At 48.4% G+C, this 70,496-nt stretch overlaps 7 protein-coding genes across 7 annotated transcripts; 4 read left to right on the forward strand and 3 right to left on the reverse strand.

Annotated features, from left to right (window-relative positions):
• Positions 1-14,741: 14,741 nt before the first annotated feature.
• Positions 14,742-15,505, forward strand: EI90DRAFT_2943146 (uncharacterized protein; the record flags this gene model as incomplete). The annotated part of the gene is made up of 3 exons (XM_039055290.1): positions 14,742-14,786; positions 14,845-14,971; positions 15,369-15,505. Coding segments are annotated over 3 exons (309 nt in total), but the record flags the coding sequence as incomplete, so codon positions are not given.
• A 13,212-nt stretch (positions 15,506-28,717) lies between these two features.
• EI90DRAFT_3085067 (uncharacterized protein) lies at positions 28,718-30,577 on the reverse strand. Its single transcript, XM_039062109.1, has 4 exons — positions 29,763-30,577; positions 29,489-29,714; positions 29,170-29,437; positions 28,718-29,122 (listed from the first exon to the last, which is right to left on the reverse strand). The coding sequence occupies exons 1-4, from the start codon at positions 30,391-30,393 to the stop codon at positions 28,787-28,789; spliced, it is 1,461 nt and encodes a 486-aa protein (XP_038909497.1). The 5' UTR covers positions 30,394-30,577; the 3' UTR covers positions 28,718-28,786.
• A 2,013-nt stretch (positions 30,578-32,590) lies between these two features.
• EI90DRAFT_145558 (uncharacterized protein) lies at positions 32,591-33,481 on the forward strand. Its single transcript, XM_039051803.1, has 3 exons — positions 32,591-32,890; positions 32,955-32,988; positions 33,038-33,481. Exons 1-3 carry the CDS (start codon positions 32,755-32,757, stop codon positions 33,336-33,338), a joined length of 471 nt encoding a protein of 156 aa, XP_038909498.1. The 5' UTR covers positions 32,591-32,754; the 3' UTR covers positions 33,339-33,481.
• Positions 32,990-33,897, forward strand: EI90DRAFT_3085074 (uncharacterized protein). Its single transcript, XM_039062110.1, has one exon. It carries the CDS (start codon positions 33,338-33,340, stop codon positions 33,671-33,673), a length of 336 nt encoding a protein of 111 aa, XP_038909499.1. The 5' UTR covers positions 32,990-33,337; the 3' UTR covers positions 33,674-33,897.
• EI90DRAFT_145601 (uncharacterized protein) lies at positions 33,318-34,380 on the forward strand. The gene has a single exon (XM_039051804.1). It carries the CDS (start codon positions 33,666-33,668, stop codon positions 34,308-34,310), a length of 645 nt encoding a protein of 214 aa, XP_038909500.1. The 5' UTR covers positions 33,318-33,665; the 3' UTR covers positions 34,311-34,380.
• Positions 34,381-35,448: 1,068 nt separating this feature from the next.
• On the reverse strand, positions 35,449-35,952 carry EI90DRAFT_3133806 (uncharacterized protein; the record flags this gene model as incomplete). The annotated part of the gene is made up of 1 exon (XM_039064598.1): positions 35,449-35,952. One exon carries the CDS (start codon positions 35,950-35,952, stop codon positions 35,449-35,451), a length of 504 nt encoding a protein of 167 aa, XP_038909501.1.
• Positions 35,953-37,752: 1,800 nt separating this feature from the next.
• On the reverse strand, positions 37,753-38,115 carry EI90DRAFT_3133807 (uncharacterized protein; the record flags this gene model as incomplete). Its single annotated transcript, XM_039064599.1, has 1 exon — positions 37,753-38,115. The coding sequence occupies one exon, from the start codon at positions 38,113-38,115 to the stop codon at positions 37,753-37,755; it is 363 nt and encodes a 120-aa protein (XP_038909502.1).
• Between the last annotated feature and the right edge of the window lie 32,381 nt (positions 38,116-70,496).

Below are 70,496 nucleotides of genomic sequence, written 5' to 3' on the forward strand. Positions count from 1 at the left end.
GATGAAGGATGTATCTACAAATGTGTCAGAAGATCCTGAGTCAATAAGAGCGGAAAAGTTTCCAGATGGAAGAGAAGAAGGAAAAGACATATTTTTACGGGGTTCAGACCCCCCGGAAGAAGGAAACAGAGCAGAGCTGGGAGCATTCTCCCTTGAAGCAGAGAACAGATCAGAGCCGGGAGCACACTCCCTTGAAGTTGGAAATCGACCATCATCAGAACAAGGAGAAAAAGAGATCGGAACAGAAAGAGAATGAAGAGCGGATAGTCCAGACGCGTTCAAGTGCAGGACTCTAGACGTACAAGGAGGGTCAGCGTGACCAACCGGTCGTACGGGGCCCGGAGGGTCACTATCTAGTTTTTTTCCTCGTCCGAATCCACCACAGAATCCGCAACATCTTCAGCCTGGGCTGCCCTAGCTTTGGCTGCACGGGAGGAGGATTTAGGACACTCTTTGGCCACATGCCCAGAGCGCCCACAGAAGAGGCAGAGGTTGTTCTTGAAGTGACGCTGGCGTTCTTCTTTGGTGAGCTTGCCACTCTTGTCAAGCTTCGAGGACAGATCAGAGTCGGGTTGCTTTCCCTTAGACTTTTTAGGGTCCTTGGTAGAGCGATCAGCAGAGGTGGAGGGGTCGGACGTGGAGTCAGGAGGGTTGGAGGACTTAGAGTACTTCGAGTTCTTGCCCGATTTCGCGTTCTGCTTGGAGGAGTCAGGTGAGGTGGCTTGATCTCTCGGATGGTGCAACAACTCGCCCTTGCGCTCCCAATATCGTCCATTGATATCTTGGGCAAGAGAGCGCATGTCATGCAGCGAGCATGGCTTACCATAACAAGTGATCTCATCCTTGATCCTATCCGGCAACCCATTGTAGAAATGGTGCCTCAAGGCAACCTCACCGTATGTTAGATACTGATCCGGGGTCGGGCACCGAAGGTCGCCGATGCGGACCGCTAAGGGCCGCGATGGCCGCGATGCCTCAGACAAGGCCCGAGGGTAGGGCATTTGGCCTCAGCAACTCTAAAGGGAGTGCTGTGCCCCCTAGTTGTCTCTTGGCCCTCATTTCAAACTTACTGGGGCTGCCTTGTTGGGGTCAGGGCTTGGGGTCGTGGTCAAGTCGATATTAGAGCTAAGGTACAATAAAGTATCATACAGGATATATATAGGAAGAAGAAATGAATGGAAGCGGACCCGGGCCGGAGGCCGAAGGGTCCGGAAGCAAACAAGAAGAAGGAGCGGGGTTGGCCGCATAGCGGCCGGCAATGACCGAGGGTCAAAACAAACAATAATAGATAAATAAAGGAAAGAGCGTAGGGCCGCGATAGCGGCGATGGTATCGTAGCGGCGCTGGACTCGGAGTTGGGCCGGAGTCGGGCGCGGGGATGATAGCGGCCCTGTAGGGGCCAAGTGGGCAGGGTAGGGGAGTCGCGCTGGGCACGGTGCCGGAGGCGGACTCAGGGTGGGGAGGTTGGTGCAGCAGCGGGGGAGTTGGCCAAGTGTAGGGGAGCCTAGGGGCAAGCGGGGAAGTGAGCAGGGAGTCCTCAGGGAGGATAGGGCTGAGGTTGGGGCTCGCACTCACGCTCGCATAGCGGGAACGGGCTCGGGTGGCATCGGGACGGGCGGCTAACGGGCCGGAATGCACGGCCGTGACACCGTATCCGGGTAACTGTGAAGCATTGCGATTAAACTCAACGATGTACTTGGCGATTCTGTGATTATCCGACATGGTCAGGGTACTTAGACGATGTTCAGCATCACCAAATGGGTCGTGCAGGCCGAAGTTCTCTTCGAGTTCTCGGACGAAGAGTTCATAGTCGTCCATCCAATGTGGACGGCGATGCAGGTTACCATGAAGTTCAGGCTCGAACCAACTCAGAGCAATCCCCTTGAGGAATGATGTGGTGTAGATGACTTTGGTACGCTTGTTGACAAACGCTTGGGGGCGGTTCAGGAAGTTGAGTTCGCACTGAACAAGGAAGGTACGGAGTTTCTGAGGGTCAGTACCATCAAATTGGTCAGGCTCACGAAGCTTCGTCCTACGGCTGGGGTCTGGGGGTTGACAAGCAGCAGTGGTTGAATGGGCCAGGGCAGCAATAGCGTCCATCAACTGGGCCAACACACAGCTACCCGGGTCATCTGGCAGCTGATCCTCAGGTGGATCATCACCACCGTCATCACCACCACCACCATCACCGTCACCACCACCGTTACCACGGTTGGGTGGGGCGTCTGGCAGGTCCAGAGGATTAGCAGGATCAGGACGTGGAGTAGGGTTACAAGAAGCTTTGGGGTCATAGTCATCAGCTTGGCTGTCTGGATCGACATCTCTCTCTCAACAGCAGCCGCCTCATCATGGTCTTGGAATATGGAACGACGGAATCGACGGGAGGGTGCTGGAGTGGAGGAGGAGGTAGGGTCGTCACAGTTGGCCATAAAGCTTTGGAATGGCAGATGTTCAGAAGGGTCTATATCGTGTCTGTGCAGAAGTTCTTCAAGTGTACCGAGACCTGGAAGCCTAGAAGAACCAGGTTCAGTGCACGTCTGCAAACAGGTCTGATAAGCTCTAGACATAGTTCAGTGAAACAATGATAGAGCAAGGAAAGAACGTAAGAGCGATTTGAGTTCGTATATACTGTCAGGAACGTGTTAGATGCGTATCCAGGTGACCTGTGGGGCGTGCGAAGTCGTCCGGGCTCGTAAGGTCAGGGGGGCGGGACTTTAGCTTCAGCGACTTGGGTGGAGCACTGTGCTTCGTTCTTACGTTGGTGTCCCAATTTCAGACAGAAGCCTTATGATGAGGAGAGGAGTCTAGAGGGGGAATCCAAGTCGATATACGAACTGAGGTACATCCGGTGTAACCTACATGCATTATAAACACAAGTAACTAAATAAGACCGGCCCGGAAGGAGTGGCGGATCAAGCACGATATTAATGAATGAAGAAAGAAACAAATAGTTAATATCGGCAAACTTGGTCAACAAAAGGCAAGCAAGGAACAAGAGGAGGAACAATAGTCCGCAAGCGGACAAAAGAGAAAAGGCCATCCAGCCATCTAGCAAGCCATCCAGCTGGCGGGCAGACAACAACGAAGTGGGCAACCTAGGTTGGAAGGTATGCGCGCGGGGGAGGAAGTGCGGATGAGGGTGATGGGTGGACGGATGGATGGACAGATGATGATGATAGCAGGCGGGATGGGCCAAGTGGCACTAGGATGCGTTGACGGAAGTGACAGATATGTCGGGTCGTGACAACACCACGACGAGCAGGCGACAGGGCACCCAGGGTGATGGAAAACCTTGGAGCTCGTCTCCTGCGACTACTGGTGGCCTTGGATGGCAGAGTATGTCGGACGATACATATGTTGTAACAGGGATTTGCCGGTGTACCATAAACGAGCCAAATCCCGTGATTCTACCATGCTCAACAAACTCCCCATGTCCTAGACACATAACACACACCCTCACCCACTTCTCATACACACACCTTATTTTTCTGATTCCATTTCCGGTGTCTAGAGCCCAATGTTTCTATTTCCTTATTGTCATGTGATGTTCTTTCCTTATTTGTTTATCGGACTCTTCCGTGACCCACTGTACAGTTTGGTAGAGAGTATCAGCACCACACTCTAGAAGACCAAATATACCCATTCAGACCTGACCCTCAGTGAGATTTCTATCCCCCCTCCTTCCTGTTGTGAGTCTAGTTGGATAGACCCGTTACAACATGGATGCGACACCTGTAACTGTTGAACAGTAACTTGCAAAAAGTGTAATGGTGGTTCATTAACTGTCATGGAAGTCATGACATTTCATGAATGGTCACCAAACTTCATGAAGTGTCATACACAGTCATGCTGGTTCATGACAAACCATCATGGAATTTCATGAGATGTCATGAACCTGCATGGGGGGTCATGATTGCTCATGACTTAAGTGGTTCCAGGCAGGTTTTGAGTGGTTACATGCCTGTCTATGAAGTGTCATGAAGTGTCATGAGCCTTCATACAGGATCATGGACCCTCATGGACCTTCATGAATCACTATGAGTCTTCCCAAGAATCATTGTGATTGATCATAAATTAGGATTGTTGGTACAAGAATGACAGTTGGGGGCATAATGGTTAATTACATGTTACCCTTAAGTTGAAAGTGATATGAAAGCATCACACAAGAGGGGGTTGCTCTAGTTGATTTCAGACTAAGGTCCCTGAAAGCATTTACAAGGTATAAATAAGGGAGAGAAATCATGGGAAGGGCCAGTTGGTCCAGTGCAGAAATGAGTGGGGATTATCAAAGACAAGAACCCAGGTGAAGAATGAATAAGTAAAATATTGACACTTGATCTGCTACTATATTGGCACCCAGGTTGTCAGTTGCCTCCCTACTTTGCCTCTTTGTTTAATTGTTCATTCCACTCTCATTCATTCTCTCACTTTCTGTCTCCCTGGTTCTTGTCCCTCATTTAGTTTGTCATGTTCACCACTCTGCCTCCCATTCAGGTGCCAGACTGACCAGCCCCTCTTCTGTTCTCCCTTTCGTATTTATGCATTGTAGATAGGATACTACTTATATACCCCAGTTTGAATGTCAACTAGAATACCCCCCAAGTCCTCTTGTCCATAGTTGTCAGGGACAGCTCTGAAAGTGGCAAAGTCCCAGCATGGGGGACTCAATGGGATGAGTAGCGGCTATGCATAGCAGTGGTCCTGTCATGGGGTGAGCATCCCTGACCACTTAGTCTGAAGTGGGAAAGTGAGAAGAAGGCTGCTTCTTCTGTTCCCACCCCAGGTGCTGTTATATACATGTGGCTGAGGTCACATGGAAGGAGCCATGTCATCTCTGCACACAGCCGCACCCCTCTGGGTGTCTCTGTGGGAGATCCTGGGGGTGGCCACTGTGTGGGTGGGAATGTGTGCAGTGGGTGCAGTGATAGGGGCAGTGGCATTAGGGTGTAGTGGTACAGGAGGGGTGTGCAGTGTTCCCAGGTATGTGGGTGCACTGGTGGTACACAGAGAAAGAGGAAACAGGAACGGTGAGGGGAAGGTGAGATAGGAGGAGCAAGAAGCGATGGCCGGGGAAGTGGAGTAGGGTGGCACGGTGCGGCATGGGGTCAGGCAGGGTACGCCCTGACAATAGTTCACCTCTGACTTCATCTTCACTTGAGCCTACATCGCCACCAGGTTCCCTCCACTACACCTGAATACAGGATAGCCTAGAGCATGTGGCACAATACTCCCACTGAGTTGTTGAAACCAACATCCCAACCCCCTGACACGTTGCAATGGAGTAACCTATCAGCTAAGTGATCACTCACACTGCCATACTCTGCTCCACTTCCCACAAATACCCTCAAGCACTGTTTCTGACACCAAGCAGCAAAGGTGGCTGGAGGAAAAGCAGAGTTCAGTGCAGTGCCAATACAAGTCCATGAGTTGGAGGTTGATCAGTCAGTGCTGTCACAAATAAGGTCTGTCACATGACAATTCATAAGTGCTTGTGACATCTCATGCATTGACTCATCATACATGTTCATGGAGCATTATGAATGTCCATGATGCATCATGGGACATTATAGCATTTTACATTATGGGGAAAGGTCAAAATAAACATATGACACTCCATGACACTCCATGAACCTTCATGACCTGTCATGAAAGATCATGAGGGTTCATGAACATCATGACCACTCATGAACCTCCATGAGGCATCATGTCATATTGTGTCACCAGCAGTCATGAACCTTGTCAGCACATGATGGTTCATGACGGTTCATGAAATTTGGTGACAGTTCATGACAATTTGTCATAAACTGTCATGAAATCCAAAATTTTCAATGTAAAAAATGTCTGATTCAATTCAATTGTCATGACATGTCATGAGGGGTCATGAAATTTCGTGACATGTCATGACTCCTCATGATTTCATGACACAGGATTACACTTTTGGAGAGTACCTCCCATTGAAGGAGTGGAGCTGGATCACCTTATGTAACCAGTTTCCTATGTCCAATAACAATATTAGAGTTTGTGCTGATTTGCATACTGACCGTGTTTTGGTTGCCAAATATATAATTGTTCACTGTCTAAACAACAATAAACACCCCCCAACAATCTCACCTGACGTATAGATCGTCTATGGATAAAATTCTATATTGACTTTACTATGATTTCTAGTCAATATTTGTCAGGGACAGCTCCGAAAGCAGCGAGGTCCCGGCGCAAGGGACCCGATGGGACAGACGTTGGCTATGCATAGCGGCGGTCCCATCGCGGGGTGAGCGTCCCCGACCACTTTAGTCTGAAGTGGGAAGTTGAGAAGAAGGCTGCTTCTTCTGTTCCCACCCCAGGCACTATTATATACATGCAGTTGGGGTCACGTGGGAGGAGCCACGTCATCTCCGCACACAGCCGCACTCCCCTGGGTATCTCTGCGGGAGATCCTGGAGGTGTGCCGCTCTGTGAGCAGGAATGTGCGCGGCAGGTGCGGCGATCGGGGAAGCAGGGTTAGTGTCAGGGACAGTGTTGTGGGGACAACTCCGTGTACCGCAAAAAGTCGGATTCTACAGAATTTGGTCACCAACACGCACTACATATCTGCTGACGCTCCCGATACTCATTCTATCACTATCCAACACTCCATACACTCACTCCATATTTTTCCATATTTTCCCCATCATTCCCGACAACCCCAAGCAAAATTCCCATGCCCAACCATGCTGCCAATTTCACCCCCTCTCTAGATCTCCATAACCACACATACAAACCAGCCGTTTTTCTACCCGATAGTGATGCTCTACCATCCTTCTTCACCCCCGGAGCATTTCCCAGAATGGCAATCCCATACCCACGGAGTATAGTCTCACGTGGTCTTGACAGCACCTGTCAATGGCCACATCTCAAGAAGTACTGCACCAATTGGGATGAATAAGGGCTCGTTGGAAAGCTGGAGACGAGGAGGTTGCTGACGGAAGGATAGGCGGGCGCTGCGGCGAAGTGTTGCGGAGTTAACCTTCACAATTCCCATTTCGGACCCGTTGTCACATTTTCCCCATTCATTCATATTTCTTTTATTGTTTCTTTGTTCCCAATTGGATATTCATCATTTACGGTTGCCTAACGGCCCGTTTACATTCCCCCAGTCCATTCATTCCATTTCCAACATATATAAACTAGATAACAGCTTGTACATAACATGTTAGAACGGGGCGGAAACAGACAACTCCGGAGTGGAATCGGAGACTTAGTGTGGAGGGACCTTGGCCTCAGCAACTCAAGCGGAGCACTGTGCCATTGCTGTTTGTCCATTTGGTCCTTAAGGTGAGCAGGAAGTCTCTAGGGGGCATTTCAGGTCGATTTCGGACTAAACCAAAACGAGTATGTACAAGTGCCGATATATATAATGGAAGGGGCAAAAGCACAAGGAAAACAAAGGGTAACCGAATCGGAACGAAGACGTCCGAACGGGAACAAAGGGTAGAAGGAGTGGAGTGGTACCGAAGGTCATAAGGCAGGACCTGTGATACGTCCGAAAGGAGGTAGGGAGGGCGAGGCCCAGAGGGGCAGGAGGATGAGGGGAAGTGGGGTTGATGACTAACTGGCTAGAATGGGAAGAAGCAGTAGTCCAAATAGGGATGAGGGGTAAATGTGAGAAATACATTACAAGCGGCGAGAGTGCCGAAGGCAATCCGCGAAGCTCGGGGGTTGCGGAGGTTACGGAGGTTACGGAGGTGGGGTTGAAAGTCCGAGGGATATTGGCAATGGTGTTTACGTAGTATGAGGTCACCAATGCAATGGACTAAGACCAAGGTGGAGTCAAAGTCCGAGGTAGGGACTATGATGGAGGCTCGGAGCGAAGGTACGAGCGGTGTCCGAGTGCAAAGTACGGGACAGCGGTGGAAGGTCGTAACTTGGCGGAAGGGTGGCGGAGGAGTACCAGAGGGAGGAGAGAGGGGGAAGGTAAGGAAGAGGGAGTGGCGGAAAGGAGAGTTGTCAGGTCCGAAGGTGAGTATCGGAGTGGACGGGGGAAGCGTAGGAGGATGACGGGAGGGTGGAGGTGTTGTGAAGGGGGAGCGGAGTAGGAGAAGGAGGAGTAGTAGGAGGGTGGCGAGAGGGGCGGTGTTCGGTCCGAGGTGAGTATCGGAGTGGACGGAGATAGGGTCGGAGAGGTAAGGAAGAGGTGTGTTGCCAGGACCGAAGGTGAGTATCGGAACGGCAGCGGTAGGTTATGACTCCGGAGGTGAAGAGGGTGGAGGTCCGGAAGTCGGGTCGGGGTCGGTATGCACGGATATGACATAACAAGTGAGTATTGAATAGACCCGTGAAGGGACAAGCAGAAGTTGCATCCAAGTGGCAAAGACGCCATCCACGACCCTAACGCCCCCTCTGAGCTAGTTGCTCACGTCTAAGACCCCTCACATCATAATACTCAGCCTTGACGTCCAAGAGAGACGTAGGTGAGTGTTTGTTTGAGGTTTTTGCAGACTCAGTAGCACCCACGGACCAAAACCCGGCCCAATGAACCACACCCGCGCACACTACCACCCTCCCCCTTCTCTCTGTCTCGAGTCTAGGCGATAGACCCGTTACATAGCAGCGTAGCGCTTGGCGCTAGTGGCCCAGACGGCAGTGGGGCGGTGAGACCGTATAGTGGGCAGCCCTCACTTGGGCTTACATCCCTGTGTGGCTTCTTAGGCTGAAGTGGGAAATGCATTGTTATTAGGGTGGGAAGCTAAACTAAACTAGGGTACTTCCCTGAAGCGGGAAATGAGAAGAAGGTTACTTCTTCGGTCCTGCTTCGGCTTAGTTTATATACATGTGTGAACGGGTCATGTGGAGGTGCCACGTCACCCTCGGACAAAGCCGGGTTACTGCAGGTGGGTCCACAGTTGATCCTGAGTGTTGGAGGGGAGATACAAGTGGGAGTGCGTGGCATGTCCGGCATTGCAGTGCCCCTACGGGGTGCTCAGCGTCAGATGTGTCCATGCTACAAGTGTAGGAAAGAAAGAGAGGTCGTCTGTATAAAGATAGAAAAAGAAAAAGAGAAGAAGGAAAGAAGAGAGAATGAGAGGATGAGGCAAAAGGAAAGGAGGTGGCGGCGGTGTAGGAGAAATAACAGCCACACTATGGAAACCCATTATGGAAATATGCCAGATAAATCACAAAACCTCATACGACAAGTAGATATGAGAACATAGAAGGACCTGAATTTTAACGAATTTTACGAATTTTTACGAATTATTATGACTATACACGATAAATCGAAAGAAAGGAAAATAGCAAAAATACTTCAAGCTTACCATCAACGAGATGGAATTCTCAGGGGAATTTATAGCAAATATTAAACCAAGAATTAGGACAATCGACCAAGATTTGACTATAAAAACAATCAGAGAACCTCCACGGAAACTACTTTCCCACATCCGCACACATAGCCAAGGATGGAAGTACCACGGAACAAGGATTCCTCAGGAACTAATGCGAAATTCAAAGTCGTGTTTATAATAGGAAATGTAGATGTCCCCCAAACGGACCCAATGAAAGTAATTACAGGGGAAACTACCCATAAACGACGGAGATATGACTAAAACTCCTGCAAAACAAGGACAACGTCTAAAAGGCAAGTGCGAAGATTAACCAGTAACGACCGAGACAAGCTTGATAGCCCATTAGAAAGGAAGGGATCTAATCTTAATCCTCCCAAATTTTCATAATAAAAGGATCATGCATTAATGAGATATCCAATAACGGGAATAGCGACATCAAAAGTCCGAGCTCAGGGAAAAGACGATGTTTGCGTAGGATCCATAATTAAAGCATACAACGAAATTTACACGGAAATTATGAAAAATGGGGAACTATAGTTGTGCAAATTTTCAGCCCAAACGGTCCAGCCGTTGTGAAGTTATACCCATGACGGGAATATAGAAATCCGCATCATGTGTAATGACACGTGAGGGTGGCGATGCGCAGGGAACTGGCCATCGGAACCGAGATCCGCACTTCGGCAGATTGCGAAGACCAATTTCCATCCAAATAAGGAAGAGCCCGGTCAAAACAAAGCACGGAAAGTGCAAAACAACCTTAGATCATGAGGGAAAAATCTGAAATAAATCACAGAAGCCCATATGAAAGATATAAACACCTGCGCATATCATAAATCCCAAACAATTAAATGGAAATGGCGCCCACATACGAACGACTATGGGAACGACACACATGATTACCAAATGTGCACGCGAACTTTGCTAACTCAACGAATACCAGGAAATAGGACACAACCTTAGTACCATTGGAAAGGTGGGAATAAATGAAAATTTATGATACCAAGAACGTGAGAAAACATCCAGAAATGAATGAGATACAAGGACATGAAGTTAGAAACCTGAAAATGCGTGGGAAGACAGCTTCAAGAGGTCCAGAGTCCTAAATAAAATACATAAAAATATGATATCTTCAAGGACGACCTACTATAACAACGAACAATACATATGGAGGATTAGGATGTGATAATACAAAGGGGAATCAGGGAATATGAACGAAATTCACAAAAACCACTAAACTACGATGGACCATGGCGGGAATTTTAGGGAACGATATTCTAATGAAGTGGAGAGCTATAACACATTCGTTTGAGTAATTCTTGACTACTAGCAACTTTTTCTTTCAGTTAATAATTCACTCATTTACCATTTCAGTCTCATTTTAACTAAATGTCACTAAATAAAAATGGAATAAATCAGCTGAAGGTCTCAGCACAGCTGTACGCATAGTAATGCGAAGTTTGAATTCAGAATCATCGAGTCATAGCAAATTTAATGGTATATATAGGGAATTTGAAATAGGTAACTGCGACAAATGCAGCACAGCCAAGTTCTAATTAACCATTAAAATAGCTTAGGCGAGGGAGGACAATAAGGATTCTAGGCGCAGTCTGACCACAGTAGAACCGCAGTTCAGCGCAGCAAAAGCGCAGTAGAACTATAGCGTGAAAATTTCATTTTTTATTCAGTTTGAGAAAAATACACTGTAAATAAATCCTGTAAATAGAAGGTAGAGCGTGAAAAAGGAAGGCGACCAAAGGAGTATAAAAGGGAGACCCTTTCTGCGACTTTTCGCCCCCCTTAGAGAAGTAAGAAAATAAAGTATTATTTTTCTCAAGCATTTCTGGTTGTCACTCCAGCGCGAAAAAGTGATATACAGTTAAGATTGCCACTGTAGTAAAAGGCAGCAATTAAGGAGAGAAATATTAAGTAAATATTTCAACAGGAGAGCTGGTTAACACTCCAGATTTCAAAGTGTAAACACAAAACAGTTATCTTGCTACTGTTAAAACAAGCAATAAAATAAGACAAAAATAAAACAAACCCAAGGGACACTCCAGACGCAATCCAAATCCATTAACTGAATAGAACCTTTGAAACTTCACCAAGTAGAAGATTAAATTCAAGTTAAATTCCAAATTAAACAACGCTACACAGAATTACACCTAGACAAATTAAGAAATTTCAATAAAGAAACAGCTCCACAGGGCTCGGTTTATCTGTAAGTCAATTCCCAGGAACTTTAAAACTAACCCATAAAAATAGAATTAGCCAAAACACTCGGATTGGTACTATATTTACAATAAATAATACTAGTACACTTCCCCATCCTAACTAAAGAACCAGGGAACAGCTTGGTGGTGGTCTCATTTGAACCTCCCAACTGACCTTCCTTCGTTCTCTCTTTCAACGTCCGAGGTAGAAGCCACTGACGCTTTCTCATCCAGGATGATGAAGATGCAGGAGGAGGCGAAGGCAGCTCTGGAGCATGCAGCAGATGAGATGGCCCACTACTATGACCGAGGCTGGGAGGCAGCCCCCAAGTACCAGGAAGGCGACCAAGTCTGGCTCAACGCCCAAAACTATACAACTGACCATCTGACCAAGAAGCTGGACCATAAGTGGCTAGGTCCCTTCAAGGTCGTCAAAGTCGTCTCCCTGGCTGCTGTCAAGCTCCAGCTCACTGCACGGCAGAAGGGAGTACACCCAGTTGTGTCCGTGACGAACATAAGACCCCACCGCCCAGACGAGATTGCAGAACGACCCCCTGACCCCCGCCCAGGCCCGGAACTTGTAGATGGAGAAGAGGAGTACGAAGTTGAGAAAGTATTGGACTCTAAATGGCTACACCGGAAACTCTGGTATCTGGTAAAGTTCACGGGCTGGCCAAGCTCAGAGAACCAATGGCTCCAGCAGGACCACTTGGCCCATGCCCCCAACCGGATTGAGGAGTTCCACAGGACGCACCCCCAGGCTCCAGGAAGAGAGAGGGAGAACCGCCTGGCTGCTTCGAGGCAAAGCGGCTTAAGGGGGGGGTGATGTCAGGGCACACCCACCAGACCCGGCCCCAGCTGACCCGGTCCCCTGTCACCCACCAGACCTGGCTCCCCGCTACCCACTCCTTCCCTACTTCCTCTTCCCTTTTCTCTTCCTCTCTTTCTCCCTCCTTTCTCTTTTCTTTCTTTCCTTACTTATTACATGGACGACTTCCCTCCTATCAGTGTACCATTGGCCCGGCTGCAGTACAACACGCCCGGACCCACCGGGTGGCCTCCCACACACCAGGTGCTCCTGGGATCTCTTGTGGAGATACCCGGACAGACGTTGCAAGCGGGGTAGTGGAGCACACAAGGGGGATCGGGGACCGGATAGGGAATGGATGCATGGCACAGCGGTGCACCAACCTACCACCATGATCACCACCACCTCAACTACTTCGCACCACACCTACTCCCACCCAGCAGGATGAGAAACAAAAAAGGGGGCCAGCAAGCAGCTTTCTTGGACAGAATCAAGACCGAACTCAAAACTCAACTGGGACTCGGCATCCTATAACTCGGTGTGGATCTCCCTGAGGACACTGTGAGGCTACCTTGCCTCCCTCAAGACTACTGCACTCGACCACGCCTCCAGCACACTTCACTTGGTGACCAGATCTAAACGTAGCGGAGGGGAAATCTCTGTTACAAATGTAACTAGCTAATTTTATATACAAACAACCCTGAAAACACGTCTGCGAGCTTCCAGCATGTTCCATATGACTCATCTGGTCACGTCGCAAGAGTAAATAGAATAGGAAACACAATATCACAAGCAACAAATTATAAACAATAGAAAGTGGCCGCAGAAAGCCCAACCTGCATCTCCAGCCCAAACCACTTGACACAACTGCGCTCCCTTCATGTCAACCAACTCGCCTAAACTACAGCTATCCAACGCAACAAACCGCATCCAATTTGATGGAGAATTGAGTAAGATAGCGTTGAGGTGGGGAATATCCGGCACATTTTCCTAACTTTCCAACCACATGTCGCCATGGTCCCAAAATTGGCACATCCTCCCGAACAACCATACCATGAACAATGGATATTTATCCCCATTTTTTGCCAGGGACCATCTGTGCACCCCATTTCCCACATGTGTGCAATGAACATGTGACATGCATCGCGTTACACAACTGAAATCTGCATATCTCTGTCAATATCTCACCGATCCTCCTCACGTAATGTGCGTCGAAATCGCCTCGACATCCTCTACCATCCATACTATAACCTCATCACCTAATTCCTAGCCAACCTTCCACTGTATGTTTTCTAACATTTTATCCTGCATGTGAGACCCGATATATCGCCTGTTCTGGGGTGTCTGTGACCACCACCCCTACAACGTGGCTGTGTGCGCAGATGACATGGCCTTAACTACATGTATATAAACACAGCCTAAGTGGGAACTGAGAAGCAACCTTCTTCTCACACTTCCCACTTTAGCCTAAGTGGCCAGGGACCTTTGTCTGCTTCAGGCCCGTTGTTATGCACACCCGCGCCGCACCCCACCGAGCCCTCAGCCCCGGGTGATATACCCAGGCACTCTTGACCCCGGGTCGGTCCCTGACACAGAATGGTCCAGCATGTCTTCAATGGCACCTCTCTGGAGCGAAATGAGCCAGCGCTGGGTGAGAATGAAAAGCAGATCATTCCAATCTGGCACGATGAGAGCTGTTTCCACACAAACAAGTTCAAGAGAAGTGCCTGGTGAGCATCACATCAATTTCAATGAAGAATGTGGTGCAAACTGATTATAATGAAAGGCTTTCCAAGGGGCAGTCTGTGCTCCAGAAAAAGAGTCGAGGCTGTCTAATCCATGTTTCCGACTTTATAAATGAAGAAAGTGGCTGACTCATCATCCAGGACAATGATGGAATAGTTTCGGAGGGGAATGATGCTCGCAAAATCATTTACCCCGGTGCCAATGGTGACCCTTGGTGGGATACTCAGCAACTTCTAGAGCAGATCCACACAAAGGCAGTCCCAATTTTTGAACATGCTCATCCAAACTGCCAGGCTCTCTTCATATTTGATCAGTCTTCGGCGCATGCATCACTCGGTCCCAATGCTCTCAATGCATTTGATATGAACAAATCTAATGGTGGAAAACAACGAAAGCGGCATGACACTGTTATCCCAAATGATGACACTGTCCCTGATTGCTCAAAGTGGGGGATGCCTCAGTCAATGGTGACCAAAGCAGGTGAACCCAAGGGCCTTGAGGCTGTCTTGATGGAGCGCGGTTTCAATACACATGGGAAACGAGCTAAGTGCAAGCCTGTCTGCCCATTTGAAAATACAGACTGCTGCCTTGCCCGCATTCTCAGTCATCAGGCTGATTTTGTAAATCAGGTCTCAATGCTGGAAGAATTAATTACGCAGGCAATTCCTGCTGAAGTTCCACTGTGAGTTGAACCCGATTGAGATGGTGTGTTAAAACCTTTCTTGTCTGAACTAGTTCCAATTTCTAACTATAACATCTATAGTATTGGGGTTATGCAAAATACCGATATCGTGAAATATGGAAAACTACTTTTGCCAATGCAAAAACAGCAGTGATACAGTGTTTGGATGCATGTCCAGATGAAACAATTCAAAAATGTTGGAGGAACCGTGTGCTATGAGGGTACTCCAATGGAGCTAACCTGAACAGCCACATTCCTGCGTTAGCGTGGGAACATTCTGGGAGAGCAACTTGCCCAGAATCCACCATGTGACTACTTAGTCACAAGACCTCCTTTATATTATTTCGGACTAATCCATGCCAGGCCACGGATATATTCATTCATTTCCTTTTCCCTCAGTTCTTCATGCATATTAGCTGAGACTGAGGTTAGTTACATTCCCTCATTGTTTTATCATTGTAACTTATATTATGTATATTACCTCTAGTATTTGCTCATAGGTAATATATTTAGTTCTTCACACATATTAGCTGAGACTGAGTATTTGCTCATAGTCCAGCTCCGAGATCAAGTGTCGCTCATCAACAGAAAATTCATCAACCGAGCTTGGCACTTCATGGATGCCTACCGGAAGGGCCTTACTGGGAAGCTTGCAGCCTGGGCTGTGAAGAAACAAAAGAGTCATCGTGCTATATGTGAGGATGCTATGTGTCACGACCTGGCAATTCCCACGGTCATGTGACCACTCCCCACACCTTCTCCCTTCTCCGCTTTGACCCTGTCAACTCCACTGCCCACCCAACACCACCTGGACAAGCCCATCACCCCTCCCCATTACTGCTACCTGTTCCACAGCCTGTCACGGGCCTATGAGTCATTCCTTATCACGCTTGTTTTTCTTGATGGCCGTGCACAGCCGTCCTCCTCCCACGCTCTTTGTTTGTTTTCGTTCCTTCTTAAGCCCACCCGCAATCTCCATGAGATCTGGCGACTTATTTCTATTCACTTAAATACCGGTTGTATACTACCTCGTACTTTAGTTCGAAAATCAACTAGGGTTATCCCCTGCACTCCCTGTCTGACTCAGTCGCACCCTCTGCCCTCTGAAATATCGGGGCTGCATCAAGTACGAGGTGCAACGCTCACGAACGAGTCATTGAAGCCGAAACCCCATTTCGCCGTGATTGTCATCCCCACCCTTAATGGGCTGTTACGCTGGAGTAGCGGACCCTAACGGTCGCTGATGGCGAGTCACGGTAACGTTTTCCCACACCCTGACACTATGGCTGAATTAGATATTCTTCCGCCAGATCAATCAATGTATGCTAGCTGAACTCCTGTATTTAAATCTCCTTTAATTCTCTTGTTACATAGTGGCTACAGATTTATTAAAAAAAAAAACATTTGGATTTTGGGTCAAAAATTTTGCTGCAGCTAAAAAAAACAGGTAAATATCTGAACATTGTATTTTTGGCAGCTAGATCGAAAAGGAGTTGTCTGGTGGAGAAATGAAGCTTATATATTCAGCACAAGCTGCTGTAGAAAATTTCCAGGCTTTGCCTGGGCTCAACTGTAGAGCAGAGGTGAGGCGGAGTTGGTATGGATATGACAGTTTTGACGAAGTAGAGATTTCCGCAATTGTTACTTGCGGTTCCTTGCATACAATATTGTGTGTGGGGCCTCGAGTTGGGGGAAGGTGTTTTCATGGGCACCTCAATGGCGTATTACCGTGTCACTTTCCCTTTCCTCAGGGGTAGAGTTATTGCCCTGGAGGAGGCTTTTCCTCCAGGTTGTTCATCTGGACATCTGATTGCTGCATTGGATGCAATGACATAGCCTGGGCTACATTGTCGAGCTGTGGGCTTGACGAAGTGGGCACTCCCTGGGTGGGAGCAGGTTGTTGCATTCCTGAGCTACTTGGCTCAGGTGTAGAGTATGGTAAGTCTACCGTTCTTCCTGTGGGGATGGGTGGTCGCTGGCCTGTTTGTCCAGCGCAGAGCCTTGCGTCTCTTTCCCGGTATTTGGAAGCTTTCGCTTCCCACTCCGCAGTTCTTGCAGTGCATTCCTCAGGAGTCCTGAGTGGTTTGAACTGGGACTTTATATAGGCAGCTTTGCCTAGACTTTCCCAGGAGATTTTTCCCTTGTTCTCCAGGGAATTGTACTCCTCCACGAGTCTTGCAATACTCAGGAGTCCCAAGAAGTATTTCTCGGTTTCCTTCGCTTTTTCGCAAAGGACTCTATGTACCTTGCCGCTTTTAAAGGCGGCTTCGGCCTGTTCATACCAGTGTATGAATTCTTTTCCACTCACGCTTGTCCACCAAGCGTATGCGGCGTTGTGCGCCGCTTCTGACCCCGCTATTCTCCTCATGGGGAAGTTGGGGTCGATTGTTATGTCGACTGGAGCTTCAACTTTACCAAACTCGTTGAGTTTGGCGGTCTCGTATAACATGTGGACACTTCCCTGCAGGGTAGCTTGCCCATAGGGTGCTGAGGTACTCAGTGGCCCACCGCCTCTGGGAGTGGTCCCCGTTTTGGGGTCTGCTGTCGGTTGCCTACCACTCTCCCTCTTCCCCTTGACATGGGTTTGTGTCATATCCATTCCCGGCCATCGACTTCCGGTCCCTCCGATCCCTCCGTTCCAACTCCGCTCCTCCCTCACTAACCTCGGAGCCCCCGTTATTCCGCAATCCTCTCGGTACCCCTCGATGGTCACCACCCCCTCATTTCAATTTATTACCTACGCTTCCCTAAGTACGGAGCCCCGAAGACTTCCGGACAGCTCCGACGTCCGCTAGCGCACCCCCGCCTCCGCTGGGCAATACACTCGCCTGCCCTGCAGAGTCCACCTTCGGGCTTATCCCTCCTTTCCGTTTCTGGGTTATCGCCTGCCTTTCCGCTAACCCCGCGAACCGACTCGTCGGTAATATTCAGTCGGCTAATGGTTAAACCCCGTTAGCTCCGCTCCGTTCGGCTCCGCCAATTGCGGAACCATCTCCGCTGTAACCATATATATATCCCACTTGTACATAGGTTACGCCCCAGTAGAAAAATCAACTAGAGTTACCCCCCTAGGTTCTAATTGCCAGTCAGTAAGTTAGGGCACGGACGTGTCACTAGGCACAGCGCTCTTGGCAGAAGTCACTGAGGCCGAAGCCCTCCGTTACGGAGACATTCCTTCGTCTCGACCCTGGTCTCTGACAGTTTGCCCTTCTGAGGGTGGGCCCTTATGCAACCCGGACAGGGTCACCTGCCCACAGGGTGGCGGGATAGTCGATGCCCCAGCACTGTATCCCCTCCCCCTGACCTGGGAGGCCCCCATCATGATGGGTTTGGCAGCAAGGTCTGCCAGTGCGCATGCCTCTTTGAGCTCGCATTTTAGTAATTCGATCTCCCTCTTTTGGAGATCGACTTCTCTCTCTGTCTTTCAGAGAGGTGAAGATGCCCTCAGCATCTCTTCATGCTCTATTGTACTTGCACCTCCAATGGGTGCAATTATTGCAGGCGTCATCTGATGCCCTTGAGTTATCAGACTGTCCCCGTTTGGATGGCCTGGACAAGGAGCTGCTGTCGCTCCCTCATCTCCCTCCTACGAGGGACTTCATCTCTTTCAGCTCCTGATGGAGTGACCTGTCTGAGCAGCTACCACTGATGTGATAGCTGATTCCCAGCCTGCATTTGGCTGAGGTGTTGTTGGACCTGGGCCGAATTGGCTGATCCAGAGGGTGATTTGGCCAGGGAAGTTCCCTGGGGAGTATGCCTGGGGCTGCAGCAGCAAATGCTGCCCCTGGAATGGCACTTGTTGTGCCATTGGTGCAGTTTGCACTGCGTATGGTTGGAAGCCCCTTTGAGGAGGCTGGGGGTATGCAGTGCCTGTTGGCATCATGGATGGTTGTTGGTTTGTGGCACTCATTTGTGCCGCGTGCATCATGTAGTCCATGATGCTTATCTGCACCTGGTGTTGTTGTTGTTCCGGGGAGCCTTGCTCCCCAGGTTGTCGTATCTCAATGTCTGGCAGCTTGTTCAGATCAAATTGAGGGTTGCCTCCCCCAGAGAATGACATTTTCATTGTTTTGTTTCTTGTGGTGGTGGGAGGGGTTTAGGTTCTTGCATGCATGGGATTCACCGCAAGTGTGTGTGGTTTTACATGTGAGCCTGTGGTTCACGTGATCTAGGTAGGTTACTCCTAGCCCATGTGATGTCTAGCACATGGTGTGGCTGTCTGGGTGAGTTGCTCGCCCAGAATCTTCCCACGCTCTTGGCTGTGGGCAATCGCCCTTTGGCTTTACTTCTTCCACCTCCGTTTTTGGGGGCATAGTGATGCCGAGAGTTCCCTATCTTCTTTGATAGGGAGATTTTCTGGTTCCCTCACATTTTGTAATGTGAGGTACTCATCCAGGTGGACGAGGTCATTGCAATTTCCTAGGGGTTCCCATGTGGTATCCCCTAGCTCCCATTTAACCTTAATCATCATGAACCCATGCGTGGTTTAAGATTTCGCAAACTACTGCTTTGTGATCGGGGTCTTCCCTGAAATCGTAAAATATGTTTACTTCCCTATTTGGGAAGATTTCTTGGTCATTTGGCTCATGAGATGCGAACTGGGATATGTGGAATCTTGGGTGGATTCCATGTTGTTCAAGTTGTGGTGGCAACTTGAGGACATAGTTTGATGTCTCTGGAAATGTTTCCAGAATTTCATAAGGCCCTATATACAGGGGCTCTGCCCTTCCTTTGGGTAGGTTCAACTTATCCATGGATAAGTATGCAAGCTCGCCTTTTCTCAAAGGCGGGTCCAGGCATCTTTTCTTATTCGCCTGGATTGTTTGAGCGGCACAATTGTGTATTATCGCATCATGTGCTGCCATGAGGTTTTCCTTCGCCTTTTGGGCAAAGTCGTTCACTCCCAGGTAGTCCAAGGGTGGTGCTGTTAGGCACATCTTTGGCATGTGGCCATAGATTAATTCGAACAGGGAAAATCCTGTCAATGTGTTCGAGCTTGCATTGATTGCAAATTCTGCCATTGACAGCTTTGCTGCCCAGTCACGTTGATCTGGTCTGACCATTGCATGTAGTATCTGTACTACTTTTTGTATCATTCTTTCTGCTTGGCCATCACCTTGTGGGTGGAATGCAGTTGTGAATTTCAACTGCACACCGAGTATTTGGTGTAGTTTGCACCAAAATTTTGACGTGAATTTCGAGTCTCGATCTGATATGATCGAGTGTGGTAGACCGTGAAGTCTTACGAAGGAATACAAATGCTAGTTCTAATGCATTCGTTGTTGTTTTTATTGGAATTAGGTGGACGTTGGATGTCAACCTGCAGATGATTACCCAGAGGTAATCATATCCCAAGCTTGTTGGGAATGGACCTGTGAAGTCCATGGCTATTGACAACCACAGTGTTTCCGGGGTCAGGAGTGGGTGAAGCAGTCCGGGATTTCTCCTGGTGCTTTCTTTGTTGTTTGACAAGTTCTGCAAGACCTGCAGAACTTGTGGGTGTCCTTCCTCATCAACTTCCACCAGAAGTATCAATGGAGGGTTTCCACTGTTTTCTTGGATCCTAAGTGTCCAAGTGTTTCGTGGATATTTTCGAGGACCACCCCCCAAATGGACTTCCTTTCGTAGTTTCCTTTCGGGACTACTATTTGGGTCATCCCTCCTTCTCCAAGTTGGGTTATCAGCCCATCTTTTATGGAGAAGTTTTTGAAATTCCCCGGGTTCTCTAGGATTTCCCAGTGGATCTGGCTTTGCATGTATCCAGATTTTATTGCCTCAATGAGGTCTTTTCCTTTGAATTGTTTTCGAAGGTTCTCTTCTGGAATTATGATTTCTTCCAGGTTTTGGGCGCTCCCCCCTAGAGCTTCCTCTAGGGTATTTCTCGCACATATTGCTGTGAGTCTCTTTTTCTCTGAGTTTTTACTCAGAGTACTGCTTAGCAGCAGTTCTTTGTATTCCTTGACTCTGTCAGGGATAATATCTACTGCATTTTTATCCAGATGGATATCTGCCAACACGTAGTCGTCGAAATGCAGATCCTCATCAGTTGACAAGTTGTAGTACTGTGAAAGTGCATCTGCCACTTTGTTCTTGTGGCCTTCCACGTATTTTATTTCACAATTAAAGCTTGCAAAGAAGGCTTGCCATCTCAGGTGTCTACCTGAGTTGTGGTTTTTTGCTTTGAAATATTCCAAAGCTTTGTGATCTGTGATTACTGTGAATTCACGACCTCCCATGAGATCATCATGAGTGCCTCAAGGATGCCCAGTGCCTTGAGCTCATAGGCAAAGTACCTACATTGTGTGTTGGTGAACTTCTTGGACATGAATGTGGCCAGGTGGCAGGTCTGCCACTTTTTGCCTTGTCCAATTAGTGCACCCATGCCCACTGGGCATGCATCTGTTATGACCCAGACGTGGAGTTTGCTCCTCTCTTCTTCCGAGAGGCTTCCCGGTGGATTCCACTGGACAGGCTTCAGAATCGGAGCCCTGCATGTGAGACGTTTAATCTCGTCAAAGCATTTCTGGTGGAGTGGTGTCCACCTGATGTCAGGGCACAGCCCTTGACCCCACTCACCCTCAGACACCCTCACCCTTTCCCTAACCACCCTCTCCCCACATTTCCCCATTCCCCCTATCCTTCCCCCCACTGTTTCACATAATGATGTGTGCATGTGAACCTGTGGGAACATTCTGGGCGAGCGACTTGCCCAGAAATGTACAGCCACAACCGTGGGAACATTCTGGGCGAGCAGCTCGCCCAGAACTTTCCCATGGGCCACACCCGTTATGGAAAGTCGGCAGCAAGCGGGAACTGTATAGTTCCTAGGGTCCTTTTGTGTCGGCCTCACAGGGGGCTGAGAAGCTTACCCTTCTTCTCAGCTCATTCCCTGTGAAGGCTGAGGCTAGTCCCCTCAGCGACTTCGAGGAGTTAGCAGCTGGGGAGAGTACCCCAGCTTCCACACCCGGCCTCGCCCTCTGGCCACTCCCAGCTGGGGTCCGGATCCTGACACCTGAATGTCTGCTTGTTTGAGCAGATTGTTTGCAGTGGCCCTGTGTAGCCACTGACGTTCGGCATGAATATCGATAGATATTCTACCATTCCCAGGAATCTTAGGACTCCTGTGTGGTCTACTGGCTCTCGCCAGTTGCAGATTTTTTCCATTTTATCTGCTTGAGCATGGATGCCTTGTTCGTCCATGCAGCTTCCTAGAATGTCTAGGATTGGAGCGAATGGCTGGAATTTTTTCCGGCTTATATAAAACTTTTCCCCCTTGAGGTGAGTGAACAACCACAATAATGCTTTATTGTGGTTCTCCACCAAGCTTGTGCTGGTGAATATATCGTCGAACCAGACATGTAGGCATCTGCCTACTTCTCCTTGTAGTTCCCAGGTCAACGCACACTGGAAAGTACAGGGAGCATTGCAGTCTCCTTGCTGCATCGTGTTTGAGTTGTACATCCTGTGGGGCATAGAGAACATTGTCCTATGGATGTCGTCTGGATCCACACGTACCTGTTCATCATATCGATCTTAGATCAGTATGTTGCTCTGGTGACTGATTCTTGGATCAGTCGCATGTCTGGCATTGGTGTGATGTCGAGAATTGTGTTTGAATTACAATTCCTCACATCGATTACCATGCGCAAAGATCCATCTGCTTTGTGGATACACAGTAGCGGGCATGCTCGCTCACTGCTTGCGGGATACCACCATCCTGCTTTTACATAGCGATCTATTTTGGTCACTAGTGCTTCCTGCAGTGCTGCAGGACATCTTGGGGTGTTTTCCCGAAATTTCTTGTTCGGATCCTTTAACGGGATTTGATGGTTCACCTCCCTCAAGGGAGGCATTTCTAATGGCACTGACACCATTACGGTTTCGAATTTCTCTCTCCACCACTCCCTGAGTATTTCGAACTCGGGGTTGTTCATGGAGAGACCTTCCAGATGTGGTACGTCTGGAAGTTCTAGTCCTTCTGGACAAGGATTGGGCCAACCTTCAGGGTACTTTCTTTCGATTACCCTGAGGTGTGTTTTAATCTCACCTCCCTGTCAGGGGGGCTTCTTTTTTGGCTGTTCTTGAGCTCTTGCCCGAGTTTTCCACCCATGTGATCTCATCACACGGTCTTCACTGACTCCAAGGGTATGTATGTTACCCTTGTTCACCGTTCTCACTTTGTGGGACCGGAAGTCTAAACTTACCTGGTTTTTGTTTAACCAGGGGGCACCGAATATGGCATCGTATCTATCGATGTTAATTACATCAAAGTAGTGTTTTTCTACGTGGTCATTGATCTCAATGTCCACGTTTGTTCCAAACAGGATCTGTGATCTTGTTCCTTTCGTCCCCATTTGAAGGATGACTGGGTTCTCCAATTGGAGAATTGGGATATGGACCATGCGGATGAAGTCCAGCAATATAGCATCCATTTCGGCTCCACTGTCAAATAGCGTGTAGGCTTTTATGCCTGTTATTTTTATGTGAGCCATCAGCATTCTCTTTGTTGAGAGTGGTCTGTTTGCAGGGCATTTTCCTGCGTCTTTTGAGATGCAGAATTTCACATCAAACAAGGGGGTCTGAGTTTTGATGGACTTTTGGTCCTTCTTCCCTTTCTCCTTGTTTTCCTTGGGTACTTTGGTGTATTTCCCCAAGGCATCTTTTCTTGGTGCTTCGACCAGGGCTTTGGCAACTTTCTCATCTGCCGTATTTTCTAACTGGCACACTACGGCCAGTTTGATTTTGTAATTTATGTCATCGTGGTCAACGATTGACATTGGTCCCGACATTAACTTCCTCACCCTCTGAATTGGGTGAGTATTGAGGTCCCTCATATGGGTCCTCTACTTCAAAGCTTGATGCTTCGGAGTCACCAGAGTTGTTCTCTGGTTTTTCATCTGATGAGTCTTCTGACTCTTCTTCTGATGCGTTTGCGATTTCCATGGTGGCTATGTGCCTTTTCATCACTCATTGCATTATGTTTTGGGCAATCTTTTGTTTGCCCTATTTTGCTGCATTTGCCGCAAATTGGGACTGACTTTTGATCAGTTTTCCTCGAATTTTTCAAGGATATATCCTCTTTCCATCTGGATTTTGGCTCTTCAGCCTTCTTTCCTGATGGGAGAGCTCTACCATGGCCTGTGGTTGCCATGGTGGTTGTTTGGGTATAATATCCCGATTTGTAGGCTGAAGACATCTTCAGCCCATCAATTATCTCATCTACACAAGATATTGCTTTTAACATCTCCTCATTTGAGGAGAAGTCCGCTGTAAGGGGGAAAGGGACCTACCACCCTAACAAGAAAGAGAGGGGGCCACAGAGTTGGGAGTGCTCAGGGGAGGTTCGGATGAAGAGGAAGGGGGGGAGAAATGGTCCGGGTGCAATGTGATAAAAATGATAATCTCATAAATCTCACTGATAATCAAACTAATGGGAACTCTGTCCCTGCACTATGTCTTGAGCCTCTTTGGCTTCGTATTCGCCGCTCTGGGCGCTGGTAACGTCTGCTAAAACTTCATGTTCTTGTTGGGGAGCACCTCTCTCTGTTGGGGGAGTCCTTTTTTGTAAATACAGGAAAGAGGGTAACTATAATATGAAAGAAATACGTGGAAATCCGAATGATCCGACGGGTTTAGGACGGCAACAGATCCACAAGGAACACTTAAGAAAAAAAGCAATATCAAAGAAATATTGATGTTGTTAAGGAAATAAAGAACCATGGCGATCGGAACAACCGCTGAACCAAATCCGTCGCTCGTAACATTGTTCGACTTGTGTTGACAAGGGCTTTCCAACGATACCAAATTCGTCCGGATCGGTGGAGAATTGATGCAGATATGGAGGAAGCGGCGGAATATGCGGGTGACAGTTGCCCAATTTGGAAACTGATGGTTGTCCGTGGTCAGGAATGGCTTGAAAAAATCGGAAAAAAATATGGAAGGGGTATCTGGAACAGTGGTAGATGTGTTTTGGGAGTGGAGTGCTTGACATGGGTGGTAGAATCGCAATAATCAGCTTGTTTGCGTGGTACCGGCTGTGCCTGCCTACACCGCTCTGATTCTGTCATGAGCAATCATTTCCCTCTTCCATTCAAGGGGAATGTTGTTTAGAAACCTGGCGTTGAAGGATGCCTGGTCTGGCAGCGTCACCATCTGGGATGCTGCTTTAGACAGTTCTAAGTAGAACTGTTTTAGCCTTCATATTTAACATTGCAGTACTTCTTTGTCGCGTTCAATGTGGCAAAGGCTTTGATGAAGGTTCTCATCAGTATGTTGAGAACTTCGAGGAACATGCCCTCGTCTCCTCTGAGGAGAGTTTCGTCTCAGAGTATTATTCCGAGGTCGAACATGGGTCCCCCTAATCTGCGAATCAAGCAGTCCAGATGGACTTTGTCAAATTGGGGACCTTTGCATCCTCACGAGGCAAGGAATCCCAGTAGTTCTGTGAACCACTGCCAGAACGACTCCATGTCGTTCTCCCCTGACCAGTTCTTGTCAGGGAAAGCTGGCCCATTCTTTAGAGCTTCAGGCTTCACTCCCTCTGGGTAGGGAGTGAGTATTCTCACTTTGGCCATTCTTATGGCCTTTTCATACCATTTCTCCAGGTACTCCTCTTGCTCCCCTGCCTTCGTGGGGTTGCTATCCAATGGAGATCTCTCCTTTGGGGGGGTTTTTGCTGGAGGGAATTTTCCTTGCAGCGTTTCTTTAGTTTTGGGTGATTGAAGTTGTATCTGGATTCTCTCATTGTTTTGAGAGAGTGTGGTTGTGTTACCTCTCTGTTTGAGAGGTTCGTCAAAGGTGGATGTTTGGCCGAACCTTTGGTACGTGCCAATTCTCCTCCTGATTTCTGAATGGTGCCTTCTATCAGCATCATCTTCTCCTATCCTTGGGAGAAGGATCTCCTTAGCGTCTCTGTCGAGTCGCTGATGATACTCCAGTGTACTTTCGCTGGTTGTTCTTTTCGTGAATTTTCCACGAGTTCTGGTTTTGTCCTGGCCCATGGCCCAGGGATATTTTTTTGTTTCCTCACTATTTTGTGAGAAGTTTATTTCCTTCAGCAAGTCTGTCTGCTCGCTGATTTTGTCAGTCAACACATTGATTGCGTTGGCCATTCTTTCTAGAGTTATCTCTAGATGAGCCATGCTATTATGGCTCATTTCCTCAATCTTTTTTTGGATCGAGTTTATCGCATTTATTATGCACAATTCCTGGTTTTCCAGGAGGAAATTTGGCTGGGCGAGCAGTGACTCTCCCCAGTTGACATTGCCACTTCTGGGGGTTCCAGAAAGGGTTCTTGGAGTAAAAACTCCACACTTGCGTTGTTTAGGCAAGGCCATTGCAGAGGGTGCTTCCCTTTCATAGAGGGGTCTGTTCGCTGGTTTTTCCTTACTTTTCCATAAGGCTTCCTCAGCGAACTCTGTTATGGGAATGGACCTAGAATCTTATGGTCCATGACTATAGACAATCAAACCTTAGCCCCTCCAACTTTATTTCTTTGTCAAACCCCATGCAAGCTTTCCCACTGGGTTTTGGTGCTGGCTGGGGGATTTGTTGAGTTTCAAGGGACTTCCTTTGACCATTGTGATTTTTATATTAGATAGTTAGAAGTCATATGATGTATAAGGCAGATGCTGGAATTGTTCTCTTTATCAAATATACAATCTCAGACTATCACCCAGTGATTGTAACTGTCACCCCAGTGTGCCACCACCTGTAAACCTTCCCTGTAACATCTGACTTGGTCAATATTGATGTCTACATCAATATTCTTACAATCCATGAGGAAACCTCAACGACCCGGTGAGTGCTCAGACACCGGACCTCACCCTTCCTGCTCCCACCCCCCCACTGGGTGGTTGAGCTCCCATTCCTACCCTTCCTGTAGTACCCTACCAGGCCCTACAGCCTTTCCTCCCTTCTTGGGAGGGAGAAGTGACTCAAGCAGCCCCAGGATGCTCAGCCACATACCTGCGGGCCCAAATTCCCACAGTCACTCACTACCGTGCGCTAGTCAACCAACCTGCTTGTCCCAACAATTCACACTACCAGTACACTCCCCTGAGTGCCAAGTAACCAATAGTCGACCACTGGGCTGCTCCCTCAAGGAGTGCCAACTACCCACACTACCGGTACACTCATATGAGCGCCAAGTCACCGCTAGCCAACTGTTAGGTGGCTCCCTCAAGGAGCCCCCATTATACCTGCTGCCGGTACGCTCCTTGGAGCGCCAAGTTGCCGCTGGCCAACTGTTAGGTGGCTCCCTCAAGGAGCCCCCATTATACCTGCTGCCAGTACGCTCCTTGGAGTGCCAAGTTACCGCTAGCATGTCACCACACCCACTGCTGGTATGCTCCTTGGAGCACCAAGTTACCATTAGTACACCTGGCCTCAGATCTCCTCCTGCTCTCCCTTCAACAGCTATGCAGCCACCTCCGTCTGTGAGCAGAACGGCTCAGGTTGGGTTCCCCGGAACCCATTCCTGTAACAAACTCCCTCATTTCGGTTTGCCTCCTCTTCATGATCTTGGAGACCTCCTCCAAGGTTGGCGACCTTGCCTTGTCTGGCATGGCATGGGGTAGTGTAAACAGCGGAAGTTCTTTTGGAGCTTCTGCACTCTGGGAGATCCTGCTCTCAGGGCGTTTCTTTGCACCTTCTCGGGCTTTTAGCCTGAGAAGTTGGTCTTCGTTTTCTGTCCTCCATTCAGACGGAACCTGGAACAAGTCCAGTAGTTTTTCAGATAGCCGATGTGGAGGTTCTTCCCTCTGTTTCCCTTTGTCTGCCTTTAGGGCTTGACTTGGGGACATGGGGGAAGACTCCAGGGGATAGTGGGGCCCTGGAGTTTCCTGAGACTCTATCCAATCAGCTTTTCAGGCTGATTGTTTGGCGCTTACATGTTTATCACACAAGTTGATCACCTCCTGAGGAGGTGAGAGATCTTCCCCAGCTTGGGTGAGATCGATGTGACGTGGAGTTCTAGGGGTATTGGGCCCTGCACTTACTCCACATAAGTTTTTAAAACCTTCAGGGACCAGCCCTGAGGTGGTTGCTCTTTCCGGATCATGTTGATCCTCATCGTCGTCTGATGACGGCTGTCGATTTGAATCTCCCATGATGGGAGATTGCAGTTTCTTTATAAACCGCTCATTTTTCTTTATCGTCGCTGCAGACATGACCTTGCCCTTGCAGGCATGTTTAGGCGCCATCAGCACTACCAAGTCAAGTTGCTAAGATTTGATAGATTTGGTGGGTTGTGTTGTAAAACACACCTCATACACTTAAAAAAGTGTGAGGTCTCAGTGGGGTAGCTCAGCACACAGAGCCATAAGTGATACAAAGATGTGTATTTTATGGTGTGTGTAAGCAGTTAACAGAAGTTACCACATACCCACATGACTATATGTATCTTGTAATTACATATGGCTCGGGGTTCAGGGCTATTGCCCTGACATAGAGCCACAATCAGAGGTTCAAGTTGTACCTATAAAAGATTGTGTGTGGCAACCTTGAGCTGTGTAATGGTGGATGTTAAAGCTGGGTGGGATCGATAGATTTTGGGCACTTACTGGGACGTGTGGACATAGAGCCGCAATCAGGGGTTGAAGTCGTATCTATAATGTAATATATGTTACACTGGCATTAAGGATATTAATCAATGTGCACATCACCTACAACGGTGCTTACAAGTGTGATGTAAGCAGGTGCCTCGGCTTTGGCCGGATGGCCGTTTGGAGGGACATGCATGCCCCATGATTGTATTGGTTCACAGGGATGAGTGGGGTCAAAACAGGTCAATATGTAGTGCATAATGCCTTGTAATGCCCAGAAAATTCCGTAACACCCTTGTACTGCCCCATAAATGCATTACAACGGAATCCCCAGTTTTCCGACAATCTTGGCGAAACTCATGTGAGCGACTGGCACCGAGTCTGCCTATAAACTTGCAATGGTACTTCTCAAAGTAAGAAAGGCACTTGAATTTGCACTATCTCTGCACATGTAGTTGATATGTTACACAATTTGGATATCACAGTGATGTTATTTCTCTAAGTCCTTGCTCAGCTGACAAAACAGAACCCTCTACAAACTTCCATCCAAGAGAACGGAGGTTTTCAGGGAGACCAGGCACACCAGCTCTAGTAATGAGGTTCCCAACACCCCAAAGGTCAACCTCTGCGCCATGGCCATCCTTAAATACTTGTGGTGCATGTGTTTCAGAATCCAAATTGGGGGCTGCTTTCGTTGGAGGGATGGCAGCATCTTCCCAGTCGATGAGGAACCATTGCTTGGGATCGGTAAGGCTTTTCATGACATTTGGCCAACGAATATCTCGATGAAACACCGGTGGCACAGCGTGTGATACCTACAGACTACATGAACTCAATTAAATAATCCGATCAAAATACTTACCTGGAGGGCCTTGAGGACACAGATGACCGCATTTTTAACATCCTCAGCAGACTGTGGACCGCTGGAGTCGCCTCGAGGCGCAAGTTCAACAAAGCAACCATGTTCTGGATGGGACATTTCAATTTTCCTAACTGTGTCGACATTTGGCACGCCTTTTGCTTTGAGTTTTTTGTAGATAGATTCAAGAAAGGAAACCTTGAGTTTATCTTCTACGCGATAAATCTTCCGTATCTTGTGCTTGAAAAATTCAAGAGATTTTCCATCATCACTAACTTCACGGTTAGGTTCAATGCAAACAGGATACACAAATGACACTCACCGTTCCAATGTGAACATATCAGAATCCACATCTTTTTTTACAGTACGTTCTAATGCCCGGAGAACCTTGACCAGTCTGATCAACGTTACCGCATTTCCAATACGTCCCCGCCTTGTTGACAGATTTGTGTTTTGAATGTCTTCTACAATAATTTGTTCATCTCCCTGTGCGTCTGTGCCGGGTCGGATAGCCACAAGCGTGATATCAACACCAATTGCGTAGTAGCCTAAATACGCGGGTCAACAACAGGTAGTGTAGGAGAAGAATCACATACCGAGCACATACTGAGCAGGGCCATAGGCCCATCGAGTCTTGTCGGCGAGCTCCTCACGAGGATGTGTTCCAGAAAACAATGGACATTTCTCCTCCCCCCGGAATAAGCAGGCCAACTGCAAAAGGAGACCAAGATCAGGTCGGAAAGACCCAGTATTCGTGCCACGGTTGCTGTTGCGGATCCACTGGGGATTGCCAAGACAGGTCGTGAGAATGTGTAGGATGTTGTTGTCCCAGAATGCATGGAAGGAATCTTCAGTACCAGATGAGTTCGGTGGAGTCCAGAGAATTGCACCCTGTACTACGGGCCAGATGAAGCTAGCCATCTCGTCCTCATTCTTGATGAAGAGCGTCTCAAGGTCTTTTGAAGAGCAAAGAAGCTCAGGACTGTTTGGATTTGTGTGCAGGAGGCTCCGCCATTGCAGATCGGAAATCGGAATTTTTTCTTCGGGCCCAAGAGGTGCTTCCAGATAGACACCCAAACCGGTAACGTTCGGAGTGATTGGGAGTGAAACGTTCCATTTCTCGTACAGCTCCATTGAAATATCGACTGCAGTCAAGCGAGGAGTTTGGCCATAAAATACAAAGTCACAAAGACCTACCCGGATCCTCACGCTTCCTCTTTCCGTCATGCGGCACTTGGACGATGAGATGGAGATGCCTTTTCTCGGGATCTTCCTGCCAGTATTTGGATATCCTGTCCTCAGGGTCGAGAATCTGCACGGGGCCGTTTCCCTCCAGTGCCTCGTCGCATTCAGGATCAGGGAACTCAATTGCCTTTATCCTTTGACGGAAAGCTATTTTTTCAGCTCCTGTAACCCCCCTTGGTATCGGCGATGAGAGCTTCCACAAAACCAGCTGGTTCGCATCCAGATGATCCAGTTGGTGGGCTAATTTAGACTTGATAGCGTCGCAAAGGAAGTCAACAGATTCGCGAGGCGACATATTCAGAAAAAACACGGCACCGAGGTGGTTTCCTCCACGGTCAACCGCCAAGCAGGTAAGAGTGATGGAAGTGGCCATGGGCAACTGTTCTAGTGTTTAGCAGCGAGGAAAACCGGCAACAGCCGTTGTGACGGCCGTTCACTCTTAGTAAACTGCAAACTCAATGCCAACTTCACCAAATAATCAGTAATCATTGTATTGACAGTAGGAATAAAGACCCCAAACGCACAATAGGCCTACCCATCTAATATTACCCAGCCACAGAGGCTGGAGGCCTGCCGATGAATGCTGACGTCACAATAAATGACTCAATCGGCTTGCACCGAGGTGCGAAGACGCCGATGCAAGGTCACCTTCGAGTCAGGAATTCGTGGGAATTTTCACTTTCCCACCCTCCAATTCATTCTTTATTCACACGTGCTGGCAGAAATGTATCACATGGTCGCTTTCTTCTATGTTCCCGTTGGCCGAATTTATTCGTCTATTCGTCTATTAATTATTGTTCATACCCCCCAAAGCGTGCTGTAGGCTGTACAGAAGCCCATCTCACCTTAGTTTCCGTCGATCTCAAGTCCCGAAGCAGTGTAGCTGTTGTAAACGGCGTTCCGGATAAGGCAACCCGGTTCCCCGCGGCTCACTCGTAGCACAGATGTAAGATAGAAGCGGGAATATAACTAGTGATTTGGGGATAATGTCCGTGCGTATATATATACAATAAAGAGGAAAATCTACGTAAGGCAACTCCTGTGCAGGCTGCGCGCTTAGTAAAATCCTCCACATTATCCTCCACATGCCCCCGGATATCTCCGGTGACTCGCATTTCCAACAGTAGCCGGCATAGAGGCCAAGTTGGTCATAAGTCCCCTCACGGACATGTGGATCCAGGATGAAGACTCCTGCGGAACAATCTATGATTATGTCTTCAATCTTCAGTCATGTCTCAATGATAAGATCCCTTGCCAAACGGTTTTTGCTTGTTCGCACACTTTGATGGAGAGAGCTCCTGCGAAGCTGCCCATGATGTTTCCAATGCGGACTTGCACTTTGATGAGACTGAGGCCACGGATCTGCCACAGAGTCTCGAGGCACAAACAGGCGATCCGACAACGCCCAGTTAGCCCCCTGCAACAGTCTATGATGTGTTTGACTTGGATTCTCGCTCCAATGACGAAAGCTCCCACGAAACGATGTCGGAGAGTTTCAACTGTGAACCCACTTGCTCTGTCGATGCGGACAATCACCATCCATGCATGTTGTTGAGCCTGGATCACACTCTCAAGCACTTCAATCGTTGAACTGTATCACATCAACATTTACCATGCCGGACTCAAAACTCAAAGAGCTAAGGCCCAATGGCCTTAATCTTGTGTGGATGACCTGCGAAACAAAATTCCGCGGAGCGCTAAGGGCTTTCAGGAATGCTTGGCCATTTGGAAGACACCGTGCAACCTAGGCCTCATGAAAAACATTGAACATGGTCTTGCTGAGAACCATAAGGCCCCGGACGAGCTATGTGACGATGAGAAAACTGGCACCGAAAGAGTGGAACTCCCTGGACCTTTGCTCACCCTCAGAGCGTGCTTACATGGGCCCCAATCAAGCAACGATACCATTAGGAATAGATGGCCAACATGGGGAAGGGGAAACACATGCACAATAACGTCAAATCTATTCTTTGTTGATCACCTTTTTGCTTTTTTTTCATACATACATACATACGCCCAGAAAAAAAGAATCTGGATTCTACAAAAAGCTAACGGTAACTCTTCTATTATTTATCATCCCACCACCCATCCAAAGTCAGTCTCCACCGGCTAGTTTAGTTTCCGAAATAATACATTAATCTGGTGGAACGTGCACTAGTGTGACCGAAAGCAATATCCCATTTTATTCCCAAGCAAGGTCACGGCGGCGCAGCAGCCCTTCTAGTTGCTAAAAGAGACCATCATCTCAAACTAATCTCTCACGCCAGGAAGACCGGCACCTGCAGAAATAGATCCATTCTCTCAGCCCAACCACAATGCCCCTGGCTAGTATGATTTCCGACCATGAATATTCTTGCGGTGTGCCGGGACACGAGTTCGCCCAACGACCATGGCAATCTGTTCCGTGGGCTGGCACCAAATCAAATGAGATGCCTGAGCTGCATGAGGTGTTATGGCTTCTTTCACTCAGTGGGCATCCGTGAGCACCGGAAGGTGTTGTGCTATACATTCCATGTTACGCTGACAACATCTCTGTGACCCAGCCGTTTGCACGCTACAGGCCTCACTCGTGTTGCTGTGAATTTTCGTAAAACAAATTTTTCGCGCTGTTTAACTTCGACCGTAGGCTTGTTGGGTTACCCAGCACTGGTGCCGACGTCGAACCATCATCAAAGCAAGATTACCAACGCAGCGCAGGGCTCGACACCAGTGCCGCGAAAGCGAGGGGGGAGGAACCGATTGCAAACACTCCATCATATCTCGTCGCGAAACTAATGAAAATTCGGGGTTTTCGAGCAACGGTGAAATGTGTACGTGCGATTCCCATAGACATTGACAGCCCGTTTGGGCTCCGGTGGAACCTCGTGCTCGACGGCACTGGTGCATCGGCTTCGGGCATGGCTTATCGGTTCGGGCCTTGGCATTGATGGAGACGGTGCAGTTTGGCGGTTTTCGTGAGTGGTCCAACGGTGCGCACCGTGCTCGAGCTGGCAGGCCGGTGTTGCTCGTCTCAGTGAGCGGCCTCGCGTCCTGCTATGCACTTGCCAGCGTAGACGGGGATTTCGACCGTACCTTAGGCCAAGACAAAGCCGCCCCGGTTGCAGGCAAGTTCGCCCCCCCTCCACGCAAATCCGGAGCTTACCTGCTTGGATGGAGCGGACATGGTATCGTATTCGATCTCGGTGCGTTTGGCTTTTTTCTTATCTTATCGCCTCATTGCCAAGTTTTCATGTCTACTTGTTCAGACATGACTTATGTGTAAATATCGGCGGCGTTCATCGCTCGCCTTTTTGCTCACCTCGACACAGCCCCATCCCCCCTTCCTCCGACATTGTCACTTCCACCGGTCAATATTGGTGCGATGCAAGTTAGCAGTATTCATCTCACCTCTTTTCTCGCACCACGCACCAACCCCCATCCTGTCGTTTCGGCTCCATGCATCTTCGGTGGCTCTCGCTAGGCAGGACCCCCCTGATGAACTCTGCCTCGGATTTTTCCGGCTTGTTCCTGCAATCAAGGATTTTACCTTGCTTGCAAGGTCACTTTCCAGCCTGGTATTCCTTAGCGTTTTTCCCACCCTCTTTATATTGTTTGCTTTTTCCCACCACTCACCGCCTCTCGACTCTCGCACGTGTGCTTTTCTCCAGCATTATTACTCCTCCTGCACCTTGGACAACCACCATGTGGGCCCTTATAGGGGGGACCTCAGGACGTTTGCATGGGGCCTAAAAGGCCTTTTTCACTATAAACGTCCTAGGACATCCTGGCCATTCAGTTTCATTCATTTGTTGCAAATGTCCTCAGATGTCCTAATTCAGTTTGATTCAATGGTTGCAAATTGTCCCGGAATGCCATACTCGTCCATCCCATGGTCTGTGCACATGCTGACCACTGTCTAGAGGGATGTCAACACTGTTTCCCATGGTCTGAACACACTTTACATAGTTGAATAGCCCCTTTGAATAGCTTCCAGAATATATATTTTGAGGCTGAATTGACCAATAAATTATCGAGAAAAACACAAAATACTTTTTTGGACGTGAGTCTTTGGGTTAGTGTGGCTGTCCAACTCAATGTCTGTGCACAATGCTGGCCACTGTCTGAAGGGGTGTCAACACTGTTTCCCATGTCCCCAACACACTTTACGCAGATGGATAGCCCCTTTGAATAGCTTCCAGAATATTTTGAGACTGAATTGACCAATAAATCATCGAGAAAAATGCAAAATACTTTTTTGGACGCGAGTCTTTTGGGTTAGTGTGGCTGTCCACCTCATGTCTGTGCATAGTGCTGGTCATTGTCCGGAGGGGTGTCCAGACTGTTTCCCACGGTGTCAACACACATTGCGTAGTTGGATAGCCCCTTCAAATAGCTTCCAGAATATATAATTTGAGACTAAATTGACAAGCAAGTTATTGAGAAAAATGCAAAATACTTTTTTGGACACGAGTCTTTGGGATATCAGTGACCCGGGAATTTCGATGACTTCGATGACTGTCAGTGAAATTTAGTGGCCCAAGCACTATCCCAAAGACTTGCATCCAAAAAAGTATTTTGCATTTTTCTCAATAACTTGCTTGTCAATTTAGTCTCAAATTATATATTCTGGAAGCTATTTGAAGGGGCTATCCAACTACGCAACGTGTGTTGACACCGTGGGAAACAGTCTGGACACCCCTCCGGACAATGACCAGCACTATGCACAGACATGAGGTGGACAGCCACACTAACCCAAAAGACTCGCGTCCAAAAAAGTATTTTGCATTTTTCTCGATGATTTATTGGTCAATTCAGTCTCAAAATATATATTCTGGAAGCTATTCAAAGGGGCTATCCATCTGTGTAAAGTGTGTTGGGGACATGGGAAACAGTGTTGACACCCCTTCAGACAGTGGCCAGCATTGTGCACAGACAGTTGAGCAGCCTGAGGATTGTCATGGGAAATCAGATTCAATTGCGGCATTATGTTTTGAATGTCTACTCTGAATAATACAAATTTGATTGAATCACAGAAGCATTTGATTGAATTTGATTGAATTATAGAATCATCCCAGGACATCCTGGGGATGTCCTGGTGAATGGATCAGTCTTCACCAGGATGTCCAGGACATCCACTAGTAAATACCCCCTTTTAGGCCCATTTGAAGGCCAAATGGCCCCCCCTCTATAGGCCGTCATTAGATGGCTGACTAGGCTGCCCTGGCTAGCAGTAAGGGCATGGAACATGTCCCTTAACTTTTGCCAGGTCGTGTCAACCCTTTTCTGGGCTTCCTCAGCCCTTTGCTTGACCATTGCGCTGTACTCGCACAATTCATGCTCGCTGAGTGTGTTAAGCTCAGCTAGCGATTTATAACCATCCAATGCACCTGGGGGATCAACAGGCCCTAGAGGTACATTGGAAACACCAATCTGGTACAGATTGGGTTGGCCAATGCTGGCATCACCAGCATTGGATTTGGTCATGGAACCATATGCACTTTCACGCATAGAATCAGCTCTTTGCAGAGCTGGTGGAAAATCTGCCACCCTTCTAGGCTCCATGTCTAGAAGGCAGATAGTGGGTGATGTTGAATAACCCGTGCGCGCAAATATGTGTGCACAGGTGTGGGAATAAAGCCTATTAAGCTCAAAAAAGTGTAAGGGGTTGGTGTAGGTTCCAACCCCAGTTCTCCTCAATCCTCAGGTCATCAATAAAGTTGAGCTGTATGGAGCTTTAATTATCAATGATGGGGAGGAAAAGGAGTTCTGTTCCTTTTCCCAAATTCCCACATTATTGTATATACATTGTTTATACATGTTTAAATTGAGACAAATATACAATAAGATAATGAATGAAGGGTGGGGTTACCACTCCTTACATTATCCCACCTCTGGCTCTGACACCACCTTTGGTCCGACTCCGGAACATTCCAGGTCCGACCTCAACCTTGACACCTTCCAGACAAGCATGCAATGCCTATGCTCCTGACTCTGGACCTCCGCTCTGGAATCCCATTTGCATCTCTGTCTCCGGAACCTCCAGTCTTAGCTCCGACCTCGGACTTTGACCCCACCTCCGCTTATACCCATTGTATTGGTTAGCTCATTCCATTTAATCGCCTTTGTGTAAGGTCGGTGTAGGTGCCGACCTTGTATCTCCTCACTCCTCAAGTCCATCAAAGATATGAGCTTGAATAGAGCTATATTTCAACGAGGTGGGGGGAAGGAGTGAAACTCCATTCATCATACCCCGCATCATTTATATATGTAATTACATGTGTTGTATGTTGTTTATAGTGGGGCATTCCTTACACTCTCCTCCCTTGCGATATTAATATTGCATAAAGCAGGTTTGAGTGTTTGGTTTCCCAATAAAATAATTAAAAGAAACAAAGAAATAATAGATGAATGGAGGTGACAAAGGTGGTTAGACCTTAGTTGCTCACGGAATAATAAAAAATAACATGTAAAGGTGGTTAGACCTTCACAGAATAATTAAAAGTAAAATGTAAAGGTGGTTAGACCTTTACCATACAAGAACCGAAGGAAATATAAAGAAATAAATAAACACCAGGCCCGTGAAGGCCTGCTCCTCCCTAGACAGTTGTCTAGGAGGTGGTAGAGTCAATGGACCCACAGGCCAGTTAAGGCCACTCCTCCCTGGATCATTGTCAAGGGGGAGAATGCGCAATTTACCCAAAAGAATGGGTAAAAAGTCGATGTGGCCTGAAGCGCAGGCGCTTCTATGGCTCAAGACTCAGGATAAGCAGTAGTGTGCTTATCCCTCTCCTCCCTGAATGGGAGAATGCATGAATTACCCATAGGAATGGGTAAAAGGTGTTTGAGGCCCGAAGCGCAGAGCGCTTCTGGCCCAAAATTCCAGATAAATCAACAAGTGCTTGATGGCACTTGGAATAGATCGAGAGACAGTTGCACAGACTGTCTCTAGCGTATCAGAGTGAGGGTGTGTGATGAGGGCTGCATATTTTATGCAGGCCTCAAATTGTCGAAGCGCAACACGCTTTAGCGAGTAGGCATTCAGCATGAGCTGAATGACACTTAGTACCACCCAAAACCGGTCGAAAGGTTGACAGAAAGACTGTCTAGACCCTCTCGGGGGATGGGAGGAAGTAATCAGGGCCAGATATTCAAGTGACCCTAATTTATGGTGAAGCGCGAGGGCGCTTCCAGAAATGGCAGATACTCCTCAGAGACTGAGCAGCGCCGACCTAGCTGAGATTCTGAGAGGTCATTAGCCTCTCAGAATGAGAGGAATGCTGCCAAGCCTGAGCATTGGGAGCGCAAGTTGCACAGACTGTTGCCCAGTCCGCGCCGTCTCCCCAATATGGAGGAGAGAATCAATTACTTGATTCTCTCTTCGGAATCACTGTCTCCCTTCAAGTATGAAGGGAGTTGATCGGCTTTTTCAGCCGATCTCAAATGGTGTAACCCAGTATGTCTACTGGGCACAAGAACTGCGCTTGCCGGAGCGGCAAGCACAGAGTCATCCTCAGAGGACTTGCTCTCCTCCTGGAACTCCGGGATTGGAAGCTCCTTGAGAGGAGAAGAGCCTATGAGAGAGTCTGGGACGGTTCCAGACTCAAGAGAGAGAGGGAGAGCCTTTTCAGGCTCGGAACTTGTTGAAGCGGGCAGCGCTTCAGTGAACTGATGACCAGCAGCTGAGCTGCCATCAACCTGACCAAAACCCAGCGATGAGACGGGCATAGACACCGTCTCTGTTCACCCAGAGTGAGAAAGAGTAGGGGTTATAACCCCTACATCCTTAGAAACCGACACCTAAAAACGGTCAACCCAACACGACAACTCAAAAGTGGAGCAGCATTTGGGCAACGCCTTATCAGAGAGATTAAGGACACCCGAATCGGACTTATTTCTTTATTTTCTCACCTTATTTTTGTGTATTTATCTCGACCCCTGCCCTTGGCGCTCTCACTAGCAGCCTACAGTTTGCAGGTTAAATATCCAGAATAAACAACAACAACAACAACAAGCGCAAGTTGACACTGAGGGCCAACAACCAGAAAAGGCTGGTGAGCCGTCCATCTGAGCTGGAAACGACACAGGATGCGTTTCCTGTATCGTTCCTGTGTGTACAGATGGAGGTAGTTGCACAGGAGCAGTGGTAGGAACCACTGGGTGCTGTGACCCCAAAAAGGTCAAAGCGCGCGGGTGCTCCATGAACCGGCACTCAGCTTGGACTGGTAAGTGATGTTCCCCACTTGAAACCGGTGGGGGAGCGGTCGCAGGAACTGTCTCTGACCTCTCGGAACGAGAGGAACAGGCTGGGACTGGAGATCTGGCAGTTCCAGAGAAAATCGACATGCGGGGCACATCGATGAGCTGGCACTCAGCAGAAGCTGAGCTGCCCTCATTCTGGCGTGAAACAGGATGGAAGACAGTTGAGTAAACTGTCTTAGACCTCTCAGAACCAGAGGAGATAGTATGGGCTGGGGATATAACCAGCCCAGAAAAATATGAAGCGTGGGGTGCTTCAGACAGCGGGCACTCAGCAGATGCTGAGATGTCCTTATTCCAATGTGAAACCGGTTGGAAGATGGTTGAACGGACCATCGTTGACCTCTCGGAGTTGTTGGAGGAACCGTGTGCTATGAGGGTACTCCAACGTGTCATATCCATCCCCGGCCATCGACTTCCATTCCCTCCAATCCCTCCAATCCCTCTGGTCTACCTCCGCTCCTTCTTCACTAACCTCGGAGCTCCTGTATTCCGCAATCACCTTGGTACCCCTCGATGGTCACCACCCCCTCTTTTCAATTTATTACCTATGCCTCCCTAAGTATGGAGCCCCAAAGGCTTCCGGACAGCTCCGATGTCCGCTAGCGCACCCCCGCCTCCGCTGGGCAATACACTCGCTTGCCCTGCAAAGCCCACCTTCGGGCCTATCCCTCCTTTCTGTTTCTGGGTTATTGCCTACCATTCCGTTAACCCCGTAACCCGACTCGTCGGTAATATTCAATTGGCTAATGTCTAACCCTGTTAGCTCCGCTCTGCTCGGCTCTGCCGTTTGCGGACCCACCCTCGTTGTAACTATATATATACTCAACTTGTACATAGGTTACACCTCAGTAATAAAATCGACTAGAGTTTACCCCCTTCAGTTCTGGTTGCTGTCATATCCATCCCCAGCCATCGACTTCCGGTTCCTCCGATCCCTCCAGTCTAACTCCGCTCCTCCCTCACTAACCTCGGAGCTCCCGTATTCCACAATCCTCTCGGTACCCCTCGATGGTCACCACCCCCTCATTTCAATTTATTACCTATGCCTCCCTAAGTACGGAGCCCCGAAGACTTCCGGACAGCTCCGACGTCCGCTAGCGCACTCCCACCTCCGCTGGGCAATACACTCACCTGCCCTGCAGAGCCCACCTTCGGGCCTATCCCTCCTTTCTGTTTCTGGGTTATTGCCTGCCTTTCCGCTAACCCCGCAACCCGACTCGTCGGTAATATTCAGTCGGCTAATGTTTAAACCCCATTAGCTCCGCTCCATTCGGCTCTGCCAATTGCGGACCCATCTTCGCTGTAACCATATATATATCCCACTTGTACATAGGTTACACCCCAGTAATAAAATCAACTAGAGTTACCCCCCCTTCGGTTCTGATTGCCAGTCAGTAAGTTAGGGCACGGACGTGTCACTAGGCACAGCGCTCTTGGCAGAAGTCGCTGAGGCCAAAGCCCTCCGTCACGGAGACTCTCCCTCATCTCGAATCTGGTCTCTGACAGTTGCCAGTTTAGTAAGTTAGGGCACAGACATGTTACTAGGCACAGCGCTGAAGGAGAGAACGAAGGAAGGTCAGTTGGGAGGTTCAAACGAGACCACCACCAAGCTGTTCCCTGGTTCTTTAGTTAGGATGGGGAAGTGTACTAGTGTTATTTATTGTAAATATAGTACCAATCCGAGTGTTTTGGCTAATTCTATTTTTATGGGTTAGTTTTAAAGTTCCTGAGAATTGACTTACAGATAAACCGAGCCCTGCGGAGCTGTTTCTTTATTGAAATTTATTAATTTGTCTAGGTGTAATTCTGTGTAGAGTTGTTTAATTTGGATTTAAACTTGAATTTAATCTTCTACTTGGTGAAGTTTCAAAGATTCTATTCAGTTAATGAATTTGGATTCTGTCTGGAGTGTCCCTTGAGTTTGTTTTATTTTTGTCTTATTTTATTGCTTGTTTTAACAGTAGCAAAATAACTGTTTTGTGTTTACACTTTGAAATCTGGAGTGTTAACCAGCTCTCCTGTTGAAATATCTACTTAATATTTCTCTCCTTAATTGCTGCCTTTTACTACAGTGGCAATCTTAACTGTATATCACTTTTTCGCACTGGAGTGACAACCAGAAATGCTTGAGAAAAATAATACTCTATTTTCTTACTTCTCTAAGGGGGGCGAAAAGTCACAGAAAGGGTCTCCCTTTTATACTCCTTGGGTCACCTTCCTTTTTCACGCTCTACCTTCTATTTACAGGATTTATTTACAGTGTATTTTTCTCAAACTGAATAAAAATGAAATTTTCATGCTATAGTTCTACTGCGCTTTTGCTGCACTGAACTGCGGTTCTACTGCAGTCAGACTGCGCCTAGAATTCTTATTGTCCTCCCTCGCCTAAGCTATTTTAATGGTTAATTGGAACTTGGCTGCGCTGCATTTGCTGCAGTTACCTATTTCAAATTCCCTTTAAATTTGCTATGACTCGATGATTCTGAATTCAAACTTCGCATTACTATGCGTACGGCTGTGCTGAGACCTTCAGCTGATTTATTCCATTTTTATTTAGTGACATTTAGTTAAAATGAGACTGAAATGGTAAATGAGTGAATTATTCAGGTTTAAAACTGAAAGAAAAAGTTGCTAGTAGTCAAGAATTACTCAAACGAATGTGTTATAGCTCTCCACCTCATTAGAATATCGTTCCCTAAAATTCCCACCATGGTCCGTCGTAGTTTAGTGGTTTTCGTGAATTTCGTTCATATTCCCTGATTCCCTTTTGTATTATCACATCCTAATCCTCCATATGTATTGTTGGTTGTTATAGTAGGTCGTCCTTGAAGACATCATATTTTTATGTATTTTATTTAGGACTCTGGACCTCTTGAAGCTGTTTTCCCGCGCGTTTTCTGGTTTCTAACTTCATGTCCCTATATCTCATTCATTTCTGGATGTTTTCCCACGTTCTTGGTCTCATAAATTTTCATTTATTCCCACCTTTCCAATGGTACCAAGGTTGTGTCCTATTTCCTGGTATTCGTTGAGTTAGCAAAAGTTTGCGCGCACATTCGGTAATCACGTGCATCATTCCCATAGTCGTTCGTATGCGGGCGCCGTTTCCGTTTAATTGTTCAGGATTTATGATATGCACGGGTGTTTATTTCTTTCATATGGGCTTCTGTGATTTATTTCAGATTTTTCCCTCATGATTTAAGGTTGTTTTGCACTTTCCATGCTTTGTTTTGACCGGGCTCTTCCTTATTTGGATGGAAATTGGTCTTCGCGATCTGCCGAAGTGCGGATCTCGGTTCCGACGGCCGGTTCCCTGTGCATCGCCACCCTCACGTGTCATTACACATGATGCGGATTTCTATATTCCCGTCATGGGTATAACTTCACAACGGCTGGACTGTTTGGGCTGAAAATTTGCATAACTATAGTTCCCCATTTTTAATAATTTCCGTGTAAATTTCGTTGTATGTTTTAATTATGGATCCTACGCAAACATCGTCTTTTCCCTAAGCTCGGACTTTTGATGTCACTATTCCTGTTATTGGATATCTCATTAACGCATGATCCTTTTATTATGAAAATTTGGGAGGATTAAGATTGGATCCCTTCCTTTCTAATGGGCTATCAAGCTTGTCTCGGTCGTTACTAGTTAATCTTCGCGCTTCCCTTTTAGGCATTGTCCTCGTTTTTGCAGGAGTTTTAGTCATATCTCCGTTGTTTATGAGTAGTTTCCCCTGTAATTACTCTCATTGGGTCCGTTTGGTGGACATCTATATTTCCTATTATAAACACGACTTTGAATTTTGCATTAGTTCCTGAGGAATCCTTGTTCCGTGGTACTTCCATCCTTGGCTACGTGTGCAGACGTGGGAAAGTAGTTTCCGTGGAGGTTCTCTGATTGTTTTTATAGTCAAATCTAGGTCGATTGTCCTAATTCTTGGTTTAATATTTGTTATAAATTCCCCCGAGAATTCCGTCTCGTTGATGGTAAGCTTGAAGTATTTTTGCTATTTTTCTTTCTTTCGATTTATTGTGTGTAGTCATAATAATTCATAAAAATTCAGGTCCTTCTATTTTCTCATATCTACTTGTCATATGAGGTTTTGTGATTTATCTGACATATTTCCATAATGGGTTTCCATAGCGTGGCCGTTATTTCTCCTACAGCGCTCCTGGTATAAGTCGCTGAGGCCGAAGCCCTCCGTCATGGAGACACTCCCTCGTCTCAACCTGGTCTCTGACACAACGGAGCTAACCTGAACAGCCACATTCCTGCGTCAGCGTGGGAACATTCTGGGAGAGCAACTCGCCCAGAATCCACCATGTGACTACTTAGTCACAAGACCTCTTTTATATTATTTCGGACTAACCCATGCCAGGCCACGGATATATTCATTCATTTGAATTCATTTCCTTTTCCCTCAGTTCTTCACACATATTAGCTGAGACTGAGGTTAGTTATAACATTCCTTTATTACTATTCCCTTTACTATTGTAATGTGCAATATGTATATTACCTTTAGCTTCACGCTTCTAGGTAATACAATTCAGTTCTTCATGCATATTAGCTGAGACTGAGCTTCATGCTTCTAGTCCAGCTCCGAGATCAAGTGTCGCTCATCAACAGGACTGAGAGGGAAGCTCAGGAGGTGGGGGGGCAGAAGTTGGCAAGCCTTTGGAAAGAAGGCATGCCAATGATGCACCCGGTTTGGAAAAATATCTTTTCAAACAACCTCAAAACTCTTCAGAGGTCATTGAAGGCCCTAGCAGCCTGTGCAGATCTTTGAAAGTTGGCAGAGATCTGCTGCCAGGTTGCCACTGAGTGGTGTGTAGGTGCGTGTCTGGGAACGTCCGTGCACGGTTTGAAGAACATGATGCAACAGTGCCTAATGCGGACCTATCAGTCACCTCAGTCTTATTGGGGCAGGCAGAGGTGTGTAAGAGACCCAGGAAGGTCTCCCAGATGCATCAGAAGCACCGATCTGATTAAGATTGGCTGGATTGGTCATGGAATCATATGCGCTTTTGCATGCAGATCTGGCCTTATGCAGGCCAGTGGGAAAACCTGCCACCCTTCTGTCAGGGCTCGGTCCTTGATCAGGGACAGCCCGACCTCAGGCCTAGGTGTGTGCGATGTTCCGGGTGGTTGGGCGCTAGACCCTGTCCTCAGCTCCTCAAACTCACTGAAGGGACTAAGCAGGGATTGAGTTGTCATGTATTACAGAGGGTAACTACAACTTGCCTAAGCGGGGATTGAGTTGAGAAGAAGGGTAAGTTTCCCTATTCCCCACTTGGCTACTATAAAAAGGAAGTGTACTGTACAGTTCATAACATGACTCCGGGTAGAAGCCGAGCATGTTCCCGCGACTCGGAAAAGGTGTCACGTGGGTTAAGGCGAGTTGCTCGCCTTGACCCACGTGATTTTTCCCGCGGGCTCACATGCGGGCTGAAGTTGTGAGAGATATGTAGGGATGGGGAGGTCTGGGAAGTGGGGGAGGTCTGGGAAGGTGGTTCTGGGGTGTGGTTGGGTGCCCTGACAGCGGGGTCAGGGGCCGATCCCTGACACCTTCTAGACTCCATGTCATAGAAGGCAGATTGACCAGCTACTGCTGGTTTTGTTGGCATCTTGCCCCATGAGGGAGCCAACACTTTGCACAAGTGATTGGCACATGCGCATAGCACGTGTGGCAATGCCCATGAGAATATAGCCTAAGAAGCTTAAAAAAGTGTAAGGTCGGTGTAGGTGCTGACCTTGTATCTCCTCACTCCTCAAGTCTGTCAAAGATATGAGCTTGAATAGAGCTATATTTCAACGAGGTAGAGGAAAGGAGTGAAACTCCATTCATCATACCCCGCATCATTTATATATGTAATTACATGTGTTGTATGTTGTTTATAGCAGGGCATTCCTTACACTTTGCCTGTTATAAAAATGGGGCCTAATTGGCCCATTTCTATAGCATCCGGGTGCAGGAGGGGGCTGTGACATTGAGAAGATGTTACAATTAATGTAACAGATGTTGTAACAGTGGGGTTTACAATAACATGGACATCGGGTGTTTTGGGTGATAATAGTTGGTTAGGTTCTTCCTATTTACATGTCACGTGATATTATAGTACACAGGGCCCATAAGAGGCTAGAAATGGGAAATTCCCATTTCCATAACATCGCCAATATTCCGGAGTTTAACTTCTGAGTTCGGACTTTCCGGACTTACTTTGGACCTTGCAACTATTGCATTGCTCCATTCAATTCCGCTACCCTCCCCCATTCCTATTTGGGCTGCTGCTTCCTTTCTATTCAGTCAGCTAGCCATTCCCCACTCCCACCCTCCTTCCTTCCTCCTTGGGCCTTGGCCCTTCACTCCTCCTTTGGGAAACACCATTGAGTCAAACCCTTGACCCTCGGTGTTGTTCCTCCTTCCAGCTCCCTTTGTCTGCTTTTGGAGTACCCTTGCTCCTTTTGATTCCGGACCCCTCCTTATATACAATGTACATAGTAACTTGTAACCTCAGTCCAAAATCGACTTGATTTCCCCCCAAGAGACTTTCCTTTGCTAGATCCGAAATTAGGGACCCCCAGGACAACCAGCAATGGCACAGCGCTCCACCTGAGTCGCTGAGGCCGAGGTCCTTCCATGCTAAGTCTCCGATTCCACTCCAGAGTCATCTGAATCTGCCTGATCTAACACATGGCCATTGTAAGGAGTGGTAACCCCACCCTTACTTTCTATCCTTATTCTATATCTATATGTGGCTCATAATAAACATGTATAAACAATGTATATACAATAACGTGGGAATTTGGGAAAAGGAACAGAACTCCTTTTCCTCCCCATTGTTGATAATTAAAGCTCCATACAGCTCAACTTTATTGACAACCTGAGGATTGAGGAGAACTGGGGTTGGAACCTACACCAACCCCTTACAGCTGTCCACCTTACATCCTAGGATGTCCAGAACTGCTGTATCATCGAACCATGCATGTACAGCCCATCCGATGTTTTGTCGGAGGACCCACAACATGGTCCTTTGAAAGGTTGAGGGACCATTGCAGTCCCCTTGCTGCAGCATGTTTGAGATGTATGTGCCCCATGGAGTGGCAAATGCAGTGCATGGAACACAGTCGAGTTCCATGCATATTTGCTCATATGCATCAGTCATCAATTTTCGATTGATATGAGTTTCTTGCCAGACTGTCCATTATGGATGTTATGGAAATGGGAATTTCCCATTTTAGACTCTTATGGGTTCTGTATCACATGATTTGTATAGTAATAAAAACTTAACCAATCAACAATTACCAAAAAACCCACTGTGCTAACATCTGTTAAACCTCATGTTACAACATCTGCGAAACCACCTGTAAAACCTAATGAACCACCTCACCTCCACTTTCCACTTTCCTGCGCCAAGAACGGATGAAAATGGGTGCCTCTGGCCCCATTTTTGTAACAATGGATCTCATGTCTGGCATCGGTGTGACGTCGAGGATCGTATTCATGTTACGATTCCTCGCATCTATGACAGTTCTAAGAGAGCCATCCTTTTTTGCAAGGCAGAGCAATGGGCATGCCATGGCAGTGGGATGTCTGACCCACCACCCAGCAGGCTCGTAATGAAGAGCCTTCTCTCATAGCTGTTGCTTGAGAGCCTGAGGACACATAGCATGCTGCTCATTGTACTGCTTCATGGGAAAATCCTATGGTTAACTTCATGGAAAGGAGGCAAGACCTCAGGTGCGGGTGCCATGACATCTTCAAAACACGCCCTCCACCAATTGTGGAGGGGAATGGAACCATCATCCATCATTGGGCGATGTTCCAGATGAGAACAATCAGGTAACTGACCTGACTTTGGGTCAGGCCAGTGTTCTGGAAAATTATGCATGGCATCCTGTACAGACGACACATAAGAAGATCCCCTCATAGTGGCTACACTACAAGGGTTGGGCTCCTCCCTAGAGGGGTGATCGGGCAGTGAAGTTGGCTTCGCCTTACCAAGTCACAATTGCTGTGTGCTTGGCAATTTGGACGCCTGATTATTTGAGGGCAAAGCCTTCTTAACTAGGCTTGAATTGTGTTGGCAGGCCTGGTGCCCAGTTGAGATAAAGGAACGTTCCGTTGGAACGTCAAATGAAGGGAGTTGGCCTCCGTGAATGTGGATGATGTGCTTGCCAAAGTCAAGCATCTGTCATATCTGTACAAACCCAAACCCGATCCGACTCCTGGACCCTCCGCTTCACCACCTCCGGAGTCCTACCCTATCCCTTTTTGCTCCGATATTCACCTTCAGACTGAACATCACCCCTCTTGCCACTCTCCCCCTCTTACTCCTCCTCACTCCTCACATCACCTCCACCCTTCCATCCCTCTCCTACCCTACCTCCACTCCTCCCCCCACTCTTCTCATCACTCTCCTCCCTCCGACACTCTTCCACCAAACCTCCACCAAGTCATGACCTTCCACCACTGTCCCGTACTCAGACACCACCCATGCCTTCGCTCCGAGACTCCATCATGGCCCCAACCTCGGACTTTGACTCCACCTCGGCTTAAGTCCATTGCATTGGTGACCTCATACTACGTAAACACCATTGCCAACATTCCTCGGACTTTCAACCCCACCTCCATAACCTCCATAAGCTCCACAACCTCTGAGCTCCACAGATCATACTTGGCACTTTTGCTGCTTGTAATGTATCTTTCGTGTTTCCCCCTCATCCTTATTTGGACTGCTGCTTCTCTCCATTCTAGCCAGTTAGTCATCATCCCCACTTCTCCTCATCCTCCTGCCCCTTTGGGCTTCGCCCTCCCTATCCCCTTGCAGATGTACCACAGGTTCTACCCTATGACCTTCGGTGCCGATCCACTTCCATCATCCCTTTGTCCCCATTCGGACGCCTTTGTTCCAATTTGGACCCCCTTTGATTTCCTTGTACTTTCATCTCCCTATTATATACAGGTGCTTGTACATACTTGTTTTGGACCTTCAGTCTAAAATCGACCTGAAATGCCCCCTAGAGACTTCCTGCTCACTGCCTCTGAAATTAAGGACCAAATGGACAAACAGCAATGGCACAGCACTCCGCATGAGTCGCTGAGGCCAAGGTCCCTCCTTGCTAAGTCTCCGGTTCCCCTCCAGAATTGTCTGCCCTTGCCTAGTTCTAACAGCATCGCCTTATTTGTGTTCAACCATGGAGCGCCTAATATAGCATTGTACCTTTCGATGTCCACAACATTGAAATAGTGCTTCTTATTCTGACCTAATGTCTTCAGGTCAACATTCGTTCTGTAGTAAATGCAGGAATGACTCCCTTTGGTACCCATTTAGAGTACCAAAGGGTTTGGTAGCTCCAGCAGAGGGATGTGGCATGCCCTGACAAAGTCAGGGGACAGTGCATCCATCTCTGCTCCACTATCAAACAGGGTGAATGCTCTGGTCCCGTTGATTTCAACGAGACCAGTCAGAGTGCGGCGCAAGTCTGCACTCCAATCCATAGGGTATTTGCCTGCCTCTCGCGATAGTCTAAACTTCATGTCAAACATGGGTGAGTTTTTCTTTGAAATTTTAGCAGGAACCATTTCGGTTTCCTGCTTGTGAGGGGGTAACTGGCCCTCAGTCTTGAATCGATGAACGGGTTCATCGACCAGTTCAGCATAGATTTCTTCTTCGCTCAGGAGTTTCTCCGCTCTCTGAGCTGAAGCGAGTTTTAGGGTGTAATTGTCCTCAGATGGGTCCACAAATGTCATCCCTCATAGACCCACATGCCCAAAGGCGACCTCGCCTTCAGGCTCACTTTCTAACTCATCCTGAGAATCAGGGTGTTCATATGGATCGTCGACAAGGTGGTCATCCCCTTTGTTGATAGCAGCCACTGGGGTGTTGTCGTTCATGTCCTCATCAATCCCCAGAGCGAAAAGTTTGGCCCTAGGTGGGTGATTTGGGCATTGGAACAAGTACCTGATTTTGCCACATTTGTAGCAAAGTGGGTTACCCTTTGCGTCCTTTGAGGGACGACATTGATAACTGGAAGATCCAGTATTCGAAGCATACCGGTTATTATTTGGAGGAGGCACCTCAGTCTGAGTTCTTGACGACGAAGCCACTAAGGGTTTCGTCGCCACCTGTGTTTTCTTAGCACTATAGGCTACAGATGGAGGGAAACTACGTGTCATAGTTACCTTTGAAGCGGAGGTTGCCACCCCTTTTGTTGAAGGGGCGGTGCTGTGAGAGCCACTCAATTTCATTTTCGAGGGATTTGTAAATTTGGAGGATGTCAGTCCTCCCCTATATGCATTGATGGCACACATGGAATCATACATGTGGTCTACGTGTAATACTGCGGTCCAAAGGTCATCTTTGGATGAGAAATCGACCGAAATTTGGTTGCGCATTACTAGCTCTTCCTTCATGTATAAAGGAAGAGCATTCAAGAAACACTCATTGAAACTTGCCTGGTCAGGGCGAGTTATCATCTTCTCCAATACTCGGAGAAGTTGAGTATAGAAGTGCTTGATTCCTTTGGAGGAATCATATGCGAGGGTTTTGAAGAGTTTGGTGGCAGGAACTGCCACCGATCTCTTCACATATGTTAACATCAGCTTGTTTAACAGCTGAATGAAGGTAGGGGTCAACCCCTCCTCAAAACCTTGCTTCATATCATGAAGCACAATTTGTTTGGGGTTGCCATCTAAGTTGCAAGCTAGAGAGTCTATATGAAGCTCATTATAGCTCGTGCCTTTCCACCCATTTCCTGATATCCAGGAAGTGAGCTCCACCAGCCAGTTCTCGAATTTTTCGAGATTGTTTTCCCCAGACCACAAAGTGGTGGGAAATGGCACAGAGTTCTTTTTCAGTAACTCTGGTTTTACATCGGCTGGGAGAGGTGTTAGGATACGAGCCTTTACAAGGTTCGATACCCTTCTTACAAGATCACCCATGAAGCCCTCTGGGTCTCCAGGGGTCATACTGTTAGGGTCCCTAGAATAGGACCTAAGAGTAGTTTCGACGAACCCATCATTCAGGTTGGTGGCACTCACCATCCTTGGAACAGTTGTGTCAAAAACCCCGATCGTAGGGGAAAATGCATGAGTCCGAATGCAGGCAGGGCTCAACTAGAGGGGATCCGAGAGCTCCGGTAGTGGACCGAAGCTTCTCCAGGAAGCCTGGTTCTGCTGGATGGTACAAGAGGCTCTAAGAAGGACATGGCCTCAGCGACTCAGAGGGAGCGCTGTGCCTCCATTACGTCTCAGTTAGTCCTTGTATTTCTTATGTCTGAGGTATCTTGTAGAAAGGGGCCGGGATTCACTCAGAGGGACTTGGGGTAGCATTTTAATCGAGATTAGAACTGAGGAAAACTACAGGTTCTAATCTACAGGTATTTATAAGGGGGAATGGAAAGGACTTAGTCAAAGTCCGAATGATAATAGAAGAACACCAAAAGGTGCCGAATGATACTGAGAGGTACTGAAAGGTCCCGAACGATATCCTTAATGGGGAACTGAGGTGTCGGGTCAAGGGGGGGGGGCGGAGTAAGAGGCCAGAAGATGAATGGGAACGAGAAATGGGTAAGAGGGGGTTAGCCGACTGAATGGTAAGAAGAAGATAGTCGTGCTATGAATGGAAGGTGACTAATAAGTGATGACGTGAGTGGGGTCACCGAAGGATGCGGGTAGCTCTGAAAGCGGAGTTACGTATCCGAAGGATGTTGGGTGACTCCAATAAATGAAATGGGTGGAGAAATGGTTTAGGGGTATGTCACAGGATGTCGGAGGTCCGTTGGGATATCAGAGCAAATCCGGAGTCTCCAAATGTTCCGACTCGGGACCGAGCTTCCGGGATGGGAGTGGCCAAGGTTCGGTGTGCCGCAACCAGACCGGAGCTGAGACAGTCAGGAAGGAAGGTGACTTGGGGAGTGGGGAGGCATGGTGTAGGGGATGGTGAAGTTGTTAGGAAGGTGTGGTGTGGTGGGAGTGCGTGGGGTTGGGATTCTGGGATATGACAAGTTGAGCTCATTGCCTGAATGTCAGGGCACGCCGCCGCTGTCACCTCCTTCTCCTTTTCGTCTCATCGTCTCGTTCTCTCCTCTTTCCTTCTTCTCTTTTCTATCTTTATACAGACAACCTCTCTTTCTTTCCTACACTTGTAGCACGGACGTGTCCAACACTGAGCACCCCGTAGGGGCACCGCGATGCCGGATGTGCCGTGCACTCCTACTTGTATTTCCCCTCTAACACTCGGGATCGACCGCAGAGCTACCTGCGGTAACCCGGCTTCGTCTGGGGGTGACATGGCACCTCCACATGACCCATTCACACATGTATATAAACTAAGCCGAAGCAGGACTGAAGAAGTAACCTTCTTCTCATTTCCCGCTTCAGGCAAGTACCCTAGTTTAGTCTAGCTTCCCACCCTAATAACAATACATTTCCCGCTTCAGCCTAAGAAGCCACACAGGGATGTAAGCCCGAGTGAGGGCTGCCCACTATAGGGTCTCACCGCCCCGCTGCTGTCCGGGCCGCTAGCACCGAGCGCTATGCCGCTACCTCTACCTTCCTCGAGCCATCCCTGACACTGAAGAGGGTTCAGATTGTTGCTGAACTCTCTTTTCATGGAAGAAATTAGGTTTATTGGGGCCTCAACCTGAGGACCCGGCATATGACGAATGGTAGGCTGGGGAGTCGAGACTTCTTGTCTCAGCTCCTGCTCTCATTTGTGTTGTTTACTAGGCCGATTAAGGCCAAAGAAGGTGGCCACATCGTTGTCACCACCACCAGGAGGCACTTGCACCCTGAACCGCCTGTAGGTATTTAACCTACTCTGCAGTTCTCGAGCATGGCCTCGGTGTTCTGATTCAAGACTGTGTGGCATATAGACATATGCCACATTGTCATCCACTCACGTCCTATATTCCTTGGATGCTTCACTTGGTGCAGGAGTAGCAAAGAGATGTCTTTGCTTCCTCTTGATTTCGCCTTGCTGGTTGACCACAATGGCTGAACCAGTTCCATGACGAGATATATGAGGCAATCTGTCAGGGGATGACTCCCGGGTCCCCATGACCCTCCCCTATGGTCCACAGTCTCTGGTCTGGCCAGCCCTATCCAGGGCACAATCCTACTGTGGGTAAGAAGATGAGAAGGAAGCTAACTTCCCATCTTCCCACAGTGGCCACAATATCAGCAAAACTTCCGGGGATACCCGGAAGTCACATGAAGGGGTAGGAACCGGGCCCGGAGCATGCAGCGTGCGTGCGTGCGTGCGTGCATGTGGGAATCGCAGCAGGTGGAAGCGGGTCCGGATGCGGGTCCGGGTCCGGGCTAGTCAGGGTGTGTGCCCTGACACAATCCTGCCTCAACATCTGCATTATCTGAATCTGATGAACTAATGAAAACCACAGGTGGTTCTCAAGAGTTTAAACGAGATGCGTTCAGTTGTTGCACAACTGTCATGACTGCCTGCCCCAACATTTCAGTGATGGTCTTCTGTAGACCCTCACTCCTGTTGGCCTCATCATCAGGAGGTCGATTCTGTGGCTCGAGAAAGTGATCAGGCCCGTTACAATCCCTGTTCACCCATTTCTCTTTCAAATGGGAAGGTATCTGCGCCAGTGATAAGGCAGATTCCTCACTTTCCAGGTCGGGGTATATAGTGGCCATCTGTATTCCAGGATCCCCTGAACCTGGGACGTGGACAAACTCGGGTAGGCTGTTGTCATTGTGCAGATTCTGAGTCGTCATAACCATGGGAAAAGTCCCTTGGTCACGCTGTAGGAGAAATAACGGCCACACTATGGAAACCCATTATGGAAATATGCCAGATAAATCACAAAAACCTCATACGACAAGTAGATATGAGAAAATAGAAGGACCTGAATTTTAACGAATTTTACGAATTTTTACGAATTATTATGACTATACACGATAAATCGAAAGAAAGAAAAATAGCAAAAATACTTCAAGCTTACTATCAACGAGACGGAATTCTCGGGGGAATTTATAGCAAATATTAAACCAAGAATTAGGACAATCGACGAAGATTTGACTATAAAAATAATCAGAGAACCTCCACGGAAACTACTTTCCCACGTCCAAACACGTAGCCAAGGATGGAAGTACCACGGAACGAAGATTCCTCAGGAACTAATGCAAAAGTCAGAGTCGTGTTTACAATAGGAAATGTAGATGTCCTCCAAACGGAACCAATGAGAGTAATTACAGGGGAAACTACCTATAAACGATGGAGATATGACTAAAACTCCTGCAAAACGAGGACAATGTCTAAAAGGCAAGCGCAAAGATTAACTAGTAACGACCGAGACAAGCTTGATAGCCCATTAGAAAGGAAGGGATCTAATCTTAATCCTCCCAAATTTTCATAATAAAAGGATCATGCGTTAATAAGATATCCAATAATGGGAATAGCGACATCAAAACTCCGAGCTCAGGGAAAAGACGATGTTTGCGTAGGATCCATAATTAAAACATACAACGAAATTTACACGGAAATTATTAAAAATGGGGAACTATAGTTATGCAAATTTTCAGCCCAAACGGTCCAGCCGTTGTGAAGTTATACCCATGACGGGAATATAGAAATCCGCATCATGTGTAATGACATGTGAGGGTGGCGATGCGCAGGGAACCGGCTGTCGGAACCGAGATCCGCACTTCGGCAGATCGCGAAGACCAATTTCCGTCCAAATAAGGAAGAGCCCGGTCAAAACAAAGCACGGAAAGTGCAAAACAACCTTAAATCATGAGGGAAAAATCTGAAATAAATCACAGAAGCCCATATGAAAGAAATAAAAACCCGTGCATATCATAAATCCTGAACAATTAAACGGAAACGGCGCCCGCATACGAACGACTATGGGAATGATGCACGTGATTACCGAATGTGCGCGCAAACTTTTGCTAACTCAACGAATACCAGGAAATAGGACACAATCTTAGTACCATTGGAAAGGTGGGAATAAATGAAAATTTATGATACCAAGAACGTGAGAAAACATCCAGAAATGAATGAGATATAGGGACATGAAGTTAGAAACCAGAAAACGCGCGGGAAAACAGCTTCAAGAGGTCCAGAGTCCTAAATAAAATACATAAAAATATGATATCTTCAAGGACGACCTACTATAACAACGAACAATACATATGGAGGATTAGGATGTGATAATACAAAGGGGAATCAGGGAATATGAACGAAATTCACGAAAACCACTAAACTACGACGGACCATGGCGGGAATTTTAGGGAACGATATTCTAATGAGGTGGAGAGCTATAACACATTCGTTTGAGTAATTCTTGACTACTAGCAACTTTTACTTTCAGTTTTAAACCTGAATAATTCACTCATTTACCATTTCAGTCTCATTTTAACTAAATGTCACTAAATAAAAATGGAATAAATCAGCTGAAGGTCTCAGCACAGCCATACGCATAGTAATGCGAAGTTTGAATTCAGAATCATCGAGTCATAGCAAATATATAGGGAATTTGAAATAGGTAACTGCGGCAAATGCAGCGCAGCCAAGTTCTAATTAACCATTAAAATAGCTTAGGCGAGGGAGGACAATAAGGATTCTAGGCGCAGTCTGACCGCAGTAGAACCGCAGTTCAGTGCAGCAAAAGCGCAGTAGAACTATAGCGTGAAAATTTCATTTTTTATTCAGTTTGAGAAAAATACACTGTAAATAAATCCTGTAAATAGAAGGTAGAGCGTGAAAAAGGAAGGCGACCCAAGGAGTATAAAAGGGAGACCCTTTCTGTGACTTTTCGCCCCCCTTAGAGAAGTAAGAAAATAGAGTATTATTTTTCTCAAGCATTTCTGGTTGTCACTCCAGTGCGAAAAAGTGATATACAGTTAAGATTGCCACTGTAGTAAAAGGCAGCAATTAAGGAGAGAAATATTAAGTAGATATTTCAACAGGAGAGCTGGTTAACACTCCAGATTTCAAAGTGTAAACACAAAACAGTTATCTTGCTACTGTTAAAACAAGCAATAAAATAAGACAAAAATAAAATAAACCCAAGGGACACTCCAGACACAATCCAAATTCATTAACTGAACAGAATCTTTGAAACTTCACCAAGTAGAAGATTAAATTCAAGTTTAAATCCAAATTAAACAACGCTACACAGAATTACACCTAGACAAATTAAATAAAGAAACAGCTCCGCAGGGCTCGGTTTATCTGTAAGTCAATTCCCAGGAACTTTAAAACTAACCCATAAAAATAGAATTAGCCAAAACACTCGGATTGGTACTATATTTACAATAAATAACACTAGTACACTTCCCCATCCTAACTAAAGAACCAGGGAACAGCTTGGTGGTGGTCTCGTTTGAACCTCCCAACTGACCTTCCTTCGTTCTCTCCTTCAATGCAGCATCTGTTTAGATGCCCTAGTTGGATCTAGGGTTCGTCTGGGCACAGTCAATGCAGGCTCCAAAGGTCCTTCAGGAACCTTCGGAGTCTCTTCCAATTTGTCAGGTTCGATGGGTCGGGGGGCTTCTTCAGGGAAAAGCTCCTGACGTCCCTCAAGCATGTCTAACCTTTCCAAAATGCAGTTGAATCTACTTTCGAGCCCTTTTTTGAAGCTCACAAAAGTCTGGATGAATTCCCTCCATGGCACATCTTCTCGTGGTGCAACAACAGAGAATGGTAGGTCTCCCTTCGTTGTTGCTTCATCAACAGGGGGATTATTAGTCCCTGTTGGCTCACCACTCATGGTTGGAAGTAGGGGAACAGGTGCTGAAGGGCCTGTGCCTCTCGCCGCTGACTGAGTCTCTGTGTCAATCGGCACGTTGTCCAGATTGGCAGTGATCACAGCTGGGGCTTCTGTATCAGCCACCACTCCTGACAAGTCTAGCTCATCTGGAGGCACGTTAGGGCTCCCAATCGGATCGGGGTCAATTGGTGCAGTGTCGGCCTCACCAACATCTACAACGGGATCGAGTTCTCATGCAGATTTCTGTGCAGTCTTCGTCTTCTTTCGAGAAGAAGATGATCCAGCTGCCCCTCGAGAACTCATTGGGGAAGAGGGTCTAAGTGAAGATTAGATCAACGTGCTTTGCAATGTCGATCAAATTGGGAACAAGCACAGGGTTAACTGGATTAACTTACCAAGCGTAAAAAAGTGTAAGCATGTGGTTATAAGCACCTCACACTCCCGGTCCATCACACAAATATGCTTTAATGAGCTATATTGTTAATGGGGGAGTAAAGGCTGAGGAGCCTTTCCTCCTACCTTCGCATCTTATATATGTGTATCTACATGATGTAATGCAGCTTAATATTATACAGGTTGTCTATGTTACTGAAGCACGACTGCAGTCATGCTTGATGTGAAGTATGGAAAGGACAGACAATGTGTGGGTACACATTGTAAGTCCTTACAAACAGCCATCCACTGGGCCTTCCTAGCAAAGTCCCCCACCCAAAAGACGTTGCTGTCAGGGCACACACCCTGACTAGCCCGGACCCGCTTCCACCCGCCACGCTTCCCACATGCATGCACACTCCGCATGCCGCATGCTCCGGGCCCGGTTCCTACCCCTTCATGTGACTTCCGGGTATCCCCGGAAGTTTGCCTGATTTGTGGCCACTGTGGGAAGATGAGAAGTTAGCTTCCTTCTCATCTTCTTACCCACAGTAGGTGTCAGAGACTGGATTATTGTCGGAGTCGGGCAGACTGTCAGAGTCGAACACTGTCAGGAGGCAGATGGAAGACGGATTGGGTTCTGTCTGAGTTGAGGTCGGAGGTGATGCAGAGGTCTGTTGGAGTGCGTGCGCGGATATGTGGGCGGAAATATGCGGCGCGTCCGGAAGTGCTGTTCAAGGTTAGCAGAGTGGGATCGTGGCCTCAGCGACTCAGGTGGAGCGCTGTGCCCTGAGCTTGACGTTTGGGGGAGATCCCGTATTTACAGACTGACACTTACAGCGGACTTCAAACAAGACTTGCAGGCGGAGCGGACCTGTAGGAGGAGCATGGACTCCGTGAGCACGGACTCAGAGGGGGGGAAGCCCCCTTTGCAGAAGGAGGGACTCAGACCAGACAGGGGGGGGTACTCTAGTTGATTTCAGACTGAGGTCCCTGAAAGTATTTACAAGGTATAAGTAGATAAGAGAAATCAAAAGAGGGACCGGTCGGTCCGGTGCGGAAATAAGCGGAAATGAGCGGGGAGTTGTCAAACTAAACCAAGGACAAGAACCTGGGAAATGGGAGGCAAGGAATGAATAAAGTCAAAGCAGATCAAGTACCAATATTGACAGATTAAATGAACGAATAGGAAAGTGCAATAGCACACGGATCAAATGCCAATATTGGGGTGAACATAATAGGCACTCTGCAAAGAATGAATGTTATGTTGCTGAGTGACAAAAATGGCCAGAGGACAGGGGCGGGGGTTGGTGCGCAGCGCCGGTACAAGTCCGCAAATAAGCGGGGTCAGTGCGGTGCCGACACAAGTCCGCAAACAGAGGTTGATCTGTCAGCACTGTCACACAAGGACAGCATGAAGGCCAACAGAGGTACAGAGGGGAGTGGGAGTGTTGACCTGACCTGAGGTGTCAAGGGCAACCAGAAGTGGCCAGAGGGTGCAGAGATGGGCAGAGGGCATGGAGTGGGCAGAGGGTGTGGAATGCACGGAAGCGGGGCATGGCTGTGACCACATAGCGGGAAGCAATGAGTGTGGTTCAGATGGAGACAAGGCTGGCATAGGAACTGGAGGGACTGAATGCCGGGAGCGCCAAGGGCTCAGGAACTGGAGGTAAGGTTGGAATGCCGGCAGGGTCTAGGTTCTGATTGTTGGCCAAGTCTCACACAATAAGGCAGGGGGCCAGACACCGGGTTGGGGGCTGGTTAGGATGGGTTTCGGGTCGGCGGATTCACCTATCGGCATTGGTTCGCCGCTGACGGAGTCCCGGGATTTGTCGGTCGTGACAGTAGGATTGTGCCCTGGATCGGGCTGGCCAGACCTGAGGCTGTGGGCCATAGGGGAGGGTCATGGGGACCTGGGAGTCGTCCCCTGACAGTTGCCAAACACCGAGAATGGCTCAAAGCTGCTGAAGCCACAATAGGAAAAATTGCGAACGGCGTTAAATGCAACCCCCCCAAACTGTGCAGAGGCTGCAAGGGCCAAGACCACTCAACCCTCCCATGCCCACTCATGGACCTGCTGTTCTGGCATGAAATTCACCCCACTGGCAAACCAAACGGTAACACCTGGTCCACCACTCTGGCCTCGGAACTGACCGGAAATCACAACACTGGCAGCACCGAAAACCTAGTAGCACCCACAGCACCAGAACCAGAGGCCCTAGGGGCAGACTGTCAGAGTCTGGATTACTGTCAGAAGGCAGATAGAAGATGGATTGAAGATGGAATGGGTTTCTGTCTGAGTCGAGGTCGGAGGTGATGCAGAGGTCTGTTGGAGCACGCACACGGATATGTGGGCGGAAATATGCGGCGCGTCCGGAAGCGCTGTTCAAGGTTAGCAGAGTGGGATCGCAGCCTCAGCGACTCAGGTGGAGCGCTGTGCCCTTGTCATATCCATCCCTGGCCATCTACTTCCGATCCCTCCGATCCCTCCGGTCTACTCCCACTCCTTCTTCACTAACCTCGGAGCTCCCGTATTCCGCAATCCCCTTGGTACCCCTCGATGGTCACCACCCCCTCCTTTCAATTTATTACCTACGCCTCCCTAAGTACGGAGCCCCAAAGGCTTCCGGACAGCTTTGATGTCCGCTAGCGCACTCCCGCCTCTGCTGGGCAATACACTTGCTTGCCCTGCAAAGCCCACCTTTGGGCCTATCCCTCCTTTCCGTTTCTGGGTTATATCCTGCCTTTTCATTAACCCTGTAACCCGACTCGTCGGTAATATTCAATCGGCTAATGTCTAACCCCGTTAGCTTGGCTCCACCATTTGCGGACCCGCCCTCGCCGTAACTATGTATACTTAACTTGTACATAGGTTACACTCCAGTAATAAAATCGACTAGAGTTTACCCCCTTCAGTTCTGGTTGCCAGTTAGTAAGTTAGGGCACGGACGTGTTTACTTGGCACAGCGCTCCTGGCATAAGTCGCTGAGGCCGAAGCCCTCCATCACGGAGACACTCCCTCATCTCGACCAGGTCTCTGACAGCCCTGAGCTTGACGTTTGGGGGAGATCCCGTATTACAGACTGACACTTACAGTGGACTTCAAACAAGACTTGCAGGTGGAGCGGACCTGTAGGAGGAGTGTGGACTCCATGAGCACGGACTCAGAAGGGGGGAAGCCCCTTTGCAGAAGGAGGGACTCAGACCAGACAGGGGGGGTACTCTAGTTGATTTCAGACTGAGGTCCCCGAAAGTATTTACAAGGTATAAGTAGGTAAGAGAAATCAAAAGAGGGACCAGTCGGTCCAGTGCAGAAATAAGCGGAAATGAGCGGGGACTTGTCAAACTAAACCAAGGACAAGAACCTGGGAAATGGGAGGCAAGGAATGAATAAAGTCTAAGCGGATCAAGTACCAATATTGACTGTTAGAACGGGTGGATTCGGACGACTCCGGAGTGGAATTGGAGACTTAGCGTGGAAGGACCTCGGCCTCAGCGACTCAGGTGGAGCGCTGTGCCATTGCTGGTTGTCCTAGGGGTCCCTAATTTCAGATCTAGCAGAGGGAAAGTCTCTTGGGGGAAATTCATGTCGATTTCGGACTGAGGTTACAAGTTACTAGGTACATTGTATATAAGGAGGGGTCCGGAATCAAAAGGAACAAGGGTAGGACAAAAGGAGACAAAGGGAGATGGAAAGAGGAACAACACCGAGGGTCAAGTGTTTGACTCAATGGTGTTTCCCAAAGGAGGAATGAAGGGCCAAGGCCCAAGGAGGAAGGAAGGAGGATGGGAGTCGGGAATGGCTAGCTGACTGAATAGAAGGAAGCAGCAGCCCAAATAGGAATGAGGGAGAATAGCGGAATTGAAATGGACAATGCAATAGTTGCGAGGTCCGGAGTAAGTCCGGAAAGTCCGAACTCGGAAGTTAAACTCCGGAATATTGGCAAACATAATTAAATGGAATGAGCTAACCAATACAATGGGTATAAGCGGAGGTGGGGTCAAAGTCCGAGGTTGGAGCTAAGACCGGAGGTTCTGGAGACGGAGACGCAAACAGGATTCCGGAGCAGAGGTCCGGAGTCGGGAACATAGGTGTTGCATGCTCGTCTGGAAGGTGTCGAGGGTGAGGTCGGACCCGGAATGTTCCGGAGTCGGACCGAAGGTGGTGTCCGAGCTGGAGGTGGGATAACCTCTTGGGAGTCGGCAAGGAGAAAGTGATGGAAGGGAAGCTCCGGAAGTCGGAGTTCGGAGTTCCAGGAGCCCGGAGCGGGGGTCGGGATTGTATGGATATGACATTGACAGATTACATGAATGAATAGGAAAGTGCAATAGCACACGGATCAAATGCCAATATTGGGGTGAACATAATAGGCACTCGGCAAGGAATGAATGTTATGTTGCTGAGTGACAAAAATGGCCAGAGGACAAAAGCGGAGGTCAGCGTGCGGCGCCGATACAAGTCCGCAAATAAGCGGGGTCGGTGCGGTGCTGACACAAGTCCGCAAACAGAGGTTGATCTGTCAGCACTGTCACAAGGACAGCATGAAGGCCAACAGAGGTACAGAGGGGAGTGGTGTTAGACACTGGTCCGGGGTCGGCACCGAAGGTCGCCGTTGCAGGCTGCTATAGGCCGCGATGGCTGTGATGCCGCAGACAAGGCCCGAGGGTAGGGCATTTGGCCTCAGCGACTCTAAAGGAGTGCTGTGCCCCCTAGCTGTCTCTTGGCCCTCATTTCAGACTTACTGGGGTTGCCTTGTTGGGGTCAGGACTTAGAGGTCGTGGTCAAATCGATATTAGAGCTAAAGTACTATAATGTAGTATACAGGATATATATAGGAGGAAGGAATGAATGGAAGCGGACCCGGGCCGAAGGCCGAAGGGTCCGGAAGCAAAAGGAAACAAAGAGCGGGGTTGGCCGCACAGTGGCCGGCAATGACCGAGGGTCAAAACAAACAACAACAGATAAATAAAAGAAGGAGTGTAGGGCCATGATAGTGGCGATGGTATCGTAGCAGCGCTGGACTCGGAGTTGGGCCGGAGTCGGGCGTGGGAATGGTAGCGGCCCTGTAGGGGCCAAGTGGGCGGGGTAGAGGAGTTGTGCTGGGCATGGTGCCGGAGGTGGACTCAAGGTGGGAAGGTTGGTGTGGCTGTGGGGAAGTCGGCCAGGTGCAGGGGAGCCTAGGGGCAAGCGGGGGAGTGAGCAGGGAGTCCTCATGGAGGATAGGGCTGAGGTTGGGGCTCGTGCTCATGCTCACATAGTGGGAACGGGCTCGGGCAGCATCGGGACAGGTGGGGAACGGGCCAGAATGCACAGCCGTGACAAGTGGGAGTGTTGACCTGACCAGAGGTGTCAAAGTGGCCAGAGGGTGCAGAGATGGGCAAAGGGTGCAGAGATGGGCAGAGGGCAGAGATGGGCAGAGGGTGCAGAGTGGGCAGAGGGTGCGGAATGCACGGAAGTGGGGCATGGCTGTGACCACATAGCAGGAAGCGATGAGTGTGGTTCAGATGGAGACAAGGCAGGCATGACTGAATGCCGGGAGCGCCAAGGGCTCAGGAACTGGAGGTAAGGTCGGAATACCGGCAGGGTCTAGGTTCTGATTATTGGCCAAGTCTCACACAATAAGGCAGGGGGCCAGACATGGGGTTGGGGGCTGGTTAGGATGGGTTTCGGGTTGGCAGATTCGCCTATCAGCATTGGTTCGCCGCTGACGGAGCCCCGGGATTTGTCAGTCATGACACAGACACCCAATGTAAATAACCTGCCCACCCCCTGTTAAAACATGAATAAGTACAATACAATAACAATGAATCCAGCCCCTCTAGAGATCCCAAGGAACCTGGAGGGGAGCATGGTGAAACCGGCACCACCTGGTAGTGCTGTCCAGCATATCAGCACCAAACCATGAGGTCCCCCCCCTACTCACGCTAGGAGGTAGAGGGGCCGCAACAGTAATCCTGCCTCACTGTCAGAGACCAGACTTGAGACGAAAGAATGTCTCCGTAACGGAGGGCTTCGGCCTCAGCGACTTCTGCCAGGAGCGCTGTGCCTAGTGACACGTCCGTGCCCTAACTTACTGACTGGCAATTAGAACCTAGGGGGGGAACTCTAGTTGATTTTTCTACTGGGGCGTAACCTATGTACAAGTGGGATATATATATGGTTACAGCGGAGACGGTTCCGCAATTGGCGGAGCCAAACGGAGCGGAGCTAACGGGGTTTAACCATTAGCCGACTGAATATTACCGACGAGTCGGTTCACGGGGTTAGCGGAAAGGCAGGCGATAACCCAGAAACGGAAAGGAGGGATAAGCCCGAAGGTGGACTCTGCAGGGCAGGCGAGTGTATTGCTCAGCGGAGGCGGGGGTGCGCTAGCGGACGTCAGAGCTGTCCGGAAGTCTTCGGGGCTCCGTACTTAGGGAGGCGTAGGTAATAAATTGGAATGGGGGGGTGGTGACCATCGAGGGGTACCGAGAGGATTGCGGAATAACGGGGGCTCCGAGGTTAGTGAGGGAGGAGCGGAGTTGGAACGGAGGAATCGGAGGGACCGGAAGTCGATGGCCGGGGATGGATATGACACTCACCCCCAGGCTGTCACAGCCCCGCAAAGTCCCCACCCTTCTACCACTTCTATCATTTAGCAGCGCCGATAGTGGTTCCCGTCTACGGCCCTGTAGTGGTGCCTCCTTCTTTCTCCCGCCACTACTTGAGCTCCTCAGCCATTTGGCTGATACCATTTTATTCTTATTCATTCGCTTAACTTACTAGCGGTCGATGTTGTCGCTGCTGATCCACTCCTTATTGACATTTGGTTTATTCCTTTATTGACACTTGGTTATTCCTTTGTTTATTCGTATATTGACATTCTGATCCGCCTCCATATTGGCACCTAGATTGTCAGGCTATCCATTCTGCCTCCCAACTTCGCCATCCTTTGTCCCATTCATTTCTTCTGTTCCATTTCCCTGGTCCTCATCGTTCTTTTAGTACTTGCCATCCTGCTCCCATCCCGCACCGGACCGACCGGCCCCTTCTCTGTTCTCCTTTCGTATTTATACTTGTAGTTTACTGTTGATGTACTTCAGTTCGAATATCGACTAGAATTCCCCCCCAAGTACTCTCACCTTAAGTTCACCTCTCAGTTCCATCTCCACTTAAGTCAACGTTGCTGCAAGGTACCTCCCGCCAACTTGAAATACGGGACAGCCTAGAACGCGTGGTGCAACGCTCCAGCCAAGTCGTTGAAGCCGAAGTCCCAACCAACATGATGCCTTGCAACGGAGTAGCTCATTAGCTAAGTGTCCACTCATGCCGCTGTACTCCACTCCGCTTCCCGCGAATACCTCGAATACAGTTTCTGACAGTATATTCGAACTCACTGCACATTCCAATGGCTTCTAGACACTACGTAACTCGTTCGCAGACTCGCGAACCATCCACCTCCACACAGCAACACCAATCTGGTCTCGGGATTCCTGACGACTACGACCTCAACATTGACACACCCTTTGCCAGCTTCACAGCTGACCGTGGAGGCCAATGATCGTTGACACCTGTTTTTACAAGGTCCCAATCTGAGGCTGAAGTGGAAGGCAATGTCGACGCCACCGCAGTTCCCAAACCTTCCGCACCTTGTCCTCCACCATCTTCATCAAGGCCGCCACCACCAGTTGACCCAGTTGTCCCGCCTCCTGATGGTCCTGTTGGTAACAACCCTGACCCTGATGATCCTGCTAACATGCAAGACGAGGCAAGCATCCTGATTCAGTTAACTCAAGCCATTGCAGCTCTCGCCCAGTCCAACGTCCCTTGTCAGCTGCCACCTCCGCCACCTCTGCCACCTCTGCCACCTCCACCTCCGCCACCTGCCTTGATCGACAATTATTGCACGAAGGTGTGCGAGCCTGACCAGTTTGATGGGTTGGACCAAAAGAAACTCCGTACGTTCCTAGTTCAGTGTCAACTAAATTTCCGGGATCGTCCCCAGGCGTTTAGCTCTGACTGTAAGAAGGTTATCTACGCTCAGTCGTTCCTAACGGGCTCCGCGCTCAATTGGTTTGAACCCGATCTCTTGCGCGCGCCTGGTGGTCGAGCACCTCCCTGGGAAGACGACTGGGAACGTTTCATTGAGGACTCCACAAGAACTTTGGTTCACACAATCCTGCCCGCAATGCAGAGCATCAACTAAAAAACTTGGTCATGAAGGACAACCAAAGGATTAGCAAGTACATCGTTGAGTTCAACTGTTACGCTTCACAGTTATGCAGGTATGGTGAAGGCGCGCTTCAGTCTCTTTTTTATGATGGGTTGCCTGATCGTCTTAAAGATGAGATCTATTGATCTGGTAGGCCTGATTCATTGTGGGATCTTCGTGATCTTGCGCAAGAGCTTGACACCTGTTACTGGGAACGCCACCAAGACAACGTATGACCTTCCCGCAACAATGCTGCCTCTCCCTCCGCTCCGTCATCCTCTAAGCCCGCCAAGTCTGATGGCAACAAGAACTCTTCGACCTCATCATCTCTTCCTTCCTCCGCTGCTGCCTCTGGTAGTAAAGCGCCTAAGGACAAGCCGTCCGGCACTAAGTCTACTCCCTTCACCTCCGACCTTTTGACAAAACTCAGTAAAGATGGTAAGCTCACTCCTGAAGAGCGTCAACGCCGAGTCGACAACAAACTCTGCCTCTTCTGTGGCAAGCCTGGCCACATGGCAAGGGACTGCCGAAAATCATCTTCCAACGTGACTAAGGCCTGTCAGGCAATCGCCAAGGTGCCTGACACCGAACTCGATGTCTCTGATGAGGCAAAAAACTAGTCGTCGATCTTTCGAGTCCAGCACTCTTGAATGGTTGTAACAATCGCGAAAGTGCACTTCGAGTGGTTCGCCTTAATGCGTCCGCTCTTTCTTCTAACTCTCTCTCTGTTCCTATCTCTTTTGTGTCTGATTATGGTCGATTTCCATCTTCAAAGGGGAATGCCCCTGGCTCTCCACTTGTTTTGCCTTCAAAGGGGTATTCCCCTGGTTCTCATTTGTTTCCTGATTCAAGGGGGAATGTCCCCGGCTCAAAAATATTTCCTCCTTCCACTGTTCCTTTTTCTTCTTCGTCATCGGAATCCGCCTATGTTGCCGCTGCTCTACCTGGAGGGACTTATCCCACCTTAGTGGACTCCGGCTCATCCGATTGTTTCATAGATAGTAGTTTTGTCAATCAGAACCGTCTCGAAACCTACTCTGTTGACCCGCTTCAACTCCGCTTGTTTGATGGCACTACTAATAACCTTATTACGCAGGCTATCAACCTTCCGCTCCACTTTTCATCCGGTGTCATCATTCTGTTGACTTTCTATGTCACTCCGCTAGATGGCACGTGTGTTCTGGTACTTGGGCATAACTGGCTCACCCACAACAATCCGTCGATTGACTGGGTATCGAGTAGTATAACCTTCCAAGTGCCGACACAATCCCACCTAGAACCTATAAGCGCTTCTGCTGAACCTCTGGATCCTGATCCGTCAGTAAGCATTCCGTCTGTTGACACACTGCGACCATCTGTTAGCCATGCGCCACCTATTGAGCTTGTCAGCACTGAGGTTTTCACCAAGGCCTGTCGACTTGAAGGCTTGGTAGTGTTTGCCGTGAGCACTTCTGTTCTATTCAGTGAGCTGCGTGCTGCAGCTACTAATCCATCTGTCCCTTCCGAGCCAATCGACCTCTCAGCTGTACCAACGGCATACCACGAGTTTGCGGACATCTTCAGCAAGAAGAAAGCCAATACACTTGCGCCGCACCATGAGTTTGATGTAAAGATCGAGCTAGAGGAAGGTACACATCCACCACTGGGTACTTTGTACTCTCTCTCTCCTTCTGAACTTGAGGCCCTACGCACTTTCCTCGATGAGCACTTGGCATCGAGATTCATTCGCCTGTCATTCTCTGCCCATGCTGCCCCTGTGCTCTTTGTCTGCAAGAAGGATGGTTCTCTCCATCTTTGCGTCGACTTTAGAGGCCTCAACAAGATCACGAAGAAAGACCGCTATCCACTCCCACGAATTTCTGACCTCCTAGACACCCCAAGCCATGCCCAAGTCTACACAAAGCTTGATCTCCGGCATGCCTACCACTTGGTATGCATTGCCGCTGGGGACGAGTGGAAGACCTCTTTCCACATGCGCTACAGTTCCTATGAGTGGCTTGTAATCCCCTTTGGTCTGTCAAACGCCCCTGCGGCATTTCAGCGGTTCGTGAATTCCGTCTTCGCTGATCTCCTCGATGTGTGTGTGGTAGTCTACCTTGACAACATTCTTATCTACTCCACTGACATGGCCTCACATGAGGAACATGTTCGTGAGGTCCTGTGTAGGCTCCACATTCACGGCTTGTTTGCCAATCCACAGAAGTGTGAGTTCCATACTGATATGATGGAGTACCTCGGGTACATTCTCTTGCCAAATGGATTGTCCATGTCCTCAGAGAAAATTAAAGCCATCCAGGATTGGCCTGAGCCGCGTAAAGTAAAGGATATCCAATCCTTTCTGGGATTCGCTAACTTCTATTGCCGCTTCATTCATGAGTATTCCGACATTGTGATCCCTCTCACCCGCCTCACTCGTAAGGGAGTACCCTGGGTATTCTCTGACGACTGTCACTCTGCCTTCCAACGCCTCAAGGACACTTCACCTCCGCTCCTATATTGACGCATTGGGTTCCCAATGCACCGCTGATCATTGAAACTGACGCTTCGGACTATGCGATATCAGGTATTATTTCTATTCATTGTACTGATGGGGAGATACGTGGTCACTATATAATAATGGTTTGCTTAGGTTAGACAACCATATCTATGTGCCAGACGCTAACAATCTCCGTCTGCGGATTTTGAGGTATAAGCACGATCACCCCCTGTCTGGACACTTTGGGCAAAGCCACACCCTTGACCTAACCTATCGAGAGTACACTTGGCCAGGCATTCGCATGTTTGTCAAAGATTACGTCTCTTCCTGTACCGCCTGCGCCCGTGCCAAGGTTCCATGCCACATGGTCTGTTAAAGCAACTCCCCATCCCTGAACGCCCGTGGAACTCTATCTCCATGGACTTCATTGAACAACTTCCATCTTCTGCCGGCTTCACCGCCATACTAGTAGTCGTGGATCATCTCTCTAAACAATGCATCTTTATCCCGACCCACGATACTATCATGGCACCCGAACTGGCTAAGTTGTTCCTCCTTCACGTTTTCTCTAAACATGGGGTTCCGGCGCATGTCACTTCCGATAGAGGGTCCGAGTTCGTCTCTCACTTCTTTCGTTCTTTGGGTAAGGCCCTTGACATGCAACTCCATTTCACCTCTGGCTATCACCCCGAAGGTGATGGCCAGATGGAACACATGAATCAGACACTGGAGCAGTACTTACACGTTTATTGTAACTATCAACAGGACAACTGGTCTGAGTTGCTCCCTCTCGCTGAGTTCGCCAACAAGGGTTATCACCCAACCATCTCTGTCCATCCCGAACGAGACCTCTCCTCTGCCTGTGCCCAGGAATACTCCATGGATCTTGATTCCCTGCATCAGTTTCTTCATGAGGAAATGCATCAGGCTCAAGAACGTTACCAAGGTCCCACCGATGCTCGCCGAATGACCGCCCTGCTATTTGAAGTCGGTAGCTCAGTTTATGTCAAAGCTAAGTACTTCCGCTCTACTCGACCTTCGAAAAAGCTTTTGGAAAAGAACCTTGGGCCCTTCGAGATCATTGCGCAACCTGGTACACACTCCCACACCCTCCGACTTCCTGATACCCTGAAATCTGTCCACCCTGTCTTCCATGTCTCTCAGCTTGAACCATCTACCCCAAACACCATTCCCAACCGTGTACAAACTCCGCCGCTGCCGATCGAGGTTGATGGAGAACCTGAGTATGAGATCTCTGAGATTTGAGACTCCAAGGTCGACTGGCACCGCTGCAACTGTAAGCTGCTCTATCTGGTACATTGGCTAGGTTATGAAGGGACAGACGACGAGACTTCCTGGTTACTGGCCACTGAGCTGGGACATGCCTCAGAGTTGGTTACTGATTTCCACTCACGCTACCCAGGCAAGCTGGGCCCTGATCATGCTTAGTTTGAAGTGGAAGAGGAATTAATTAAAAAAAAAAAAATTGGGAAGAAGGATCTAGATTACAATGAGGGCGAACCAACGTTGGAAGCCTCCACATCCATGGCCTCGTTCCCAGCGCCGTTATCGCCACCGTTATCGCCTGCTACTCCCTCCGACTCTCCCTCTGTCCTCTGCTCATCCTTATCTTCATCCTCCTCACTCGAATCCTCTCCACTATCCGCCTCACTCTCAACCACACCCCTCCTCTTCACATTGCCATGTGGCTCCTCACCAACCCGTCCCACGATCCTTTCCAGGATATCACCAATTTGCTCGATCGCACCACCAACTCACTCGATCGTGACCCTGACGGCCCTGACATCCTTCCTCAGCCCCCCAAGCCCTTGTATAGGGTCTGACGACCCAACCTGGTGGCGCTTAGGCGTCGTTTCTGCGCCATGCTTGACCAGGTCACACCTCTGCCTCACCCGGGAACATTCCTGGCAGGCCTTGCCAGGACCATGCATGCAGCGGACCTTACGTCTGACACACCGCAAACAAGAGGTCCGCTCTCGACTGGGTACCTCGACCTCAACGACTTGGCGCTAACGAAAGAAACCATCAGTATTGTTCAATTAAAGATGAGTTTTCAAGAAAATGGGCCTACTTACCTTGTTAGGTGCCGAGCCCTTGCCTGATTCCTCTGCATGCCTCTTCTCTCGTCGAGCTCACGCCAACTCCTTCTGGGCTCTGGCCCGTTTCTCTCTTTTCTCCCTCTCAACCCTCCTCCTTTCTCATTCTTCCACCTCCTGCACCTTACGCTCCTCCTCCTCCCTCACCTGTCGATCCTCTTCCTCCTTCTGGGCCTGCAATCGATGCAGGCGTCGTTCATGAGCTTTGGCCATCGCCAGCTCCTCAGAGTCCGACATGCACTCTTCTAGCACCATGTCCACCCAGAGAGACAAGTCGAGAGTGTTGGTAGTGTGTGCCAAAGACATTGTGGGAAGTATTGAGAAGTGAGAACGAGAGTGATGAACGAAAATTTTGATTCTAGCCAGTGGAAACAAAATCCCCAGAAGGTCGTTGAAGCCAAAGTCCCAACCAACACGATGCCTTGCAACGGAGTAGCTCATTAGCTAAGTGTCCACTCACGCCACCGTACTCCACTCCGCTTCCCATGAATACCTTGAATACAGTTTCTGACACAGGCCTTGGCCACAGCAGGCAAGAGGGTGAGTACTAAGTGAGCTGTGGTACAAACAAGACAAACTAGACAAAAAACAAAACCAGCCAACCCTGAGAACCCAGTACCCCTCCCCCCCAGTGCCATCTCCAACCCAACAAACAAACCCCTGAGACTGAGAGGTGGGAGGAACCCACCACTGCAAACCAGCCACATAAAAATAGGTGCCTTAAACATAAAAGGTGCCAACAGCCACAACACAAAAAACAAATGGAACTGTAAGATGGTAGTATAGTGGTTGTGAGTATCGCCTCACACTCCCAGTCCATCAGAGATATGCTATAATAGGCTGTATAATCAACAGGGGAGTAAAGGCTGTAAAGTCTTAACTTGCCTGCATGCAAGGTTTATATACAGCACATGCAGCCTATGCAGCTTGCAGGGTCTCCAAGTATATACATGAATGTAGTGCTGTGTGCAAAGTTACAAAATGATTATAATAGACTAAGTTGCAAGTGATGACAAGAGTAAAGCAAAGTAAAAAGAGTTAGGAGAGGGCACATATGCAGCCTCCCTTCCTTACAGGAACCTAATAATGACCAAAAAGAAAAAAGAAAAACTAGCCATATACCTGAACAACAGATACAAAACAACACACCAAATACTACACTCATATAACCTGGACCACACAAGAGTGGGCGGGGTAGCAATAATCCTAAACAAGGAAATAATAAAATCCACCCCAACCCACACAGAAAACCTAATCCCAGGCAGGGCAATACTAACAGACCTAAAATGGACACCAGACAACCAACTAAGCATCCTAGTGGTGTATGTGCCAAACATAACCCACTCCAGCTGAGAAAATGCGGAATTCTGGGAAAATATAAACCACCTCACAACCAACAAAGAGATCAACATTATGATAGGGGACTTTAACATGGTAGAAAATGCACTAGACAGACTCCCCCAACACCCAGATGCAGACATTGCAATCAAGGCCTTACAAAAAATAACAAACACCCATCAACTGAGCGACGGATGGAAAATAACAAACCTGCCACCAACCCGGAATTTCACATTCGGACATTCCACTGCAAACTTGTCAGGGCAATAGCCCTGAACCCCGAGCCATATGTAATTACAATGTACATATAGTCACGTGGGTAAGCGGTAACTTCCGGTTAACTGCTTACACACACCGTAATATACACACCATTGTATCACTTACGGCCTCATGTGCTGAGCAATCCCACTGAGACCTCACACTTTTTTAAGTGTAAGAGGTGTGTTTTACAACACAACCCACAAAAACTATCACATCGCAATAACAACTTGACTCGGTAGCACCCATGGCGCCAAAACATGCCTGCAAGGGCAAGGTCGCTTCTGCAGCGATGAGAAGAACAAGCGGTTTATAAAGAAACCGCAATCTCCCATTATGGGAGATTCAAAGCA

The sequence above is a fragment of the Cantharellus anzutake genome (assembly GCF_015039405.1).
Source record: "Cantharellus anzutake strain C23 chromosome Unknown EI90scaffold_108, whole genome shotgun sequence".
Classification (NCBI taxonomy): Eukaryota; Fungi; Basidiomycota; class Agaricomycetes; order Cantharellales; family Hydnaceae; genus Cantharellus; species Cantharellus anzutake.

What these genes read in the sequence shown, in the direction of transcription:
- EI90DRAFT_3085074 (XM_039062110.1), top strand. Translation starts at nt 33,338, where the DNA reads ATGGAGACGGTGCAGTTTGGCGGTTTTCGTGAGTGGTCCAACGGTGCG.
- EI90DRAFT_145601 (XM_039051804.1), top strand. Translation starts at nt 33,666, where the DNA reads ATGTGTAAATATCGGCGGCGTTCATCGCTCGCCTTTTTGCTCACCTCG.
- EI90DRAFT_3085067 (XM_039062109.1), bottom strand. Translation starts at nt 30,393, where the DNA reads ATGACGGAAAGAGGAAGCGTGAGGATCCGGGTAGGTCTTTGTGACTTT. An exon ending in CCCTGCTCAGTATGTGCTCG is followed by an intron (nt 29,715 to 29,762) that starts GTATGTGATTCT and finishes CCGCGTATTTAG; the next exon opens with GCTACTACGCAATTGGTGTT. An exon ending in GTGTCCTCAAGGCCCTCCAG is followed by an intron (nt 29,123 to 29,169) that starts GTAAGTATTTTG and finishes TGTAGTCTGTAG; the next exon opens with GTATCACACGCTGTGCCACC.
- EI90DRAFT_145558 (XM_039051803.1), top strand. Translation starts at nt 32,755, where the DNA reads ATGAATATTCTTGCGGTGTGCCGGGACACGAGTTCGCCCAACGACCAT. An exon ending in CTTTCACTCAGTGGGCATCC is followed by an intron (nt 32,891 to 32,954) that starts GTGAGCACCGGA and finishes TCTGTGACCCAG; the next exon opens with CCGTTTGCACGCTACAGGCC. An exon ending in CAGGCCTCACTCGTGTTGCT is followed by an intron (nt 32,989 to 33,037) that starts GTGAATTTTCGT and finishes CTTCGACCGTAG; the next exon opens with GCTTGTTGGGTTACCCAGCA.